Genomic DNA, 72089 nt, shown 5'->3' with positions numbered 1-72089 from the left:
CTCTCTCTCTCTCTCTCTCTCTCTCTCTCTCTCATCTTTCTATCTTTCTCAAAAAGCAAATATAATAAAATTAAATTAAAATTAAAATTAAAAAAGAAATATTACTATCCCAGAATAACCACACATTCACATCTATACACCCCTCATGGTGAACTCCTAATCATCCTTCAAAGCCCAACTTATGTGCTATACCTCTGAGGGGTTTTTTTCTTGTTTCTTGCTTACCCAGTTCTTTTGGGGTGAGTGGATGACGGACATGGAGAAAATAAATCATAGGATAATTAATGAAATCTTAGAGATCCATTGGTTTTTTAACCTCCTTACATGAAGGACACTGTTCAAGTAAATGTTGATATGGATGCCAACATGTAAAACATGAAAACATAAAGAATGGATGAGCTCTGGGTAAGAGAGGGATAAGAAGCCAGTAATCATTCCCTGGGCTTCCACAAAGCACCCCCACCCAATGAAACTCCCCCAGTTTGAAAACCACGTATCCAGTCCAACTGTCATTTTACAAATGAGGAAACTGATATGGAATTCAACATCAGGAAGTGGCTGATACAACTGTTTCATGGGATTCTCCAAAATCAGGTACGACAATAGTAACATGATGTTAATACTGCCCCCGTCTGGTGTTGGCAGGCACAACGTATCAAGCCCACATGCAGCCTCAGAATCCTCAAGGTACAATTTGAATAAACTGCTAACAGTTAACTAGAGTCGACATGTAAGATTAATTTATTTACCATTTCTATTCTAAATAATAATTTTTCTGTCCTAATTTGTTAACACATTATTTTATAACCACCTCTTTATCAACCAAAGTCATTAATATTTAAAGTGTAGAAAAGGCTTTAATAGGGTAACATAAGCCAGCAGAAATCTTTTTTTGTTTTTTACATTTAATTAGCGGCCTTACACTACACATTTTGGGAGTTGACCTTCCAAATCTAGTAATATAAAGTAAACAATTGCTATCTGATTACATTTTCTTTACTAGACTAAAATGTAAAACTAAAGGTGCTTGATCTATTTCTTGGTAGTGGTGAGCAACATCAACTCAAAAATAAAAAGATGAGGGGCACCTGGGTGGCTCAAGTCATGATCTCGCAGTTCATGGGTTTGAGCCCCGCATCGGGCTCTGTGCTGACAGCTAGCTCAGAGCCTGGAGCCTGCCTCAGATTCTGTGTCTCCCTCTCTCTCTGACCCTCCCCTGCTCACGCTGTCTCTGTCTCTAAAAAAAATTTTTTTTAATTTTTTTAATTAAAAAAAAATAAATTTCTAAAAAATAAAAAATAAAAAATAAAAAGATGAGAGGGCACCCTTATTTTATAACTGTCTAGCATTTAGTTGATTCAAGCTTGACATGAAAAAATAAAACATTCCAAAGTCTAATCCTGGCTTAGCCTTTATGATTTTTAAAATACGCAGCTCTTGGGGCACCTCGGTGGCTCAGTTGATTAAGCGTCTGACCCTTGATTCCAGCTCAGGTCATGGTTTCAAAGTTCATGGGATCGAGCCCCCTCTCAGGCTCTGCAATGACAATGTAAAGCCTTCCTGAGATCCTCTCTCTCTCTCTACCCCTCCCCTGCTCATGCTTGCTCAATCTCTCTAAACAAACAACAAACAAACAAACTTAAAAAAAAAATAAAATAAAAATATTCAGCTTTCTCTCATTAAGAATTGCCTTGGGGGGCTCCTGGGTGGCTCAGCCAGTTAAGCCTCCAACTCTTGATTTTGGCTCATGTCATGATGTCACAGTTTGTGGGGTAAAGCTCCACGTCGAGCTCATTGTTGACAGAGCAGAGCTTGCTTGAGATTCTCTCTCTCCCAATCTCTCTTCCCCTTTTGCCCATGTGCATGCTCACTCTTCCTTTCTCTCTCAAAATAAATAAAATTAACTTGAAAAAAAAAAGAAAGAATTGCCTTTTTGGGGAAAGAAGTGAATGTCCTTTACCTGTCACCAAGCTGATTCAAACATATTGGCTATGTATAAAACATAGGTAGGCCTAAAGTCCAAGCATACAGCCCCCTGCTGGCTGTCTGGGACCCAGTCTCCCTCTTTAGGTTCCTGTGATGGGGTTCAGGACCTGCTACTCCAAAATATAGCACCTTGGCATATTGAATGTCTCAAGTTGAAGGAACTTTTTTTTAATGGCCTCTCCCACCATCCACTGCCCTTCTCCCCTGAAACAAGTCACAAAATTCCTTTGGGAAAAGTATGTGGCCTGTACAAGGAGAAGGGAAGACATTCTTATCACCAGAGATGGGAATTTGGGGCCAAGAAGTCTGTACAAACTTTGTTAAGTTAACCTTTACCTTCCTGGTTACCTCTTCACCACTTACTACCCCCAGCCCAATCCCTTTGTCTTATCAATTCTTCACAAATATGTGGTTTTTTGTCTGACAGATATTAAAGTTTCCTACTCTAGTCTCTTCTCCAGATCTTCATGTTCTTGTGAGAGCTCCCATGGATGTGTAAATAAATATACACTAAAACTTGAATGTTTTTCTCCTATTGATCTGTTTTTGTCACTTTCTTTTTCAGATGCCGGCTAAGATCCTAAGAGGGTTAAGGAAAAATTTTCCTCCCCTACACCTGCCTATAGGCTCTTAAAACAGGAAAAGTTTTTCCTTTTGGAAGAACACAGGTGAAAGTCATTGCCCTTCTCCCCACCTCCTTACTCCTCTTCCCCATAAGGAGGGGTCATTTATCTGCTTAGGCTGGTTGGGAGGGAGCACTTAGACCCACTAGCTAAGTTCCAAGTCTCCATCCATCTCTCTCCATCTCTCCCATTCCCTGGCCTATTTTCACATTAATGATAGACTAGCCCTCTTCCTCCATGCAGTCAGCCAATAAGCGTCTTCCTGTGTCTGGGTTGTGGGTTCAACGGGAAGTGGAGAAGAGACCAGAGAGAGAATGGAGGGGAAGACCATTCGGGCCTCAGGTTCACTTCTCAATTTCCAGTCTTGCAACTGACAGACGTAGAATTTGAAGGACAAAGCCAACATTTATTGTCTTCAGGAACCCCAATACTGCCCAAGATGAGGCTCTGTGCACACTGTATTTGTGCATGTATATGTGTGTTAGTTAGTACATGCCTTCTTGCTTGTCATGGTTCCAGACACACCAGAAAACTTCCAAACATCTGCTAAGGCAAATTTGAAGTGGTCTTTAAGATGAGTGAGGCTCAACCAAGTGGGAAAACTTTCATTTTTCAAAAAACAAAGAAGTTCTGTGATAGGATCCTTCAGCACCTCCACCCCTCCCCTGTGCCACTGTGCCGCAAACACCTGCCCCGTACACAGGTTCGTGAAGCTTTGCCAGGATCACTTCACTGCAAGTCACGCATCAGAAGACATGTAGTCATGTAGTGTAGAGTCAATGCCCTGGGTTTAGTGAAACTAAACTTCTGCCCTCTTATCCCTGTCACTTCCATACTCTCTGTGTGTCTCTTTGTCTAACGATCACTAGGAGTGACCATGAAATACCTGAGCCCCCTGCAGCTGACCACAGTGAGACAAGACATGCCTTTTCCTTCTCTGGGCTTAGAATTCAGCAGACCTTCTGGACATTTGTCCCCATTCTTAGCAGCAAATCCATTTTCTGACTTGTATCATGAGTCTTCAAAAGACTGATTTCTCGAGAGACTGATATGAAGTTCTGATTAGCTACTACATATATGGGGTGAGGAATATGAGAGGAGTTTCAAACCCTTGGATTATCTCTGAAATCAGAATATACACCCTACTATCAGTGTTCCAGGGCTAATGCACCTACAAACTTATAATAACCTTTCCTCCAAAAACCTGCTTGTCAAGTACTTTGACTTGGGCCTTAATTCATAAATGTCTCTGGGACCTTAGAAATCTTTATGGAAAAGTTTTCATTTCTGTTTTTAATAACTTACTAATAAAATAAACATAAAAAGATATATATCCATATAGTATTACAAATTCAAATATTACTAGCCTATACTAGGTTGGCTCAAAATCTAAAAACTGAGCTTTCCTGAGGTGCCTGGGTGGCTCAGTTGGTTGAGTGTCTGACTCTTGGTCTCAGCTCAGGTCATGATCTCATGGTTCATGGGCTTAAGCCCCACATCGGGGTCCATGCTGATGGTGTGGAACCTGCTTGGGATTCTCTCTCTCTCTCTCTCTCTCTCTCTCTCTCTCTCTCTGTTTCTTTCTGTCAAAATAAATAAATAAACTTAAAACAACAACAACAACTAAGTTTTCCTTCCCCCTCTGCAACCAACAGTTCTATTTCTCAGAGGTAGTTACTTCTTTTGTGTAATTCTTTTTCTAAGTTTATTTATTTATTTGAGAAATACATGGGGGTGTGGGGAAAGCATGCACAAATGGGGAAGGGGAAGAGAGAAAACAAGAGAGACAGAATCCAAAGCAGACTCCATGCTATCAGTGCAGAGCTAATGCAGGGCTCTTTCCCACAACCACCCACAAGTCATGACCTGAACTGAAATCAGGAGTCATTTAACCAACTGAGCCACACAGGTGCCCCTGTGTAATTCTTATGGACTCACTTCCACAATACTAAGTGGATGCATAGACTTTATTTTTTAATTTACTAACTTTAAGCATGATATATTGGCTCTCAGCATGGAAAGTCTGTGAGCCCAAGCTTAGGCTCGGCCAGCCTAAGCCCATAATAAAACCGCCCTTTGCTTTGGCATGCATGACTCGGTCTCCCTGGTAGTCTCTGGTTTGGGGGGCGATCTAAATCTTGTTTGTTTGTTTCTTTGTGTGCATGGGCCCTTGTGCGTGGGGCCTAGGCAGGAGGTGGCCAAAACGATCTCGGTGAGGCCCCAAAGGAGCCAGGTGGATGCACCGTGGAAAGCTCAGGGCCATGGGTGCCAAGAGACATCTCGGACCCACTGTGCAGGAAGGGAGGTGGAGAATAAGTCCTCGTGAAAGAGTGAGGCAAAGTGTAACTCCTCCTTGGCTAGGGGTGGCTGAAACTACCCCATTGTGTCATTCCTCCTTGGCGAGGGGTGGCCGAAATGACCCCATTGTGTGTAAAAGTCCAGGGAGGGATTTGGACCCTGGCATTTGTTGAAGCCCAAGGGGCTAATGGGGGGCAATTGGAGTTTGACTTTCTCGGTCCAGGGGGTCCCCACTGGTGGCAGCAGTGTGACCCCTTTAGGTACAGGGGAAGACTGGGGCAGATCTCCTCTTGTCGAACGGACTCCAGAGTATACATGGGTGAGGGTCGGTTCCATGGCTCTGGTGTCAAAACGGCCTGCTGGCAAGGGGAAACTGGGGCTGGAGTAAGTCAGTCTCCTCTTGCCAGGATTCTGGTGGCTCTCTGGAACAGGTCATGCACCGGTGGTGCAAGGGAAAGCTGGGTGCCCTTGGCTTAGCCATAGAGCCAACTTGTGTGTATCCCCCCCTCAGAGCTCCTGGGATCCTGACACGTTGGGCCTAATCACTGGGTAATAAAAGACATGAACTAACAAAAAAAATAATAATAAAATAAAATAAGTAAGCATGATATATTGACTGTCTGCAATGAAAATGAGAGATTGAGTTCATTTATGCTGCCTCCAATACTATGTCTTCTGTATTTCTGCCAGTCATATTTTTTATTCTCTAATTGATATTCATAAACCTTACTTATGCATTTTGAGTCTTTGAACCATTGTCTTTACACAATATCTTGGCCTCACTTTAGACAATATGTGACAGTGAGGGACTAGGGCCCCCATATTTGCCTTAGTGTCTCCTCACACCCTCCCAATCTTTGTCTCCCTTCCCCTTCAGTCCAACATGTCATTAACATTATATGGCCAGTGTCAAGGTTTATAACATGTGCATCAATGTTAAAATAAAGCTAAGAGTTTCATGCTTTATTTATTGTCTAAAAGTTTTCTGTCTTACTTGACTGCCCCGATCCTGGACCTTCTGCTAGACAGAGAGGACTTTGGTCATGACTTTTTATTTTGTCTTCTCCCATCTGTGTTACTGGGCTGCCAACTTCTGCAATTCCTGGGATATATGAGGCCAAAGAAAAGGGGGTCTCGAGGTCCTTCATTGGCCTACTTTCTTTTCTTCAGCTTTCAACATCTTATGTTTGTTTTATATTTAATGTCTAAGATTTTTAGTTGTACTTAGTAGGAAGAGTGAAAAGTATGTCTACTCCATTTTCTGAGAAATAGAAGTCTGAATTCCTTTGTAACTTTCCCAGAATATATATTTTTTTTCATATTATCTCTCTGGGTAGTAAAACTCCTGAATCCTCGCATGTCAAAGAATGTCTTTACTTTGTCCTCACTAGATACATAGTTTATCATGAGAATATAAAGACTTCTAGGTTCAAGGACTTCTGGTTTTAGCTCTAAGATGTAAAGAGCTTGGAAGCTGTCATTCTTCTCTTTACAATCATAAACTGAAAAGCCTGAAAAATCAATGACTTGTCATGGGCTCATCAGACAACTAAGGTTTCAGGGCAAAGCACGACCTGAAAATCGGAAGAGATGGGTGAATCCAGGGAGCCATCGCAGGGATCTGTTTGCCTCCAACTGAAGCCACTGGAGTTATAAACTGATAGAAAGACTTAAATGGTAATTTTGACAAATTTCCAGAGGCTAGATGCAGTAGCACAGAGTGAGAAACTCCTATGGACCGTAGCCTTGGGGTGCTCCCACACGTTCTTGGATTTTTCCTCTTGGAGCCCCATTGGAGCCTCATGGTGAAGATTTAAGAAAGACTCCCTAAAGGCTCTGACAGGAAGAGGAGAAAGACAGCCATTGTTGATGCTCTCTATAGCAAAAGCCAGAAGAAAAGACTTCCAGAGGCGATTCCCACTTGGGGGGTAAGACATTTTCCCACTCTAACCATCCTATTTCAGCTAGACAGGAATGGGGAGGGGGGCACGAGTCATCAGGAAACAGTTGTGAAGGTCACACCCTGTGACACATGCCTGCTAAAAAATGGAGATTTAACCATAAGATTACAAAATGCTTTCCCTCCCACATACCTGACCACCAGACCAGAAGGGATTAGTATAAAGAGTGGATTGCAACTAAAAGAGTTGCAAGACACAGACTCTCCTGGAGTACTAAAAGAAGCCCAAAGCCAATAGGGAGATAAAAACAAGGTCACTAGAGGAATTTGAAGTTTCTGACACCTGGACCTACACAAACATTAAACACAACCCAATGGCTTGTCAAATAGCATAAACTATCACTAAAGGCCTATTTACCTCGGTTTCTATTAACCAACACCTTGGGCTTTCAGCCAAAAATTACATGGCATGCTGTAAAAGGAAACAAAACAAAGTCTGAAGAGACAAAGCAAGCATCAGAACCAAACTCCGATACGATGTAGATATTAGAATTACACAGGGGATTTAAAATCACTATGATTAATATGTTATGAGCTCTAATGGGAAAAGTAGACAACTTGTAAGAAGAGATAGATGGGTAATGTAAGCAAAAGTGACTAAGCATGTTCTTGTGTTCCCCTTGAATAATTATTAATAGTGCCTCCTTTTTACTTTCAACCCTGTCCTGGAGTAGGTGACAAAACATATGGGCCTCTGTTGACATGTCACCCTAACAGACATGAGATGTTGTTTTCTGCCAACATTTAATACCATTTTTCTTTTTTGAAAGCTCCTTGAAGACCAGATACTCTGCTGCTTATGATTTGGGTTCTTTTAGTTTTCTTTTAGCAAAATTTGAAACTTTACAGGTGTCTTGGCTATCCATCATAGCTATGCCAGAATGTTTCCTAATTTGTAGAAATCATACTGTTTATCGTTTGAATTTTTCATTCAAAAGTTTTAATAGTCCCTAAATGAAGCCATCAATAATCTAAAAGTCATTTTTCTAAAAGGCACAAAAACGAGGAACACAAGGTATAGAGAATAATACTAGGATTATTTGCCCATCCTCCTTTATCTGGTAACCTCCTACCTCCCAACCCCACCTTGAAAGCTGCCATTTTGTAAACAAATCCCTGCCCACTGGCCATAGTTCATTGGTCGAGGGGCAGATACTTACCACAGTCTGAGCCAATCAGAGCCAACCAGAGTCCTTCCCAGGAATGTATTAAATAGATCTCAAAGAGAATCTATGATTCTCTGAATAGGTAAGGCCCTAAGATGTAAAACTTTGGAATTGTTGGTGGCTCTTCTCCAATCTGGTGGAGAAAGAAGGAAAGGAAAGAGAGAAAGAGACAGAAAAGAATGAAGCCAATGACAGGAAGAAGCAAAATTCAGAGACAATGAAAAAGCCCTAATGTCATCTGAATACCTGCTTGTAGTCATTTCTAGTAGTCTCCTTATCTTTCCTGTCACCTGATTGTTCTCCTCTCCCCAAATACCCAGCTTTCTGCCAATAAGTTTCCTTTTTTCCATAAGTAGAATGAGGTTGCTTTCTGTCACCTTTGGGTTGAGGAGTCCTAACTAATACAAGAGGTTAATGTATGTGTCCCATTTAAGAAGAATCTTCTGACAGGAAGTTCACAGAGAAACTACACAGTTAAAAGCCTTTACTTTTAAACTGAGATGCCCTCGAGCAATCTGCCGCAATTTCTCTGCTTACCATTTAGGAATCTAAAGGCAATTTTTTTATATCCTCTCCTCGGTTGCTGTATCTCTAGAGTCATTCAACCACCCTTATCCTTTCAACTCTTTCCATTAAGGAAAATAGCACAGACTTTTTTAAAAAAAGGTTGTTTGGCCTCATAATCCCCCTGATTAAAAATCTCTCTCTCTCTCATTTTTTTTCTATGTAAGCCATTTCTAGTACTTACTTTTAAAGCATCAAGGCCTGACTTTGAAGCTCATGAATCCATACAAAGGGTCTTTATTATAGGCTGAATTGAGCCTCTCCTCACACATTCATATGTTGAAGCCTTAACCCCCAGTGCCTCAGAATGTGACTCTATTTGGAGACTGGGTCTTTAAAGAGGTGATTAAGTTAAAATGAGGTCACTTAGTGTGGACCCTAATCCAATATGACTGGTATCTTTGTAAGAGTAGAAAATAAGGGGACAGAAATATACAGAGGGAGTAGATGGCCTCAAGCAAGCCAAGGAGCAAGGCTTCCAAAGAAACCAACTCTGTCAATATCCTTTTTAAAAACTTTTTAATGTTTATTTATTTTTGAGAGAGAGAGACAAACAGAGCGTGAGCTAGAGAGGGGCAGAGAGAGAAAGAGATACAGAATCAAAAGCTCCAGGCTCTAAACTGTCATCACAGAACCTGACCTGGGGCTCAAACTTACAAACCATGAGATCATGACCTGAGCTGAAGTTGGAACTTCACCCACTGAGCCACTCGGGCACCCTGTCAATGTCTTGACCTGAAACTTTCAGCTTCCAGAAGTGTAAGAAAATAAATTTCTGTTGTTAAACTGCCCAGTCTGTGGCTGTTTGTTATGGCAGCACCAGCAAACTAATACCATCTGTATCAGCCAGTGTTCTCCAGAGAAACAGAAACAATAGGAAAGGTAGATAATAGATAGATACATACATACATACATATGAAATTGGCTCACATTATTATGAAGACCAACAAATCTCATGATATGTGATCAGTAAGCTTAAGACCCAAGAGAGCCAATGTTGCAATTCTGGGCTGAATGCCCACAGGTTTGAGACCCAGGAAGAGCTGATGTTTCAGTTCAAGTCCAAAGGCAGGGAAAAAAAAAAAACCAATGTCCCATCTCAAAAGCAGTCAGGCAGGAGGATTGTTCTTTTAATTTTGGAAGGGTCAGTGTTTTGGGGTTTTATTTTTTGTCTATTCTGGCCTTTAACTGATTAGATGAGGCCCACCCACACTGGAGAGGGCAATCTGCTTTACTCAGTTTTAACTTAAATGTTCATCTCACTTAGAAACACCCTCACAGACACACCCAAAATAATGTTTGACCAAATGCCTGGGCACCTCAAGTTGACACATAAAATTAACCATCACACTGTCTTCTAAAGTGAGATATATAACTTAGCTACCTCCTAAATTATTGAAACCAAGACCCACCTATGCTCTCTACAAGTATATTAGATGTCATTTAGATAGTAATCATCTGATATCTCAATGATCCATTGACTCAGCTACATAAAGCTTCAAGTAAAACTGTCCTGCTTGTCAGTAACTTTAATTTCCAAGTCAGGTACATTCAGGATGCATCAAAAACAACAAACCTGTGGGGGGAACTTTCATGCGAGAGCAGTGTGTGGAGGCACCTTCACTTTTTAAGACCACCTTCACTCTCCTCTAATCGAGTGCAGTTTATGAGGAATAAAAGAAGTTTTCATATTAAAGTTTGCTTTCAGCAACCTGGTATGGGCCTCACCACTGAAGAGGCGATTGGCAAAGCTGTCATCTGTCCCACCCACCTCTGTGGCTTGTCATCCCTCTGTCAGTTTGGCTTATCCTGCTTATTTTTGGCAGCCAACTCCCTTCACTGTTGACACGGATAAGGATAATGACTAATTATTAATTGCAGCCCATGAAATGTAGTTGATTGGGTTGTAATATGTGGAACTGGCTAAAGAAAGCTTTGTGTAAGAACTTAGTGAGTTATCAGAAAATTACACCAGTGCCTTACAAGTTAAAAGTGTCAGAAAGTTGAACTGCATGGAAGAAGAGAGAACCAGCATCCTCTCCTGGACACATTTCCTTCCTCTTGCTAAGCTTGCTGAACTCCTTTCATCCCCACACATCAAACCACTTACTCTTTCATCCTCAAAGTGCTTACTCTTTGAAAGGTCTTTAGGAATTAAGAAAATTATCAATTGTTAAGAGATGTCCATTTTGTTTTCACATTCAACACAAGACTATTTAATACTGAAATACCTGGGTCAATGCAAGATCATTTCAATATAAGTGTCAGGCAAATATAGGCAGGGATCAATATATGCAGAGCTCTGAGAAAAAAAGAGAAAGGATGGTTGAAGACTCCATTCTCATCCAAAGGATCTTCACAAAAACAACATGGTTTGGGTGAAATTTTCTCCCAGTGTTGTGAATGTTTTGATATAAGTTGATCATGAATCCAGGTTTGCCTGAAACAGCCCTAGCTTCCTCATGTTCTCCCATTGTAACTATTAAGAGTGCCTCACTTCCCTCTCAAAAGTGTCCTGACTTGGATGATAAAAATATATGGTGGCTGTTGGGTGCCATTCTGAACTCACAAGTTGAGAATACTCCTTGTGAGGTTAAGGCAGGTTTGCAAGGGCTCCTGCCATCAGATGATGACCTGGATCTACCCCCACTCAATTGTTTTTGCTTGAGCACGTACCCCCAAGGCACCTTAATTGGTATCAGGAGTGACTCTTTCCTTATTCTGGCCCTAATATATGCTGATTGTACCTTGTGAAGGAATTTTTTGTAAGAACTTCTTCTTTTGGGATTATGGGAGCAAACATTGCATTTCCTAAGAATCCTATTTTTCTTATACTTCCCCTTAAGCAGACAGGCTATTGACCCCTGTTCACAAAGAGCTAACTTTTGTCTTTGCTAGACTAAAAACATTGTCATGTATTTGAATGCTAAAGATAACTTCCTTACCCATATGACAAGCATCTGAATCACCTACATCAATCACTATTGATAAAGATTATGCATGAGTCTTCTACAAATCAATGTTCTGGGAAATTTTTACATATCAGAGAAATTTGTCATCAGAAATCATTGTCTAAGGCAAATGCCAGTTCTGTGCTGTTCCCATACACTTAACCATAAATAAAGGTGAGTCTCAGTCAGTGCAGAGATGCCTGCCTGGTGATCAGAAAGAATGTTGTGGCTCTCTCATCCCTCCCTTTTGCTGACATCATCCATCCTTCAGGGAAGCCGGGACCTGCTGGAGCTGGACTCTGGCAAGTGGCCCTATTGATGTGTCTCCCTGTAATGGAGCCCATGTGGAAATGGGCTCTCAACCAAAAGAATAACCTTTCTACCAGGAACATGAGTCTCGCCACAGATTAGACCCACTCACTGGCCCTTTCTGGCTCTTCATAGGCCAGACTTAGCCAAATGGTTTTAACAAGACAGCATCAAGAGCTATTTGGTGACCCAGCTCAATGTCTGACATGGAAAGAGCAGGGAACCCTGGAGGCTCCTCCTCCATCTTCCCAGGCTAGCATCCAGGGTACCACATTGCATTTAATCATTATCTTTAAGTTCTTCCTGGCAGACTTTCTTTGCTTTTGCTGACCTTGGCAGTTTTGTGTAGTGCTGAGTAGGTATTTCGTAGAATGTCCCTCACTGGGGTTATAAATAATTAGGAGGAAGACCACAGAGGTAATGGTAACAGTTTTCTTGCATCTTGGCTACTAACATGACTTATCACTGTCGATGTTGACCTTGGCCACCTGGCTGAGGTACTCTTTGTTAAGTTTACTTACTGTAAAATTACTCTTTTTTTCTCCATTTCCATATTGTGCTCTTTGGAAAAAAGGCACTATGCACAGCCTGCATTTAAGGAGTGGGGAGCTGTGCTCCACCTTCTTGAGGACAAGGAATCTACATAAATTATTTTTAAGTCTTCTGTACAGGCTTATTCTTCTTCATTTATTTAATTATTGAATCATTTATGCCAATATGGACTCATGGATATTTATTTTATACTTTAAGATATAATACAATACTATTTTATTTTCCTATTCATATTGTTCCAGATGGAGCCATCGGAAGCTTTTTCTATTGGCTACTGTGTCTCCTTGACATACTCCCATCATTGTGGTGGGGATTCATTTTTGATGGGGTTTTTTGTTTGTTTGTTTTTGTTTTGTTTGGCTTTGGTTTTGGTTTTGAGCATGTCCTGACTTTTTAACACTACAAGACGATCCAGGCTTATTCTGTAAATTTCCTTCCTAAACCTAGAATCAGCCATTGCTCCAAAGAGTCTTGGGTCCTTTTCCTGGAAAATCATACTTGAAATTAAGGTCTGAGCTTAGATATGTACTAAACTCAGATTCACCCAAATCAACTGAATTGTGAAGAAGGCTTTAAATATAAGCCTATTTTTTGCACACAATAAATAGATAAACTAATTTTTCCCATCTTATTTACAGATACAAAACAGTTTTGGCCTTTTTATAAGAATGCTTATATCCTAGCTCCTACTGATTGGATAGCATTGGTGAGGTAAATAAAATTAAAATGATGATAATAATAATAGTAGTGACTATAGATATGAGGAGACATTAAGTTAAATACTATACAGACATTATCTCATTATATCCTAATGGCATCTTTGAGACATAGGCACTATTATTATGCCATTTTGTAGATGATGAAAGTGGGATTGTCCTTGATTGTCATTCCGAGAACTACATGAGAAATCACTTGTAAACCCCCTAGCACAGAGCATGTAGAAGTTGCTCAATAAATCATTATTTTCTCACTTCTTTGCCTCTAGATAAAAAGAAAATGGGCAAACTTCAGTAAGACATTAGCTGCAAAAGTTCAGCTCATGGTTTGTGAGATGAAAAATATAGGGGTCATATTAGCTCATTTGTTTCCTTTGTTGCTATATAAATGTGATCTGACTCACAACGTCTAAAAATCAGCCTCCTTTGTGAAAGATTTCAAACAAAATGAAGATATATTTCTCTGATCGTCAAGTCTGTTTACAGAGTTGCCCTTTAAGTAACCCAAATTCCCAGACACCAGTAGAACCCACACATTTTCAGAGATCTTTAAGTAGTCTAAGATACTTTTCTAAGACTTTAATGTTTGAATTAAGATGGAGAAAACATTAAATAAATCCACCACACCACCTCAGCTTATAAAGCTATTGAAATTGTACAAAGTTACCAAATACTTAAATAACATGCAGAATAGTTCTGGAAGCTTTGTCTCTCCAAGGGAGTAATTTCACTACTGTGATCAATCTTGGGTAAAAAGGTTGAACCACGTGCAAATTTGCAGGCCTTCTTAGAACATACAGAATATTCTGAAGAGTAAAAGTCTTCTTTTCTATTTCCATTGTCTTTTCCAACCATCTGCCCATCTCGATGTCTTAGGAAGATGAAAACTGAGGGTTGCAGGCAAAACCAAGGACATGCATCTTGTCAGTAGCAAAAGTGGCATCAGAATTTCAACCAGCTCTCAAAACACTTCCACAGCACCTGTGCTGGCCCCATGATAGCAAGAAGCTCTATTCACAGAAGACCCATTTCCAAACCTCCAAGGGCAACATGCTACACTTGAAAGAGCCCTTGCCTTCCTTCCTGACACTCCATATCATCTCTGACAGCCAGACATAAGACCCACCTGCTCTGAAAAGTCATCCCCATAGACAGTCTTCTCTCAGTCTTGCACTCCTTAGATTTTGCTTCTTGAACCAATCTCTGGGACTTCCCCTTACAATAGATGGACACCCAGTGTCCCCGGCTGAATTATGAGCCTCTCAAGCCTGTTGTTATCTTTCAGTTCTCTCTCCTGCTAAGCCTAGCCCAGATGGCCTCGATAACTATTTCTGAGTTCTTCTCATTGATTGATTATACCTGGGGTGATAGCCTTGGTCTTTAGAGGTAAAACCAGAGCAACAATGTCTTCCACCCTAACTGTGGGCTGGCAGGGGGCTCGGTGGGCACCTGCCCTCAGCAAAGGTTTTCTAGAGCTCCAAGAATGTTCCTTTGATCAGATTCCTCTGCAAGGGAATAATGGAGCTTAAAACTTTTTTTTCAACAAAAGGGCATAAAAAGTGAATTTAAAAGCAAATGGGCCAAGGATTTTCCCTAGGAAGTCTTTCAATTTCACACATAGCAAATTCCTATGGTATGGACCTATTAGAAATGCTTTTTTTAGTGCCTTTATGCATATTTATTATGTTCCTCTATGGCTCTATTACTGCTTAATTTGACACCAAGCCTCCAAAGCCACATCTACTTTCTTCTCAAACTATTAAAAAGGGGCAAAATATTTTAATCATGAAGCTCTGTATAATTTAGAGATTATCTGCTGTCTGCGTGAGTTACTGCAATAATCAAAGGGAGGCTGGGGATTTATAAAACTAAGGCCCTAATTTCTTGACAGGTGTTCTGTTTGGTATGGAATTAACCTCTTTTCACATGTTCTATATACATAAGAGCAAATCATTAAATATATCCTTGGTACACATAGACAAGAGACAGAATCTACTAGGTGAGAACTACCCACCACCGCTGTAAGCCAGGTTCTATTATTCACTGATGAGAGGAAATAAATGATGGGCGATTCTATCAGCTGCATAGTCTGAATGTGATTGAACAGCCCATCTGGGATCCCTGGGGGGGACCAGGAGTTTTGATCCAGCTATTGGTTACATCCTCCACTGGAGCCAAACAGAAGACTGGGGTTGGCTACTGGGACCCACACTACTTGCCAATGTCTGACCAGTTTAGTGCAGTGATTAAATGCATAGCACCCAGAGTCAGACAGAACTGGATTTGAATCCTGGAGCCACTACCTGCTAGCTTGTGTCCTCTGGAAAGCTACATGACCTCCCAGAAGTCCTATCTCCTCATTTCTATCACACTGACATTCATCTCAGCTGCCCACAGGATGCTGTGAATGAGGTAATGTATGGACAGCACACAGCATCATACCTGTCAAATAGTAATTGCTCAATTAATAACACTTCTTCTCTGGCAACCTGATTAGTATCTTGTTATCCACTCATTGTTTGGTTTGCTCACTCAACAAATGTATTTTTGAGCTAGATACAAAGGACAAAGTAGTGACTGTATACTGATGAATAAAACCTTGTCCCTAGCCTCATGGTACTCACCATCAGGAGAGGGGACACATGTATTAATCAAGTAAACAAAACTTAAAATTATATAAAAGTTCATGAAGGGAAAGATAAGATGTGAAAGGAAGGAATGGAAAAAATGAGAGGAAGGAGGTATTTGGATAGAGTACTGTAGCCAATTGAAAACATAATCAGAGTAATTGAGGAAAGTTTAAAAGAAAGTCTACTTGCTTAAAAAGTGTGAGGAGGGTTGAAAAGAGCTAGCAGGAGTGGTAAACTTCTCTGGCATGGCAGGCAAGAGGAAAACTAGCGGTCTACCTTTACCAACCCAGCAGAGCAAGGGAAGGAAGCTTTCTGTGGTTGCAGGACTCATCCTGTTGACCATGGCTTCTGGTAAAGATGACAGAGCTCCCATGGGACTCATCAGAGAGAGACTCCAAGGAATAAGGACGCTGACCTCTCTCTACTCCTGACCTTTGATCCCAAGAGGAAGCCTGGTGGCCTCCTGGAACACAGAACAGTGTGGAGAAGGGTAGGAAATTCATCTGAGGAGCAATTAGAAACTATCCAACACAGGTAAATAAGAAAGGCCTCTCCGAGAAGGAGGCCTGTAAGTGGAGGAAATAAGATTGCAAAGGAACCAGCCCAGTCAAGTCATGGAAGGATATTCAAGACAGAAGTAATTAACTGCAAATGCAAAGGTCCTAGCGAGTGGATGTTTGGTGGGTCTGGGGACAAGCAGAGGTGAGTGGGGCACAACCACAAAGGTGAAGGGGAGAAAAGAGCATAATGAGTTTAGAGAAGTTTTCAGAGATCACTGACATACCTGTGCCCTGGATTAACACAGATAGATTTTGGTTCCCAGCAACTGAATGCCAGCCCTCATTTTTTGGCCTTTCAACTAGTACAGGCCAAAACAGGCTAAACCTTTGAACTTACAGTAAGTTAAAACCTTAGAAAGTCTTCTTAACTTCTATTTCTAAATATCATTCTTTCTCTCCAAAATATGGATTCTTCTTCTTCAGTCTATACCCAATGTTGAATCCAAAGTCAAGTTTGAAAACATTTCCTTGAAATCAGCCTGACTTAACCAAATTAGACAGAAAAAGAGGCATTTAAGTATTGCCAGATTGTGCTGAAAAATAGTCCAGGAAACTCTGATTAAAATATATACCTTCTGATTTTTTACTTTGCTTATCCATTTGGAGTGTCATTGTAACTGCTGTATTGTAAATGATGGAAAATAATTGCATATGTTAAAAAATAGTGTTATATTCTAAAAAAAATAAAAAATACAGTTACCAAAATATATATATATATATACCTTCTGGGGCACCTGGGTAGCTCAGTCGGTTAAGCACCCAACTCTTAATTTAAGCTCAGGTAATGATCTCACAGTTGTGAGATCAAGCCCTGTATTGGGATCCTCTCTCTCTGCCCCTCTGCACTCTCTCTCTCCCCCTCTCAAATAAACATTTTAAAAAACATTGTAAAATATACACCTCATTCTTCCATGTCAATTAGGGGAATAGTAGTTCACCAGAGCTAATGAGAAATTATAGCTTCTTTCTAGCTCTACCATCTGAATCCAGAGACTCCCCATGGCAAGGGTGGTAAGGGCAGTAGAAGAGGGTCCTTGGGTTCCAAGTGCCTTCCATGAGGACACAGACAGTCCATGAGGCCGGTGTCATAGTAGCTGGAGGACAGAGTCCTTAAAGAAAGTTTCAAAAATAGAGTCACATCCAGAGGTTAGATTGGAGTTGGTGGTTGTGGCTGGAAGAAGATAAAAATTGGATGGGAAACTTTATCACCAGTTAACTGAGCATGACCAACAGATGAGAAGTGGGATAGGGGTTACATTTGTTGCATTATTGTTTCTGACTCTTCGTTTTCTTCTATTTTATAGAATTACACATCAGTGTTGTCATGTAACTACAGTATCCCCAATGGTGTAAGCTATGTATACTTCTCTGCCTCTCTGATGTTCCTTAGCTAGCAGAGGCTTTCAAAGACTTGTGTGGTTTGACTCCGTTTCCTATGGTCCTTTCATTTCCCATGAGAAGAGAAAAACCCAGGAGCCCACATGATTAGATATGAGCCTGGTCGGTTAGCCAAATTCAGCCTAGATCAGGCAAACTGCAGCTGATTTATTGAGACATGTGTTTATCACACACCATTAGCTGATCTGTTTGTTACTCGGCAACAACTAACTAATACCAGATTTCTAGCAAATGTGTGGGGACCGTGACTGGAATTGATGTGCAAATATGGACAAGCTGGGGTAGTTTCTAGCGTATCTTTATGTCAAACAGTGCATGCTGTTGTCTCAGGAAATGGCTGGCTGCGACCCACCTGGGACTTTATCTCTCTGTTTTCAGCAATGTCATGCCTGTAAGGGCCCTGAATTTCACCCAAAATAACTATTCCAAAGCCAAAGGATTCTACTAGCTTCAGTCAGAAGAAATGTTGGCATCATGTCATGCTCTTTCTTTGTTGTCCAAACTGTTAATTCCAAGAATTACAAAGTTTTAAGATCCTGCTCCCACCTTGGGAGGCCCCACATATCATATAACTGCAGTGTTTCCTTCTTCCCAATGTTTTTACCGCACCCCATAGCTCCTTGGACTGACTGTCTCTTTGCCCATTCACAGGGCTTTTGTTCCCCAGCCCACCCATTAGCTACATCTGGCCAACACTTGACCATATTCCTTCAGACATGATCTCACTAAGAAGATGCCAGAAAATCTCTACTGGGTGTTTGAAACAGCACCTAACTCAGAGGTGAAATTGTCAGTGCTTTTTTCTTGGAAACACTTTAAAAAAAAAAACTGGGAAGGAGCTGAATTATCTAATTCCTCCACTTCTCTACTCAACCCAAACTACTGATATCAAAAGGAACAGCTCCAACAGGGTCAGAAAGAACTCATGCCAACGTGTGGTGCACTGGTTCAAAGCCCTGCTATGTCCCAGGTATTGTATGAGGGACTAGGAGGAGTAGGAAGAATAAGAATAATTTTCCTTCCCTCAAGAGTTCATGGATTTAAAAAAACAAAAGAGTGGGGTGCCTAGATGGCTTAGTCTGCGGAGAATCTGACTTCTGCTCAGATCACGATCTCACAGTTCATGGGTTCAAGGCCCACGTTGGAGTTTGTGCTGACAGCACAGAGCCTTCTTCAGATTCTTTCTCCCTCTCTCTCTGCCCCTCCCTTGCTTGTGCTCTCTTTCTCTCAAAAATTAACATTAAAAAAATTTTAAGGCATAAGCAAACACTATTACTAAGAGCAATAATGCTTGAGAGTGAAAACTAGCTCATGAACTGGCCAAGCTCTTTTTTATAAGAAATCTGTCATTAAGTCCTTGAAAAATGCCTGCTATGGGTCAAATGTTTGTGTCCATCCAAATTCTTATGTTGAAACTCTTACTCTCAATGTGAAGGTACATGGGGGTGGAGCTTTGGGGAAAGTAATTAGGGTTAAATTAGATCATGTGGATGAGGCCTCATGATGAGTTTAATGTTCTTATAGAAAGAGAAGACAAGGGACGCCTGGGTGGCTCAGTTGGTTAAGCATCCAACTGCGGCTTAGGTCATGATCTCACAGTTTATAAGTTCCAGCCTCACAGTGGGCTCTGTGCTGACAATGCAGAGCCTGGAGCCCGGAGCCTGCTTTGAGTTCTGTGTCTCCCTCTCTCTCTGCTCCTCCCCTGCTTTCTCTCTCTCTCTCGCTCTCGCTCTCACTTTCACTCTCGCTCTCTCTCTCTTTCTCTTAAATAAATAAACATTTAAAAAATTTAGTAAAGAAACAGAAGAGAAGATCTCTCTTTCTTTTTCTCCATGAAGAATGCAATCATGCTGGCATCCTGATCTCAGACTTCCAGCCTCCAGAACTGTGAGGAATAAATGTCTATTGTTAAAGGGCCCAGACTATGATATTCGTATATAGGAGCCCAAACTGACTAAGACAATGCCATTTTACAGTCAGAACAACAGAGGCATAGAAAGTTCTATGGAATTCAAATAACCTCACACAGGCTATAAGTGGTCTATGTGGCACTTAGGCTGGGTTCCTGGCTCTGACCCTGAAGACCATGTGCTTAGCCACTGCCCTTCCTCCCTCTCCATGGTCACAATGCAGTAAGGCAAGAGCCCCAATAAAAAGCATTTACCGAGCGAGATGACCATACAGCAGAGAAAGTGGTTCTCAGGGGGCATAGAGAACCATATTACAAACAAGATGAGCAATGAGTAAGAGAATTGAAGAATCCATCAGATTTTACACATAGAAATAAAAGGAAAAGGCATTTGCTCAAAAGGAACAGTATTTGCAAAAGCATAGAGGTATAAAAGACCATAGACCATTCAAGGAGGTTAGGAAGAAAGGGACAAGGGGATGGCAACAAAGAGGAAAAGATGTCTCGGACAGAGAGGTAGGGAGGTAGGTTGCTGCCCAACGAAAAAGAACCCTGAAGCATCTTACAAATTAAGTAAATTCTTAGTGCCCTTATAGGAATCATTTTTTTCTTTTATTTTTCCCCTGATCTATCCTAGTTTGCATTTTTTGAAAATGAATCTCATTTTGCTGTTTATTACCCATATATTGAACTTGTCTATATCTCTTGGAATAAATTCTATCCATCATTCTTATTGGATTTATTCCAGCACCACCCCGGTTTGTATAATTTGCAAATTTCATTAACATTCTCTTTACTTTCTCTTTGAAACCATTAATAACATTGTTGCATATGATCAGGCTTAACACCAATCTCTTTGGCACCCCTACTAATCAACTACCTCTGGCTGGATGTCACACTATTCATCACCATGCCTTGTTTACAGACCCCCTAAAAATTATCAATCCCTATGACAATGTTCATATCCACACCAGTGTCAATTAATTTCATAAGCAAAAATTTTGTGACGTGGCATCAAGTGTATTACTAAATGCAAGATGTATTGCAGTGACTTTGTCCCCCACCACTGTGAATTTTAAATACCTTTCAGACCCATCCTGGATGATTTATTTGTGGCAACACCGAGCTGTTTATTCACTCATGATTCCATTACTTCTTAGATGTGCTGGGTATTTTTCTCCATACACTTAAACTTCCTGGAGGTAATCTCAGGGATCATTCCTCTTTTTAAAAAGATAGGTGAACACATCTGTTGCTGGCCAGAATTTCTGTGATCTCTGCAAATATATCAAGTCGTTTAAAAAGCAATTCCTTTTTTCCTCATCTGGCAGCTTTTATGAAGTAGCCTGGTGTCTTCTCCGGTTCTGAGCTCTCCCGTAAGCTGGTATTAGACATCACCTTCTGGTCAGTGAGCGTGTGTCACTGCATATGGAGAAGAAAACATCGTGGTTTCAGGGGCTCCTTCAGGTCCACCCTGCACCTTCATTTCTGACATTTGTTCACTACTCAGCCCTGCATGCAAATAATCTACACCACAAATACACTCGGGCCAATGTGCCCCCAGATGCTGTGGGCTGTAGGCACACAAGTAAATTCAAAGTAAATAATTAGGACTGTAAGTCTGCTGTTTAAAACTCAGAACATATCCAAACACTGTACCCCGGTGACGTTTCACACACAGACCATCCTGTGTCGTTATGCTTCTTTCTCATTTATCCCTGGCTATGACCCCTCACCCTCACTGTCACTGACAAGGATATATGACAGACAGTAAGATCTAAGTATAAATATCAACAGTTTCTATCCAAGTGTCCCTCCTACCTCAAGATAGGAAAAGAGAAAATACAAGTCGAAAGCTTACAAAAGGAGAGGAAAGGGAAAGCCGTTGGTTGGACACTCCTGTGGAAAGAACAGTTTTACCATGACTTACATCAAAACCCGAGTGGGTTTTGGAGGCTTCAGTGATTTTTGAGTCATTGTTCCTAAACTGTGCAGGTCACGTCTCCCAGGTTCTCACATGACCACCTTGCTGCTGACTCATCCAGGAGGGCGCCATGGCCACATCCTTTATTGCTAAGACCAGGCTGCCAACAAGCATTTGGTCAGAGCTGCTCCAAATGCTTCTCAGAATAACGTTGGCTTCCCTCTGATACATGATTTGTAGCAATGGGGCCTCAACCTTCACTAGGAGGCTTTGAGATGTGTGAAGTGAGTCTTTTAAAACTTATGTTTACAGACACTCAAGTATGGCTATGTGAGTGTGTATATTTTCTCCGCCTCTGGCTATCTGAGATACAATAGGCTTATGGCCACGGAGGTTGATACACAGAAAGTCTCAACGGAGCCTCCCTCTTTCTGACACCAAAGAGCATAGCCTTCACCTTCAGTCAAATCTTCAAGCCCCTCTTTTGCCAGAGCACAAGCCCCTGGTCTCAACATGGCTGCCTTTATGGGGATGCCTGCGGCCACAGCACAGAGCTTCCTGGACATTCTGAAGGTCCACCCTGGTACTGTCCATGCATTAACTGCTCTGATCCCAGACCTTGTCACAAGGTAAAATCACAAAGCACATCACCTTCAGATTCCTCTATAAACTCATTTATCAGCCATGTATCAACCATTTGTCATGTCGTGGTTCTAGATACCAGGGTGTCCCGATGATCAAGATGGTTTGGAGTCTACCCTCCAGAAAGTAAAAGTGAGGGTGGGAGAGGTCATAGGATGTATACACAGATAGAGAAAAACATGTAAGACCCAACAAGGGGTGATAAGAATTGCAAACATGAGACTACGAGAATTAAGAGAATAAAGAGATTATAACTGGTTTAGGGAGATTTAGAAAGGCTTCACAAAGGAGATGGGATTTATTTACTTTTTTAATGTTTATTTATTTTTGAGAGAGAGAGACAAAGCATAAGTGGGGGAGGGCAGAGAGGGAGAACAGGTCCACAGAAGGCTCCAGGCTCTGAGCTGTCAGCACAGATCCCGACTTGGAGCTCGAACCCACAAACTGTTAGATCCTGACCAGAACCGAAGTCAGATGCTTAACCAACTGAGCCACCCAGGTGCCCCTCAAGGAGGTAGGATTTAAAGGAACACTCAGCAAGTTGAGACAGGGAAGACTTTGCATATGGAAGAAATTTGGTCTGTGTTCAAGCTGGGCCCACATAGATGTCAATAAGCAAGCAGATGTGATGGTGGAACCTTCATGAATATAAATGAGTGACATTACAGGCAAAGGCCTTGAATGTCAAGCTGAGTCTGAATTTAATTCAACTGGCAGAAATGCCTTCAAGGAGGAATAATTTAATCATACAACTTCTGTCCTTTGTGTTGACCTGTTGACTGATATTTCCAAATCCTGTGTACAATAGTGCTCTCTATGTCCCTCATGCAATTTATGGTGTTCCATCATATGAAAGGCCCCACAAGGGAGCCTACACAAAGGCAGATCACATAAAGTTAGCCTTCAGCAGTACTCAGAATGGGTGAGGAAGAGTTTACGTGTGCTAAGTTTAACCTAGTGGATTTCACATCTTTTACTGAAATCCTCTTCTCCCTTGGCCCTCCTTTAGTCTCTGGGAACACATTCTCTGTCCCCTCCCTTGTTTCTTATACTTCTGCCTGCTTTTATAGCAGGCTTTGCTCTATTCCATAACTTCACCCTTGCCCCTTCTCTTTTTTTACCACCATACCAGCTTGGGGTAGGGAAAAATATCTTAGGATGTCATACCACCGAGCTTATATTAAGGCAGGTGCACCATCCAAATTCACTTTAGATACATGGTTCAAGCTGAGACATTAACATCAAAACTTTTCATGAAAATGAAACTTCTGGGTCCAGGGAAAAGAAAAATTCAAACCTTTCCCATAGGAAATTCCCACAGCTCAACTACATAAGACTACCACAGGAGAAAAAGCCCTACTGAAGACAAGCTCAAAATCACAGGGAGATATATACCATCCTAAGAAGAATCAGCAGTTGCAGCAAACAGTAAAATCAGTATTCCAACAATTAGAAATGCCTGCAATACCTAAATACTAAAATCTAGTATTCTTAAAATCATTAAAGAGAACAAAAGGAAGAACAGAAACATTAATGGTAGAATAAAGCATTGTGTTTTTAAAAAATGGGTTTTTTTTAAAACTCATGTAAGACTGAAAAAATGAATGCACATAGACTGAAACACAAGATGCAATGAGCAAATTAAACAACAGATCAATGAACCAGAAAGAAATGTGCACAGGCGTATAAAGAGATAAACAATGTCAACAAGAGGTTCAAAACTGTAGTGAATAGAATAAAATCATCTAGCGTATATCTAATAGGATATACAGGAGAAGAAAATAAAGAAGAAGAAAGACAACATTTGAATTTTCTGGGATTGGAGAAAAATTTAAGTTCCAGATTGAAAAATCAAAGTGAGGTCTAATCTTGATCAATAAAAACAATTAGAGAAAATTATTCCTTTCAAGCCAACATCGATCTAATAATAAAAAATTTCATTCTGTACAAGCCCACAAAAAGAAATCTTCACAAATTCCAAAGACTAAAATATCATACAGACCAAAGTTCTTTCTATGTTCTTTGATGGTGATATTTTAAAAGAAAGCAATAACAAAGAGATAGTCAAGAAACTTGGAATTTGTACCAAAACTTTTAGATGGCCATTAGAAGTGAGACTAGAAGAGTGACACGACCAGGTATTATATTTAGGAAACTGTCTCCAGGTGTAGCATAAAACATGGCTCTGAGAATGAGGCCTGAGTGGAGGTAAGGAGGGATCCAGGTAATAAATAACTGGGACCAAGATAAGTACAGAAGGAATAGAGAGAGTTAGATGCATTTGAGAAGCATTTTAAGGAGCTAGAAAGTGATGATGTGTTGATTGGCTATGGGATGGGCAAACAAAAGGGCCTATGACTCCGACTTCTGTTTGAGTGAATGGATTTAGGGACCTTTCATGGAGGTGGCAAGCCAAGAAACCAGTGGTGACCACCATGTCAGGATATTATAAGATCCTACATCTCATGTTCCATGTAAGTGATAGCTAAAGCCATGAGTACAGATGAAGTTACTAAAAAAGCATATGGAGTAAGAGAAGCAGAGGACTCGAGAGCACTCTGAAAAGAGAATTTAGACTCTCAGTACTCTTGAGAGAGATCAAGAAGCAATAGCCACAGATACATGAGGAAAACCAAGATTTCACAAGAGAAGCACAAGTATAAAGCAACTGATATACGCAGGGCGTATGCCCAAGAGAAGTCACCAAACCAAGGAAAGAGTGTGTTCACTGGATTTCTAGTTGTGGGGGTCTTGCTGGACTTGCCAAGAAGAGTCTTAGCAAAATGTCAGGAATGGGCGGGAGAATGATGTGAACTAGGAATAAATGTGAGGTGAGGAAATGTAAGTGATCATTGAGGTTCCTCTTCTCTGAGGTTTGGCCGGGCAGGCAAGCAGCCTAAAGCTTACCTGACTCAAAAGAATGCTAAGCCTCTCAAACAGGTGAAACTGAATTTAGCGATTTGTTGGAAGGAAGGAAGGAAGGAAGGAAGGAAGGAAGGAAGGAAGGAAGGAAGGAAGGAAGGAAGGAAAGGAGGGTGGGAAGGGAAGGAGGGTGGGAAGGAGGGAGGGAAGGAGGAAGGAATTTCACAGAGATTTAGTTCCCATCAAATTACGTTTCTGCAGATTCATTTGAATCATTTAAGCTAACAGAAAATGTAAAGTATACAGCTTACCTCATATTCCTTCTTAAGTTGGTTTAGAAAGAATGTAAAAGCCATCCCATCCCAATGTTATCCAGTCTTTTCCATGTGGGTGCCTACAAGCATTTACTATGTAAGCTACATTTAGACCTTCTCACCTTTGCTTTGTCTTTCTTTCCACCAGACCATCTGTAAAGCACTTAGGAAGTGGAAGCCGAATTCAAGCCAGAGAAAGGACAGTGGCGCTTCTCTATCTCTCATCACCCCAATCAAGAAATAACTTCTCAGCCAATTAAATGAATTCCTCTAAAGCCCACTGCTCCTGATCCCTGAGTTGTAGGGATACGGTATAAAGCAGCCTGCCTGACACAGTCAGTCACAGATTCCTCTGATAGGTAAACGTACAGGCTCCCTTCTTTACCTAGAGCTCTGTTCATCAAGAGCAGTTATATAATTCAATAAATAGCCACTCCTTAAAGATTAGAGGATAAGTTTCGTTGTGTTGTGTTGTGGTTTTGCTTGTTTGTGTGGCTTAAGAGTGTCAGAACAAGGAGCTCACCCACAGGGTTGCGACTGAGTAATATTTTTTCCTGCATACAATAGGGGTTTAGGGTAGAGATTTTAATGGGAAAAGCAGAAAAATACAGTATTAACAACCCTATTTAGAGTCATGATTTATTTCTCTGATTTGGGTTTTCTGCCCTTTTCTTGAAAAAAAAATTATAAATATAGTTGAAAACGTTTATCACCTGAGATGCACCATTTGGAAAAGGAAACAGGAGAACATATTTTTAAACCATAAATTTCTACTGTGTTCACCCCTCGCATAAATAAGCAGCCCCAGCCTTTGCAAGAAATATTAAAGTTCATTTAAATTGCAAATCTGACCTTATTAAAATGGCTTTCTCAAAGAGCCATAAACAAATAGAGTGCGTTAGTAATACTGCCAAACAACAGAATACATTCTCATCCAGCTCCATAATTAAAGTGGAAAAATAGAATTTTCACAGTTCTGAATGACTCAGAAATGGAAGGAGAACCATGTTATGACAATCATGAGGTGGGCAGAACGTATCCATCTGGAAGGTCCTTTCAAAAACCGTCTTCGTATGATTATTCTGAAAGTCTATATAAGCTCCTATGAGCAGCTTGGAAACATTATTATATTGTTGCTAATCTAATGTGCTTTTGAATACTTTTCTCTACAGCTACCACATTCCCCCTTACTGCTGAAAGCGCAGCTATTAAGATTTACTATGTTTGGAGTAAGAATAAAAATGAACAATTAAGAATAAGCCTGTATCTGCAAATGGCTAGGAAGAGCCAATAAATTTCAGAATTAAAACCCAAACAGGCTGGGCTGGTTACCAGGTTTATGGAAAATCCATACCTGAAGGTATATTTAAATTTGTGGATTGTCAGCAAGCAAAAGGTTTCTTTTACTTAGAAAAATAATCCAAGGTAGACTTGAAGAAGAACTTGACTACGTTCTAGCTGAGTGTAGCAACTGTGAATGTGGGATTGAGAAATTGCTTCCATGCACATCCAGAGCAAAGCAATGAGAGCAATGAGTTTTTTAAAAAATAAAATAAAATGAATATGCCGGTAGGACCAACCACTTAGAGTTCTTCATTGACTTAATAAGATATCACCATCTAAAACATGCTAGCATCTTTAAATTGTTTTATGTTCTATTGAGATGTCTTTTTTATCTATTCATTGACTGATTCCATAAATTCTGTAGAATATCTATTCTGTGCTAAGGATGTAACACAACAAAATAGACATAATTCCTGCCATCACAAAGTTTGGGACTTAATTTCATATAATGTTTAGGAAGCAGGATAAATTTCATCTTGTTTTATAAACTTTTCTATCAAAATGATTAGAAGAAGCTTTGATGCTTAAATAAGCTGTTTGTTGGGGCACCTGGTGTTTAATAGACATTAAAAAATAATAAATGTTTGCTTTTTGTTGTTCCTTTAAGTGGTAATGAGAGAGAGAGAGAGAGAGAGAAAGCCAATTTCATTTATGGATATTCTCTGAGATTTTAATAATTTCAAATCCCTTTCACAGAGAGCAGTTTGCAACTCAGACAAGCTGACATCTAACATACATCTCTTCATTGTGTTTGTCTGTGAGTACTTGGTAAATAGACCAGCCCCCTAAAACTTGCCATTCACCAAATTCCTGTGTTGTCCCAGAATAAAGAGAGAACTGGCATGTGAGGTCAAAATTCTAGCATCAAGTTCAAACTTGACAGTATGGCATCCTGAGAGGACTTAGTTATGTCCCTTAGCCTCTCTGAGCCTCAATTTCCTTATGAGAAGTGAGCAAATAATTCCTATTTCCTATTACTGTTCAGAAGACACATGAGATCACACAGAATAAGGCTCACGTAAGCTCCAGTGTCCAGATGCTCTATGGCTGCATCAGTGACTCTGACAAACTACCACAGTTATACAGCTGGGGCTCTGTAATAAAAGACAGGTTCTCAAGAGAAAAACAGACAAGTGTTTTAACATGTCTACTGCACATGTAACACGTGAGAATCCTCAGAGATGAGTAACTCGGAAAAGCGGCTTAGAATTCAGGCTTATAGAGCAGCTCCAACAAAGAACAATACATTTGTAGAGAATTGAGAAGACAGAGAAAAATAACTACAGGCTTCCAAAGGTGGTAAAATGGGAAGGTCAATAGATTGGAAGGTAATGGTAGTTAAAAGCTGGTTAGTACAGTTTGTTATACAGATTCTCCTGGTACCATCCTAGGGCTGATAAGGAGCTAAAGTTGTCTCCTGTGATTCACTTTGGTCCTCCTAGGTAGAGATAGAAAAAGGGACTTCCTTGAAAAGTTATGTCCCATTTTAAGGCAAATAGAGGGAAGGTGGGCAGCTTTCCTTGTATCTGCTTCTCCTCTACTGCCTTTTGTTCAAAATGATCCTTATGCCAAAGTGACATATTTTGGAGTGGCATATTTTGGTTTCCCTCAAGGACAGTAGCTCTCTGCAGATGACCCAACTGTTTGTCCTCGACTGCTAAGAGTAAGTAGCCTCAAATTAAGCTGAGGTTACAACCAGGTCTGTGGCAGAACAAATCCTCAGTGTATGTGTCTGATGCTGACCCACCCAAAGGTAAATCAGCACAGAAAATCCCTTGGATTTTCAGAATAAGGATTTTCAGAATATCTTCCTCCATTCATGTGGAGCTCAGGTGTTATTCTTTGAGCCCACTCATTTTAATTATCAGATGTTAATTGAGCACCTTCCTTGGATCATGGTACGGAGTTAGATTTTATAGGCGCCACAGGGACTCACTGAAGAGTTAATATATACACATATGTACTCAGCACAGTATGCATTCAATTATTTTTGTTCCCACATAATAAAAGGTTTGAATACAACAGGCTGCTAAAACAGAAATAGAAAAGAAAAAAAAGAGGCAAACCACCAGACTAATGGAGTTACTGAACTTAAGCATTTCATTTTGTTCTATATAAGCAATTCAGAGCAAGGAATGTGTTTTAGTTCTTGTCATTTTTTTTTCTTTCTGTAACACCAGGAGAGAAAGTTTCAAATGACTAATGACTAAAATGGCCCCAGATTTCTCATTCAGAAAGGGCCATTTTCTATGTTTGAAATGTAATGAGAAAAATATCCATCAATGCTAAGCGCTTGAGTGTGGCTCTTCCCAACTAATAAATCACAAACTTTGGTCAATCTGTTGATCCCAAACCTGACCTGGGAGATTGCCATTCTCCTCCCTTTTTCGGTTCTGTCCCCACTTTTCCAGGGAGTCCTATGCCTCACAGGCAATTGCCACAGCCAGGGAAGTATGGGTATGAGTGGCCTCCATGCTCCGTGCTCTTGGCTTCCTCTAAACATGTGACTCATGCTGCGGTTACCACATCAAATTACTATCAAATTATAAGCACCATCCTGACTTAACTGTCTTTTACTATGCGCACAACACCATCCCCTCAACCCCACCCAGTAATGTCAAGACCCAAAGACATGGAAAGATAATTCACTGTTAGAGAAAGTGGGAGAAGTTATTTGAACAGAATTCCAAGCGATCTGGGTATTGGCACTCAAGTTAAGGTAGCCTGACCAAAGGCCGTGGAAGAGTACCTCCGGGTAGGATAGAGTGAGGGGAGGAAGGCAAGTCCTCCTGGGGCATCAGTAACCCCGGGGTAAACAGCCTGTGGTCTCCACTCAGCCTATGCACTGTCCTTCCTCCTCCAAACTCCAGCTCAGGAAATAAAATCAAGAGACTGGAACTGAGGGACAACAAGAAGCAAAGTTGATTTAAGGTTCGATTTTCCATGTAACACAGCTTGAAAATAACAAGCTATATGACTCCTTGAGGGGATAATAAAGAACGTGATGCATTTCTCAGAAGGCTTAGGAAAAGGCTCCCCAGCACCGTATGTGGTTTTATTTTCTAGAAATTGGAAGAAAACACTCTTCCCCTCCACACTGCCGTTTTTCTATGACTGGGGCAACACCCTATAAATGCCTACTAAGCAATAGCTACAGGATAAGGCTGTGGTCTAGCCTGAAAGTCAGTTGAGGCAGGAGGTATTTATCACCTACTGTATACGTTGTCAGGTGCCAGGCAAGGCTGAATTTACAGAACATTCTTCTCCCTAAAGAAGTTAAGTCAGGCTGGAGAAGGAGCATCTACGTACAGAAAATCGAAGCCCAGAAGAGACAAGCACAGAACCCAGTACAAGGGGTACATACAGTAAAAATAATGGTGGTCAGGACAAAAGGAAGGCCCCAGAAAAGGGAATGTGAGACAGGAAATTCTGGGCAAGTTTAGAAGAATGCAGTTCTGCTGGCAGGGTTCCAGACACTACGTGGAGGCTTCCAGACTCCACACTGTCGAGCTGTGACCTCTCTACCAACATGCAGAGCTGGATTCAGACTTCCAGATTCCAGACATCTGCTCTCTGTCTTTCTGAAAGCCTGTCCAGGGCCACAAAATGCCTACCTACTCAAAAATCTCGGGGTGAGCAGAAATAGACACACTCCAACTAATGGAGAATGTGTACCCTGGCACAAATTATCCAGGGATTGGGGAGAATACTTTGGCAGGATGTTTTCAAAGCCTCACAGATATGCCTTGTTTGGCTCAATAATTCTACTTGGAAGAATTTATGCTAAGGAAAAAATAAGACTGTGCATAAAGATTTTAGCTCAGTCCATTTTTGTATATATCATGAAAAGTTGGACGTGACCTCAACTTTCAAGAACAGGAAAATCAGAGAAGGAAAGTAGGCTACATTAGTATGATGAGGTACTGTTTAGCTATTAAAACTGAACAAGATAGGGCGTCTGGGTGGCTCAGTCAGTTAAGCATCAGACTTTGGCTCAGGTCATGATCTCATGGTTTGTGGGTTCAAGCCCCACCCGCATTGAGCTTTCTGCAGTCAGTGCAGAGCCAGCTTCAGATCCTCTGTCTCCCTCCCCTGCTTGCTCTCTCAATTTCAAAAATAAACATTAAAAAAACCTGAACCAGATAAATATGCATTGGCATGAAAAGATGTTCATAACATATGAAGCATGCTACAAAATTTTACGTATGGTATGATTCTAATTTTGTAAAAAAAAAAAAAGTGTGATAATGCACATGCACACCCCAAACTTTTATGCATCCTTGGGTGTACGTCTGTAATTATAGACATGATAAAGTTCCAAGCCGGTTATCTCTGGATGGTGAAATTCAGGGGTGTACTTTATTTTCTTTTTCATCATCTGCATGTTAGAGTTCTTATATGACACAAATGTATGGGTTGGGATACTGGAAAAAAGTTTACCATTTTGTTTCTAAAAATGTTAAAAAGCAAACTCTCTGGGGGGAGTTAATACATGAAGCAAGATGAAGAGCCACCATGGTGGGTCCACCACAGGGTCTGTGGGGACCACGGGCTGATGATGTATGACTGTAATTCAACTCCTGGCAAAAGTGTGGCAGGACGAAGAAATGCATGCTGATTCTCAATCGGTCGGTTTAGCCATTCTATCCAAGGCACCCCAGAGATGGCCTAAAAAATAAAGTGCATAGCCACTGGAGCCCAGCAGCCTGGACGGGCTTCAAGTGACCCCTTGTGAGTCAGATCAGGATGAGAATGGGCACACGCAGCAGGCTCCTGTCCTGCGTGAAGGCGGCAAGGTGAGGCTTGTGTTCGTTGGCCTTGGAGAGCTCGAACTGCACGGCCTACGGTCTGGGGGAACAAATGAGGAGAGGATAATGGGGAGGCCCCCTGGAGCCCAGCCGGAGCCTTCTCAGCGGATGAAGCACGCGCCACTGTTACCCACAACTTAATAACAGTTTTTAGGCAAATGATGGAAAGCTCATTGAAACCACATTACCCACTGAATAGGGAAAAAAATAAATAAAGCAGAGTTTATTAGCTGGTAGAGAAAATGATTATAGGGTAAATAAAAATGACTTGAGGAAATGGAGATGAGGATGTATTACGGAAGAAAGATACTCAGCCAAAGAGGGTCTGTGGCATGGGATGGGGGAGGGGCAGGCTGTTACAGGGAAGCAGGGATTCTTCATGTTTTCATAACACAACCGTGGGCAACGTGGGAAGGAAAATGGGGCTCACTCGTGCACACGCTGTCCCGAATTGCAGAAATCAGAGTCCTAGAGTGGCCCAGAAGTGGCACACACAGGGATAGATGCCTTCATGAGGAGGGATCAATCCACTTGACAGCTGGAAGAGGGTATGGGGCAGACTGCTCAGGAAACCCAATAGCGTCTTCGAGCCATTTCTTACATACCTCCTGCTGTGGAACTAGGGAAGGTAATCCACAACCCAGGAGAGAAATAAACCGCTTAGAGCCCAACTGTCCGTCCATGGTTTTGAGAGCTGAGCAGTAGCTTCCTGTGTCTCCATTCTTACATCTCTACTCCAATTCTGGAAGAGAGTCTGTGGAGAGAGAGTCAATCCGAAACGCTGACTCCACTCTACCAAGTGTTTATTGCTTTGGACATATGGGTGTGCCAACTAGGACTCCATGTGACACATCCCCAAGCAAAGCACGTTATCTAAGATTTTGTGGGTGAAAGAAATGGTCATGCCCGAGGTGCTTTCCTCACCCCATCTATCTCCTTCACTTGGGAGACAACTTACTTTCTGTGCTTTTGCAGGTGCATAATTTACGGAAAGTTCTCTGATGACCTCACAGCCAGGTTCCTTCACAGAGTTGAGCCTTCAGGGTGATGCTCCCTGTTAAGCTGCCTGTGTGCACCTCGCTAACTCACAGACAGAACTCCAGAAGCATCCACTTCCGGATGCTTCTGTACGAGCCCTTCTTTACATTGGGTGAGGCTCCATGGGGACCTGCCATAGCCTCCTTCCATGATCAGGCTGACAGCTCTTTGGAGACACGGCTAGAGTCTTTCTGCTTTCACTTCCGGCCACCGAGCCCAGAGGCTGGCACTTTGATGATGCTCAAAAATGCTTGCTGAGTGAGTAAGAAAGTGACCATGCAAATGGCTTCCTCTCAAAGCCATCCCTCCCTCCTTTTTTGGGAGAGATGCTTTGGGAAGAAGAACACAGATTGGGGGAATGAATGACTCAGATAGATTCTTACACCGGAGGTCTTCTACCCTTCCTGAGTTGCCAGGCAGATTTCATCTCAACCTCCTTGCTATCTATTCATCCATTCAGTATATGGGTCACATGCTCATTAGGGACAAGGCCGGTCCTTGGCATGGTGGGTCTCGATGTCCTGCCCTTTGGGAGTCTATATTTCTAAATGTCTGGATCATAGGACTCATGCAAACTTACATATTAGCTCCCATTTATCTAACAGCTGCTAAACACTCCCTAGATGTCAAGCCCCCTTGACTTCCTCTGGGGACTTTTCAGCCATCATGATGATTTGGGCCTCCTGGTTTCCAGTGGTTAAGGAGCCCTGCTCCCTCATCTTTATTATTTTGAAGTTCTTTTATAAATGGAGCTTCTACATAAATTATTTTCCCCAATCCCTGTAACATTATCATTTTCTTTTCCAGATGAGAAAATGAAGGCCCATAGATATTACAAAACTCACCACATGGCACTTGGTCAGGGGACATCTGGGCTTAGATCAAAACCTGTGTCTTCCCCAAATGCCAGAAAGCTACCAGACCTCCTTCTCCCAACCCCTAGCTCTCTTAACACTTTTTGTGTGCATGTGTGTGGCTCCTTTTAAACATTAAAAAAAAAAAAATAACTAGAAAAACAGTACAACCGCTTCACAAAACAGAATCGTTGGTGGTAAAAGCCAGGCTTGTGACCTAGGTAATAACAGTTCTGTATCCTGAACTGGAAGAAATCACTGTGAGCAAGGGATAGGGCGGGGCTCTTTATAAACTAGTTTATGAACTCAGCGCTTGGAACTACATTGTCAGGAGGAGAGAGAAGGATCACAGATTGCTTTAGAAGGAAACAGATCAAAGTTGAGGCCCCGGGAAAGGGGTCTGATTTGCTGCATCTTGATAAAAAGAAATGTCCTGATAAGGAGTTTTTCCCAGATATTGAGAGACCGTTTTCGGCAAAACCCACACGGCTAAAAAGCAGGCATAGGCCTTTGAGCAAGCTGTCATCAAGCGCATATGTAAGGGGGAAATGTGGCATTTTATCACCTCCTGATATGACAGCACTCTGCCGGCTTATGAATACTTTTTACTCTGCTGCTTTATATTTTTTAATGAAAAAAATTTAAGTTTATTTATTTATTTTTGAGAGACAGAGAAACAAAGAGAGATCAGAGGAGGAGCAGAGAGAGAGAGAGAATCCCAAGCAGGCTCCACACTGTCAGCACAGAGCCTGTTGTGGGGCTCAAACTCATGAATCATGAGATCATGACTGATCTGAAACCAAGAGTGGAACGCTTACCTGACTGAGCCACCCAGGAGTCCCTCTGCTGCCTTATAGTAACTGAGGGGACACGTAATGTGACTGACCTGCTGCTAAAGCAAGACTCCAGCTGAACAGACGCTCACCCATGTGCATAAGTAAGGACCTGCCTGCAAGTCCCTCTGCATTTGGGTTCTCCCAGAAGTAGATGCTAAAATGAGATTAGATGTGCAACATATTTACTAGGGAAAGTGCCCACCAGGGAAAATGGAAGGGGAGCTGGTGGAACCCGAAGAGCCTGCAGACCACAATGGAGTCTGAATGAGACAGGGAAGGAGGAAGGTTTGAGTGAATGGTCCTCATCTGTCATGAGGTCTGACGAAAGTTCCGAGAGGCTGTCCCGGATTCTTAAGCCAATGTGGTCCATCAGAGGAGTATTAACATCTTGCAGAAATGGGACCGCATCCATGTGGACTCTGTGCTCAGCCATTGGTTGGAACAGGCCTGATGAAGCCCAGGGAAATGACCACTGAGGGAGCCTGTGAAGCCCGTGGGCCACTGTGAGCCAGACTTCATCCAGGATGTCGTTTTATCCCTGCCCTCTAAGCCTTCACTGTAATAGAGGGCCATGGTGACACTTTTGGTCTCTCAGTAGCAATATCAACTCAGACCCCATGTCCAAGTGTCTTCAAAATGTCCCCTTTCTCCAGGGTATAGTCTATTATCAGGGAAGAAAAGTCTATTCACATGAAATAGTGAAATGCTTCAGGCTGAATAGACTTGTCAGTCAGTTACTGAGAAACAAAAGAAGCTGTCTCTCATTTTCTTTTTATAAGACTGCCAACCTTCTCAGATTAGGACCCTACCCTTCTCCTCAACTGAAATTACCTCCTAAAAGCTCTATCTTCAAATGCAGTCCTATTGGGGGTTAGGACTTCAGCATAGGAGATTGGAGGAAATACAATTCAGTCCATAGTGGTCGCTTTGTGCCAGGGACCCTCTGTGCCCCACAACCCAGTCAGAATGATATCCTGTTTGCAACCAGGTGGTAGGCGAGCCAGTCCTGGAACCCCATTTACTACCGGTTATCGGGGACATTTCTGGCATTGCTTGCGCTGATACGGGTTTTCCACCAAGTAGATGCCAATACAGGATTAGATATGCAAGAGATTTATTGGGGGAAATGCCTGTGAGGAAAAGAGGGTGGTCCAGAGGAGGTGAGGAAAGCCATCAGACAGCAATGCTGGTCTGAGCCCTGTAGGGAGAGAGGGAAGAAGGTGGTTTGATATGAAAACCTCAGACCGCAATGCCATTCTAGAAAGTTTCAACCAGGCTGAAGGGGAGTCTTCATATGATGAGCCAAAATAGCTTTCTGTTGAACAGTCACTCTCTGGAACAGAGTCTGGAAAACAAAGCTTTTGGGTGAGGCGGGGAAGGATTCGGAGCTAAAGTCATTAGTCTGTGACCTGCTCTGCAGCAGGGACTCTGAGACGCACATTTGCATGGTGACCAAACCTATCTGCTCTAGAGACTTATTAGAAAACATACAGGGTATTCAGGCCCTAGCAGGAAACCAGGAAAGCATCAGAACTGAAAACCAAACAAAAATGTACTTCACAGTGTTCATGAAACTGCGAAAATATCTAACCCCTGGGGCAGACAGACTCTATTACCATCATGGTCCTTGTCCCATAGGTATGGTGAGATCATTCCTGCGACTCTGTGACATTAAATGGCAAAAAGATAGTTGCAGAATTCAGGTTAACAATCAGTTGCTTTTTGGTTGACCAAATAAGTAGATTTATCTGGGCAAGCCTAACTTGAGCATTAACTGCTCGACCAGAGAATATTCTCTAGCTGGTAGCAGTATGAGAGTCATTTATTTTTTTTAATGTTTATTTATTTTTGAGAGAAAGAGAGAGAGAGAGATGGAGAGAAAAATGGAGACAGAGGATCTGAAGTGGGCTCTGTGCTGACAGCACAGAGCCAGATGTGGGGCTCGAACCCATGAACCATGAGATCATGAACCAAGATGAAATCAGACACTCAATGGACTGAGCCACCCAGTTGCCCTTAGAGGGAGAGTCATTTATTTAAGGAGTGTCAGGGATTTAACTCGAGGGGTTTCACTGCCAGCTCAGATGAGGGGGAGGGTTTGTGAGAAGGTCCCTGACAATGTACTACAAGTGTCCCTAGTGACAGAGAGCAACCGGGCTAACAGCCAGGCAAGGGGGCCCTCAGAGCTGCATCACAAGGAACTGAATCCTAGCAGTGGCCTGAATGCTTATAAACCCAGCACCTTACCTAGTACCTGCTCGTTGGTAGGCACTCAATAAATAGTAGCTGAATTACTAAATGACCACTGGGACAATGAAATTGGATGTGTGAAATTCGATATAAATGTCAGTGCATGTGAAAGCAGCTAGCCCAGGACCCAGTGCATTCAAAAGGCTCCATACATGGGAGTTTTGCCCTTCTCTTTCATACGCAAAAGAAGCCAGACCAACTTGCCCCCCTCTTTGCTGGCTGTTGCAATTTCACAAGCTTGTCGTGCTAAACACCAAAATGCCACCTGCTGAAGTTTCATAAACCCCAGGGAGAAGAATAGAGTCAAAAGCAGTTTCCTTGATAAATTACCCTGGGTGTTGCTTTCACAAGCTGTTGGCACATGACGCAATCATGCCTCGGAACAGCCTCGAATTCTCTGCTTCCATTCTCAGACACAAGGACTTATTTTCCAGAGAAAATTGAAGAAGGGAAATGTGTCTTCCTTTTCTGCAGTTCCTCATGGAGAACACACATTTTCCTTTTTGGTTATTGTTTCTCATTTTTAATGAAAAGATTTTTGAACACAGTGATCAAAAATCCGTAACTCACTAGTGGGGCTGCAAGAATGTGTTCAGCCTCTAAAACCGATTCCAGAATCACGCCCATTCTTTATGCGGATTTCAGAACTTGCAGAATCTGGCGAACTTCTTTAAAATTCCCATTTTCCTTTCCCTTCCACGTCCTCCAGTTGGAGCTGCTCTCACACCTGCACAGGTGAGATTGCACTTTCCTTGTTTTAACAGCCACAAGGAGGTCTAAACAATCAGTGGCTTATCTTCCCACTGAGCAGCTGTTAGACTTCAGCACACCTAAATTACTTCCCAAGCCTCGGTTTTCTCCTCTGCAAAATGGGCATGGCCATGCCTAGCTCACGAACTGTTATAATGAATGGTTGTAACAATAAGATATGTATGTAAAGCACTTGTTATCTTGCACTCACTAACCAGGTGCTGTTGTCTTTGCAAATTACATTAATGGGGTAATTAGAAACAATGATGTGTCATCTAATAACAAGCAATCATCAATTACAAGTTTCCTAAGTTCTAAGCACTGTTTTAAGTGTTTCCCCCATGTTTTCATGTCATCCTTGCAACCATTATGAGAGAGGAAGTTTCTAATCTGCATTTTATAGATGAGGAAATTCACCCACGCTTACTCCACAGGTGTGCAGCAGAGTTGGGATCTGAACCAGGACTTCTGGCTCTAGAACCGGGACACTTGACCGCTAGCCTGGACTGCTTCCCTCGGAAGCACAACTGTGGTTTTAGAGACCAGAGAAACTCGCAGAGATACTAATGACCAACCCGGAAGGAAAAAAAATGTCCTAACAGTCATAAGATTTTCTTTTTAAAATTTTACAGTCTTTTTCTCTGATTTCCAGGGAGATTAACTCTTTTCCCTGGACAAGTAGCTACACTTCCATAAATTTTCAATAAATATTTATTTTACATAAACAGAGAAAAGAATAATAATACAAATTATTTTCTATATGACAACATAATACAACTATGTAAATTCCAAACACTAAGAAAAGACAAAGGGGGGGAAAGACAGGAAGAAAATACCCCGAAATATTGATAATGATCATCTTTTAAAAGGGATTCCCACCCTATGTTCTATCTTTTCACATTTGTCAAATTGTCTATATTTTCTAATGAATCATCTTTATGAAGGAAAAAATACTATTTCATAAAATGAACATTACACATTTTACTAGTCCATTGCACAAACTAGTCCAGCATTTCTCTCAGTATCCGAACTCTCTACTGGGGGCCAATTCTGCCTGTATAAATATTCCAAAGTTCCCGAAACACATAAAAAAATTAACATCTTATATTTATGTTCAACAACCTCTTCTCTTCCACTTTTCACACGTGCTAGTTTAAGCCTGGCATTTAGAAAACTGCCTACAACCACGTCTGTGAATGGAATCCTGCCACAAAACAAAAGTTTATTTTCTCCCTGGTTTTGTGCCGTTGGACTGCTTGGCCCCCTATCAACCAGGTGTTCTACAAAGTTCTTGCATATGTTTAGTCACCATCACCATTGTGCTAAATACCATACAAGCATCAAACAGAAAATAGAGACAAACTTTATTAAATGGCATTCCGCATCAGACCTTAAAGCCGGCCAACTCACCACACATATAAAGTTTTAAACAATCATTTTCTAAAACGTGCCAAGCATGATGCTGGGTGCTTTCTCAGACAGTTAATATTCTGTGAAGCCTCTTGTACTAGTCAGAGTTCTCTGGAGCACGAACAAGAGCTATATCCAAATCTAGAGATGCATGTATATTTAGGGGGTGGGGCTGAGAGCTTTTGTAAAGAATTGGCTTATATAATTTTGGAAGTGCATGTCCAAAATCTAGAGGGTAGGCTAGCAGGCTAGAGACTTAGGGAAGAGTTGCTGGCCGAAGTCTTTCTTGCTCAGAGACCAATCTTTGTTCTGTTAAGGTCTGCAACTGATTGGATGAGACCCACCACATCATAAAAGGCAATCTGCTTTACTCAAAGCCTATCAATTTAAAAGTTAATCTCATCAAAAAAGGCCTTCATAAGAAGCATCTAGAATAACGTTTGACCAACTATCTAGGTCCCATGGCCCAGTCAAGTTGACTAATAAAATCAACCACCATGAACCTGTGATACTAGCCAAGATGAAGAAACAAGCTACAAAACATCTACAACTTTCAGGGCCCATGGGTGGCTCAGTTGGTTAAGCATCCACCTCAGCTCAGATCATGCTCTCATAGTCCATGGGTTCGAGCCCCACGTTGGGCTCTGTACTGACAGCTCAGAGCCTGAAGCCTGCTTCAGATGCTGTGTCTCCCTCTCTGTCTCTGCCCCTCCTACTCACACTCTGTCTCTCCCTCTCCCTCTCTCAAAAATAAATATATGTTTTCTTAAAAATCTACAATTTTCCTTGCTAATGATATCTAGCATCATTTGTTAATTTTTTCAAATCCCCTGTGTAATTTGTTTGTATTTCTAGTTAGAAAAATTCTTGAAAATAATTTAAAAAGATGAAAAGAAACCTGTCAACACTGAAATACAGAAATATCTCATTAATTAGATTAGCTCTGCCCAAAATTGGTCAGAGAAAAAGTCCCAAATCACTGGATACTCAAAGATATGCAAGCTTATTAAGTACAACTATATATTCTAGTCAAAACAGGATCACTACACATTGGGAAATAAATTCCTTGCTGGGTTTGTTTTCATAATCAGATAAGTGATCAGGAAAGAGCACATTGGGGCGCCTGGGTGGCTCAGTTGGTTAAGCCTTCGACTTCGGCTCAGGTCAGATCTCACATTCGTGGGTTCGAGCCCCACGTTGGGCTCTGTGCTGACAGCTAGCTCAGAGCCTGGAGCCTGCTTCTGGTTCTGTGTCTCCTTCTCTCTCTTCCCCTCCCCCTCTCATGCTCTGTCTCTCTCTGAATCAAAAATAAATAAAACATTTGCAAAAAAAAGAAAAAGAAAAAAAAAGGAAAGAGCACATTGATTATTGATATGGAAACAGGTGTCAAATGGACTTTCAAAAATGTTTTCTCAGGGGATATCAAGCATGTTTCACGCAACCCAGTTTCCAATATTAATGCTTGTAACTTTCCAAGCACGTGTCTGACTTGGAATACATTCTACATCGGAAAAGTCCAAATTATTAAGATTCTTCTAAGTCTAAGAATTTCACTGAGCATCTGGACTTTCTTTTCTAAGGCACAAAATTTTCCATTAGTGCAATTCCAGAGAAAAGGCCAGAAAATGTCCCTGGTCTTCCAGCGTGAGGGATGCTCCTTTTAGTGTGGTCACTAGAATTCTTGAGGGGAGGAATGTCTCAGGAGGACACGTAAGCATATGTCTAGCTCAGGACCTGAATAAATGCCTGCTGGGTAAGCGGTCGTGTGCTCTCTTATTCAAGGTCACACGGAAGAGTAATCTGCAGGTTGATTCAACTGCAAAATCATTTCATGATCGACAAGAGAGAAACAAAACAAACGAGGGCAGTTTATCGAAGGGGGAGTCAAGGGAGATTAGAATGATAAACCTAAGTTGATGGAGTCTCCTTTCAAAGAAGTTTTCTTTCCAAAATTCCGAAGTTCATCTATAAGCATGACTTTGCCCACTCCAGGACCACCCCTTTTTATTTCCAGAGACACAGTCTAAAAAAGTTCTTTGAAATCTTTCAGTGTGTTCTACATGCAGGACATGCCCAGCCTTTTACTTCCCGGCATCACCATGCTTAATGCTCTTCCTGGATAATTTTTCCATTCAAGATTCTGGTGTTTTTTAAGTCTTCAAATAAGTAACATATAGTGGAATTACTGTAGTTAACCAAATTCTTCTCCTCAATTTTGGCTTATCCCATTATCCATCTTTTTTGCCTTCAAATGCATTGATTAATGATTGACTTTGCACCTTCTTTGAACATGTGTTGGTAAAGAGACTAGGATTACATCTCCTATTTAGAAAAAGAAAAACTTGTTGGGCAAACATTGGGGTGTGGTTTAAAGTGCCCTGCAAAGATTCTGCATCTGGATGGACCTCAGAACTGAACAGCTTTGAATACATTACCCAGATATTTATATTTGTTCAGAGTGGCCCCAAAAGTCAGGAGTGGGTATTTTCTGGGCATCCCCCTGAGTAATAGGTGGGGAGCCAAAAAAACCTGGGTTCAAATTCTTGCTTTGGCACTGAACAGGTGAGGTTACTTAGGAAATCAGACCCTCAGTTTTATCATGAATCCAATGGGGATGGCTTCATGTGCCTTGCAGGCCTATCTAGAGATAACATAACATGAATGGCTAAGCACCATGCCAGTCCCAAGGTAGGCACTTCAGAAACGCTGGGTTTCTCAAGATTAGAAAAGGAAAAATTGGGGACATCTGGATGGCTCAGTCGGTTAAGCGTCCAACTGCAGCTCAAGTCATGATCTCATGGTTCATGGGTTTGAGCCCCACATTAAGCTCTGTGCTGACAGCTCAGAGCCTGGAGCCTGCTTCAAATTGTGTCTTCCTCTCTTTCTGCTTCTTCCTGATCGTGCTCTGTTTGTCTCTCTCAAAAATAAATAATAAACATTTTTAAAATATTTAAAGAGGCCCATGGGTGGCTCAATTGGGTAAGCATCCGACTTTGGCTCAGGTCATGATCTTGTGGTTCATGTGTTCGAGCCCCTGCATCAGGCTCTGTACTGACAGCTCAGAGTCTGGAGCCTGCTTCGGATTCTATGCCTCCCTTTCTCTCTCTCTGCCCTTCCCCTGCTCATGCTCTGTCTCTCTCTGTCTCGATAATAAATAAACATTTTAAAAAATTTTAAAGAAAAGGGAAAATGGGGGCTTTAGAATTCAGGTAGTTTGAGAGAATGGCTGTAGGAAGAGAAATCAAAAACTGAATAATTTATTTCTCATATTGATGCAGTTTTTTTATAAGAAGTATGTAACATTCACTTCCAGTTTTGCTAAAGAGAAGAGAAACGGATACCCTAGCTGGCTGCCTGTGAATTCAGCTTTGTCCTTGAAGGCTATGCTGCCTCAGAAAGGCTGGGCATGTCAGGGGTCTTCCTGTACAAGGTACAGAGAGAAAGGTGTGTGTGTCCTCCTAGTAGGGACCAGAGGGGCCATGCAAGCCCTGCCAATACCAGCTGCTAATGCCAACGGTCATCCCACTTCTCTTCCACGCACCCACCTCCCTGCCCACCTCCCTTCACCCCCAAGCAGTTGCTAAAAATCCTGACAGCTTATTTCCACACAACATTAAAAGGTTCCTACCAAAAGGGAGAGGAACATCAAAGACCATCCAAACTTGAGCCTTTACTGATTGTGGGGATGTGTCTGCCCACCTACTTTTGATATCAGAGCTAAAAGACTCATCTCGCAAGCAAAGCCCCGAGGGAGAAGCCCCTCCCACACCCTGGTGCTGGACTGTGGAGAGTACAGAGGTGGATGCTGAGATTCGCTTGATGTGCTTATGGCACCTACTCTGTGTGATACCTTCAAAGAATGGGAAGACCAAAGGCCACAAAGCCTTCTCAGAAGTGCACTGTGGGCCCAATAAATACGTACGTAATTTGACATTTCTTTGACATTTATTGGTTTCCCAGAGGCTTATGGTATATGAAAGACAGGCCACTTGAATGTTAAACAGTATCCTACTGACATGGTTTGAGTTATTGTTTGAAGACACTTTTATCTAGGCGCTATCTCCACCCTACAAAGTAAATAAAAGGAACGGGTACCGAGGAACAGCAAACATGGACATTGACGTCTGCTTGAAATTGATGGAAACAGACACCCATTGCTTCGCTGAGAAGCGGAGAAGCAATGGGGGCAGAACGTAGTCCCTCCCCTGGGAGTCTGACCTCCCATCTCATAAGAGAGAATCCATTACTCTAAAGGTTTAATGGCATCCAGTTCATTTGGGGTGAATTTAACAAACCACATTACCCAGTACATAAAGATTTTCTCTGATACAGGTGGCGATTGTGCTATGAACTACTAACATTACTTTAGGGCTCAGAACCAAGTCAAGTGTTTCCATTGGAACCACCTGCACCAATAGTGAACATAAAATCCCCAAGGAGAAGCACCAGGCTGAGGTATCAACATGCTTCCTTTTGACATCTTGCACCAATATGCTACGACCCATCGAGGAAGCCGTATCTCATCTTCAAATGGCTGGGCTTTCTACTGCAGCTGTTAAAAAATGCTATTTGTAATTGTAACCAGATTGTCCCCCCAAACACACCATAGAATCTGGTAATAAAGGTAATGTTCTTCTATAAAACAATGGTTTCGTAAAATGATCAGAGCCTGGCCCGGTGTCCTAAACACTCACCTACTCCCTTAAAGTTTTGGATTAGATTAAAGTGCCATGGGGACATAACTGATGTAATGTTTCAAAATCATAAATGCAGGGGGAGGGATTTTAAAGCTGGATAATGGAGAGAATGGAATAATGCAATAAAAGCTGGCTCAAACGCTGAGTCTGTGATACGTGATTTATTGTTTTAATATAATGCTGTAAAGGCCATGCTTGAATCTACAGCAGTATTTTATTTACCTGATAGTCATGATCCCAAAAATGGGTGATTAAAAATGGCTTTACTGGAGTTGGTGGTGCGCACAGATGAAGCTGGTTTCAGGGTGTCCCCGAGAAAGGAAACGGAACAGCAGGGAGAGGCTGACAGGCTATGCTTCAGGGGCGCCTGAGGGCCCCTCTGAAAAACAGAATTGCTCACCTCTCCAAAGTGGCTCTGCAGTTTTACAAACTGTCCCCAGCCTGCACACTCAGCACACTGTATACAAGATGCACATCCTGATAAACAGTCATAGCCCCCAGGACTGGCCCTGAACTTTCAGGTCTGAAGGTAGCAGTGGGGAGCACACACCAGCAGGGGAAGAGGGCCGTGGGGAGGTGAGAAGAAAGCAGCACCCCCACGTTCCTCATCTCCCTGAAGACCCAGCGCTGGTTTCTCGTAATGTGCCGGAGAAATTACTCTGAACCACCGGTCCAAAGTCCCACTTCCTTCTGGGGAACTTTTCAAATCCTCAACGGAAAGATGACAAATTCAGCTTGATGTGTTGGCTAACACCCTTCTTTCTTTAAAAAAAAAAAATCAAAACCCACCACCCATGAGCCATTTCCACCAGTTCATGGTCAGACTGCCCATGGCCGGGTCCTTTATTGCTTCCTCAGCAGCATGATGCAATGGCTGGGAGAAGCTCTGGGTTTAAACCCATGTTTTGACTCCCTACGAATTTTACGGCCTCATTCTGATTGGTGGAAACTCTCCAAGCCTTAACTTCTTCACCTTTTCAGTGGGAATAAGATTACTCACCTCAGAGAAGGTTCAATAAGATATTTATATCCAGTAATGTTGAAGAGTTGTTCAGAATCAAAACTCAACACTTCCCTTCATGATGTCATGGGATGGGGCGGGGGGGGGGAGGTGTTGTTTCTTTGTACTCGGTAGAAGCCCATCTGAAGCATGGCCCATAACACATGCACCTTAGACCATAAATGTCCTCAAATCACGTCTCATATACAGTCTCAATTCAGAAATTGTAAGGTCCAGTTCTAGACAACAATCACATTTAACTTGTCTTCGAATCTCCTTTTCCCAAGCCAGTGTCTGTCCCATGAGGAACTCAGTCCCTCTACATGGTCCTCTTGGGAAGTCTCCTTTTAAATGACCTAGACCCTGACCAGTCGGCACCTCTGGCCCACCACTCATATACCTTTGACTTACTCCCCTCCTACAACCTCCCTCCCCTCTATCCTCCTCCATCCTGCCCATGTTCCCACGTCAGACCTGGTCTCAGTGTGCCCCCCAGTGCCAGCCAGACAACCTACTGTCCAAGCAGTCTCACCAGAGGCCCTTATTGGGGGACAGGGTGCATTTGGAGGGATCTGGTACCAGCTGCCCCCAAAGAAATCCTCTTCACAAACTGACACTCTTTACCCTTTTACATCCTACAGGGGGTTTTCACACCATCTAATGTCTGCACCCTTAAACATCTGCATATGGTCTGGCATTTCACTTTGGAATTTCATATCCAAAGTGTCCTCGTGCTTCTGTAGAAATTTCCAGTTTGCTCCATATCACATGTGTGTAGAGTGGTCAACACATGCTTGGCATACAGTAAGTACTTAATAAATGTGTCTATGCATAGTAATAACGTGAACCATAAATTACAGAACTTAGCAAAATAATATCAAGTTTGAAACACAGACTGTAGCATGTCTCTACTTGGCTAAAATCCTCCAATGTCTTTTCATCGTGCTTAGAATCAACCCCCGTCCCTGCCATTCACCCGTTAGCCCTTCCCATTCCCCAAGCATCACCTCCTACCACATGCTTCTCTATGCATTTCCTCCAGCCTCACTGGCCTTATTATGAGCTCACATAGTCTCAAGCTCTTTCCCGCCTCAGGGCCTTTGCCCTCCTGCTGCCACAGCCTCAATACTCCTGCAAGATCTTGGCCACAGCACCCCATGACCACCCAAGTGGAGTAGGGTTCTCTGTCCCACCAACTCCAGGCACAATTGAGCCCATTCTTATGAAACCTTCTCTTCACATCAATTTCCACAACCTGAAATCATCTTCTTAACTTTTCCATTTGCAAATATTATGGACTAAATGTAGTGTGCCCCTAAGATGTATATGTTAAAACCCTAACCCCCAGTGTGATGGTAGTTGGAGGTGAGGCCTTTGGAAGGAAATTAGATTTAGATGGGGTCATGAGGGTGGAACCCTGTGATGGGATCAGTGTCCTTATCAGAAGAGGAAGAGAGACCGAGTTCTGACTCTCCACCAGGTGAGGACACGGTGAGAAGATGGTCATCTGCAGGCCAGAAGGAAGGCACTCACCAGAACTCAGCCATGCTGGCACCCTGCTCTCAGACCTCCAGCCTGCAGACTATGAGAAGTCAATGTTATTTAAGTCACCTAGTATGGTGCTTTGCTATAGCAGCACAAGCTGACTAAGACAGTTTATTATCTCTCCCCTCTCTCACACAGTGAGTGACTCCCTTATGATTTCCATCCAAACAAGAACATCTCCCTCTTCCCAAAAGCAAGGCATTCTCCCAAGACTATTATGTATAATAAGGGGACCATAATAACTATTAACATATTTAGAGAATTTACATGGGAGACTAATGGCCTTGTGGGTATTAGCCCATTTAACACACCCTATAAGGTTGGTACTGTTAGTAGGCTCATTTTCTACTGAGCAGACTAAGGCACAGAAAAGGTCAGTAAGCACAATCAGGGTTACATAGCTAATAAGAGATGGTTTCAGAATTGGAATACAGACAGTCTGGCCCAGAACCTGGATTGTTACCCACCGTGTGGTCTGCCATCTTGTACTTCCCGTCACCATCCTGGGCAGAGTCTGCCAAAGTGTGGGGTGGGGGGGACGGGCACCATCCCTCTCCCCACTCTACCCCTTCTCTGTCTTTCCAAGTCCTCAGCATGGCTACAGATTTAAGATGAGATGTTTGCACAAATGCACAGAGTAGTCATAAATTTATAAATTTAAGACAAAGTTTTTACCATTCAAATTCTTTTTAGCTTAATCATCATTTTATGATGTTTCCCCAAAATCTTTCCATCAACATCTGCTTGGCACTAGCTTAACTGCTGGATGATGAAATATTTTAACCGCTTACTTGTGGTATCGTCCATAGGCATGTTGTGAACCCATGGGCCAGAGCGACTTCTAGATCAAGTCAATGAGAGCTTCCCTCCGTCTCACTCCTTTTCTTTCTCTGTTTTGTTTTTGGTTGGTTGTTTTTTTTTCTGAGACGAAGCAGAGCAGAACTGTAGGAGCCGGCTCCAAAACATTTCTTTCTGGGCTCTATGAAAACGGTGACCATTTGGTGGGAATTTCTTGCAGAGAAGTAGTTGGATTTAGTGGTTTAAAGTGTGTGTCCTGCAGCCAGAGAAGCTCTGAACACTTGAGATTCCTAGTTACATCTCTCAGTGCCTTAGCTCCCCTATCTGAAAAATGGGGATATCTACTCATCACAGAACATTCCATCAAATGAGTTAATATATACAAAGTATTTAGAACAGTGCTGATATAAAAGTGCTCTATAAATGTGATAGGCCTGTCAGTCTGGGGCAAGCAAGTGCAAAAAAGGGATGTGTCAGAAGAATGGGGGAACACGCCCCAAAAATGTAGGAGAGGGGCTCAACCAGCCCGTGAATTAGTACAAATTAGATGAAACGTAACCCCAAGACAATGCATTTACAGATAAAAGGTTTGCTGAGTTGGGATGAAATGCAACCACCCAGGGTAGAGAAGAAAAGGAAAGTGCTTTCATTTTAGCAAGTACAGTTTTCCCTATTGTTTTTCATTTACAGTCACAGATTCTAAGTGGCCCACGGCTCACTCCGAAAGAAGCTTCGAGCCAGCACTAGAATCACCATCTACCAATCCCCCAAGGTGTCCACATCTTAATCCCCGGAACCTATGAGCATTACTTCAAATAACTAAAAGGACTTTGCAGATGTGAATAAGTTAAGGACTTTGAGAGGGGGAGATGATCTTAGGCTCTGCAGGAGGGCCCAAAGTAATTGCAAGAATCCTTAGAAAAGGAAGATTTAAATGCAGAAATAAGGTTGATAGAAGCAAGAGATTGGAGAGATGGAGGAAGGGTCACAAGTCAAGAGAGGCCTCCAGAAACTACAAAAGGCAAGGAAGTTGACTCTCCCCTAGATTCTCCAAAAGAAACTAGTCCTGCCAGCATCTTGACTTTGGCCCAGTGAGACTGATTTCAGACTTCTGACTTCCAGAACTTTAAGAAAATAAATATGTGCTAAGTCCCCACATATGTAGCGATTTGTTACAGCAGCAACAGGAAACCCAGAGAGACCAGAACACCACTGATTACTGGTCTCTGACTCCCGGAGAACCACTGACTAGTAGTGGTTCTCCAACTCTGCCCCTTTGACATACTGATGCCTCCCAACCCAGTTGCTCAATAGCTAAAATTGAAAAATGAGTAAATCGATTACAGGAAAATATATTAATAATAGTTACATAACACCCTTGTCTTAGTCCATTTGGGCAGCTGTAACAAAATACCACAGACTGGGTCACTTAAAGACAATAGAACTTTGTTCGTCATAGAGCAGGGAGCACTGAGACAGGGGTGCCAGCATGGCTGCTAAGGGCCCCCTTCCTTGTTCATAGCTAGCTCCTTATTACTGTGCCCTTGCATGATAGAAGGGACACTGTTCTTTCTCTCTGGTGCCTCATCCACAAGGCACTAAACCCATTTGTAACGACTCCACCTTCATGACTTAGCACCTCCCAAAGGCCTCACTGACTAATAACCACCACCTTTGGGGATTAGGGTTTCAATATGTGAATTTTGAGGGGACACCTTCAGGCCATGGCAACCATTAGGCTTTTTTCTATATATTTTCATTATATTTAACACTTACAATAATTCCCTTTCTATGTGGGCAAACAAGTTTAACATGGTTAAGTGACTTACCCAAAGTTATAAAGCTAATGAAATAGCCAAATGGGAATTCAAACTCAGTTCAGGTCCATAAATAATTACAATGAACTAAACAAATATATAAAATTTAAGTTTTCTCTCAGTGGTTTTTCTTATACTTACAAGATCTATTATCACTTCTCTGTTGGCATGTGCTGGCAGAGGGCCACACAAAAGAAGTTGATAAAAAAAAAAACAGTATTAACAGCACAGCTCAGAATCATCAATGCTTAAGATCAAATCACTTCTTTAAAAACACTAGATACTTGGGGAGACACTTGTGTGGCTCAGTCATTAACCATCAGACTTCAGCTCAGGTCATGATCTCACAGTTCGTGACTTCAAGCCCTGCACTGGACTCTGATCTGACAGCATGGAGCCTGCTTGGGATTCTCTCTCTCCCCCTCTCTCTATGATTTCCCCAGCTCCACACTTTCTCTCTCAAAATAAATAAATAAACTTTTAAAAAACGACAATAACACTAGGTACTTGGACTTATAATGTTACCGTGTTTAATCGAATGTACCATCTAGTTCTAGTCAATATTTCTAAGCATTGTAAACTGGACACAAATCCTCAGAGCCCTCTGGGACTGCCATGTTTCCATAAGTGCCTGGTATTGCCAAGCGCCAGGTCATGGTAAGCATTTAATTCTCACAACTACACTATGATGCTGGTGATTTTTATTCTTCCCATTTTACACATGGGGAAACTCAGGCTGGAATTTCAAATAATTGGCCTAAAGTCACCAAGATTACGTGTAGCAGAGCCACCATTGGAACCAATGGCAGGTGATAAATCCCTCCTTTTTCTTAATCCCCCTGAGAGGAGAGTGAACTTCCAAACCCTGTCCCCTTGCCCCCCAAAAACATCATCTAGAAGGACATTCCCACCCTCAGTCCTTTATGAGGGACTGCGAGGTAGCAGAACAACCAGGTCTGGGAAGAGACGTGGAGAAGAAGCCAGAAGCTAGAGAGAACTGCTTAGTTCCTTGCGTTATGGGGTTCCACAAAGAACACAGTGACTTCTGGGTATGAGGCATCCTAAGCTAGCACATTATTCTTTTTGTTGAGCCCAAGTCTGTTTGCCTATGAACTCAATCTCCTTCCCCGGACCTCATCTCTGGGATCACAGGCAACAAACCTACTTCCTCTCTCACCAAGGGACCTGACATGTCCACCTGAGTGTTTGTTTCTGAGCTAAACATATTCCTCCTCTTCATACACCCTTGACAGAATTATAGACAGTTGATCGTAGAAGGTTTCTGTGTCAGATCAGAGGGGACACCCTACCTGGCTGCTTGCTGGACTTTAGTCATGTCAACTCCTCTCATCTCAGCAAGATGGATGCCGTAGGATGTGGAAGGAGAGGCTGGTCAAAGATTTTGTGTTTGTTTTCATTTACTCTAGTTACTATTCAAGACAGTGTGATGTAATATCCTGATCTTCCGGTCACTGCTTCTGGCTCCTGGCTCCAGGGTCCTCATGGACTCAGTTCTGCTGCCAGGGTGAGGGGGCTGTGTGCTGTGATGGAACAAGTAGAATCAGGAATCCAGGGTTCAAGGCCTGCCTTCTGAGCTTTGATCTTCTCATCTGTGGAGACACTGTCCTGTCTCACAATAATATCCCCTACGGTTTATGTCAAAAATAGGAAATCATTACGTTACTCAAATATAACTTATAGGACATAATCAATGAGTTGCTTCAGTTCTTTCTCTCACTGCCTCTTCCGGTTCATTCCATGGGACTGGCTGGCTTTTTTTTTTTTTTAATTGTTTTAATGTCTATTTATTTTTGAGAGAGAGAGAGACAGACAGACAGACAGACTGCAAGTCGGGAAGGGTGAGGAGGACATAGGACCTGAAGCAGGCTTCAGACTTTAAGCTGTCAGCACAGAGCCTGATGTGAGGCTCAAACTTGGAAATTGTGAGATCATGACCTGAGCCAAAGTCAGATGCTTAACTGACTGAGCCACCCAGGTGCCCCGAGACTGGCCTCTGTACCAGATTTAGAGTAAGTGTCAGGATTCCTTAGATACCTTAAAGTGTAGCTGGCCTTTGAACAACACAGGGGTTAGAGGCGCTGACCCCCCACACAGTAAAAAAACCATGTATAACTTTTGACTCCCCAGAACTTAACTACTAATAGGCCACCATCTGCTGGAAGCCTTCCTGATAACATAAACACCCGATTAACAGATGTTGTATGTTACATATATTATATGCCCTATATTTTTACAATAAAGTAAGCTAAAGAAAATGTGATTAAGAAAATCATAAGGAAGAGAAAATATACTTACTGTATTGTAAAAACTCCCTGTGTAAGTGGGCCCACTCAGCTCAAACCCATGTTGTTGAAGGGTCAACTGTAATCAGAGCAGTCTTGGTTGGGTAATTCATATTTCTGGGTCCAAAGGAATAAATAAAACCTTCCACTTTCATGTCCTCACTCACAACCTCTCCATGTTCACAGCCGGCTGAGCAGGCTGGCTGCCTGCTGGGACAAGATGATGTTTGACTTCTCCTTCCCCGCCTTGCACATTCGTCCCTTCTCCTCAAATGTGCTAATCATGGTTTTTTACCCTCCTGGATCAGAGTGTAAGGGAGGGAGAAAATGTGCCTCATCCCAGGATGACCTAGCATTCACTTCTCCCCAGAGGCACTCCTCTGAGTCTCTGAAACATGGTGTCCTCTCCCCATAGGTGAGCATTTCTCTCCTGTAGTTCTATTGACTTAGATAACTGTTTCTCCTCCAGCAGACACTTAGAGATCCAGACCTCTGCTTCCTCCCAGATGGGAAGAACCTCACCCCTGCTGGTGGCCATCTTGGCCAGGATGTAAGACACCTAAGATCCTGATCTACGATCTAAGATCTGAGACGGCCCCATTGCTCACCAGCACAGCCCCCATCTGTTCCACAAAACTCACTACCTTTGCCTAGAAAAATGCAGGGAGTGCAGCTGGGCCCAAGGCAGTGGCAACTGCTCCTTCACTTCTTTCTGTCAGCTACTAGCCAAACATCCTCTCCCACTCCGGGCTCTAGAGATGAGTATGCACCAGTACATCATGTCGACCAAACTGCCGGAGACACACATTAACATTCTCTGGGTGGATTCCTTATAGTCCCTTTGGCCCTGAGAAGAATCATCCCACCCTTCACCCCGTGGGAAGTGCTCACCCCACCACAACTCTGTGCACAATCCCTCTTCCTGTCCCCCCACCCACACATCCATCTTTCCAACCCCTTTGAGGCTAGTGGTCAGGAGTGAGTCAGAACCCAAATCTTGTTCACCTCCATTTGTAAGTCTTGTTTGTGGTTTTGCATCTCACTTTGGACTGTAGCCTCTATGAACTTGGATGCACAGCTGCAACTGGAACTGGTAGAGCTTGGCTTTAATACTTCTTTACAAAAATAGTTACAATGGCCGCCTACATTGATCATCATGGAGCTGTGCCGAGCACCGTACCGAGTGCTTTGTGGTTCTCTTATTGAAGCCTCACTACAATCCTATGGGGGAACTACAGGATTCACCTGACAGATGAGGAAACTGAGGCCAGAGAGAGTCTATTCCTTGGCTGGGATCCCAAAGTCGTAAGGGGTGATGGTGGAAATAAAAAGCAGGTCAGTCTGATTCTGAGGCCACTGTTCCAACCTCTCTCCTCACACTAGAAGGCTTGTGGAACCATCAAATCATCATTTATTTGATAGTCTATGAGAAAGCCTTTTGTAAAACTATAAAGTATTCCTCAATTATTTATATCGTTATTGTAGTTATAAAAAACAATAATTTTTATTATTCTATTCTATTGGTATGGCTTTAGGCTGTTTCTATAACATACATTAAACTACCCAAAATTATTTAAACTGGGGCTGGGGGTTGGTAGGTGAGTAAGTGCTACAGTGGTCATTAAAATGTTTTAGACATTAGGCATGGGGGCGCTTGGCTCAGTTGGTTGAATGTCCAACTTCGGCTCAGGTCATGATCTCACGGTCTATGAGTTAGAGTCCCGCACCCAGCTCTGTACTGACAGCTCAGAGCCTGGAGCCTGCTTCAGATTCTGTGTCTCCCCTTCTCTCTGCTCCTCCCCCGCTAGCACAGTTTCCCTCTCTCTTTCTCTCTCTCTCTCTTCCCTCTCCCCCAAAACTAAATAAACATTAAAATATTCTTTAATGTCTTAGACATTAAAGGTGCCTAAAAATGGAATATTTAACTATATTAAGATCACCAAACTAAATTGGCTGTCTTCCTATGCATAATCTGTTGCAATTGCCACTTGATTTGGAAAGGGAACTAAAAGAATGAAATGTAGGCCACGCAAATGAGGTTCTAGCCCCCCTCTGTTAGTTGTACGTAGCTTCACTGATTATGCGGAAAACAGAACACCTATACTTTGCCTTGGATCCATACAAACATCAGAAATATTTGCACAGATTTTCCTAACCTCTCCAAAGGATTTAAAAATATAGCTTCCCATTAAAACCCTGCAAGCATGTCGTATCAGCAGCTAACAGATGATGATTTACTACTCTGTGCTGAGCTCTGGCCCTAGCTCGTCACAAGAATGACTTCCTTCAACCTTCTCAACAACATATATAAAGCCATGAGGATTCTTGAGTTATAGAGGGAGTTTAGGAGAGTTACAGTGGGCGGCAGAATAATACCCCCAGAATAATTCTTGACATGGGGAAAGGATACTAAATTATCCAGGGGGTCATCACAAGGCTCCTTAAAATCACAATGGAATCAAAAGGATCCTTGAAAACTGGAAGAGAGAGGCAGAAGGTCGATGCCAAATTCAAAGAGAGATTTGAAGATAGTATCTTGCTGGCTTTGAAGATGGAGGAAGGGGCTGGGCCATGAGCTTAAGAGCCCAAGCAGCTTCGAGAGACTGAAAAAGGGAAGAAACAGAGTCTTCCTGAAACCTCTACTAGGCACACAGTCCCGCTCAGCACCTCAATTTTAGCTCAGGAATACCCATTCAGATTTTGTATCTCTAGAACTTTCAGATAGTAAACACATGCTCTTCTAAGCCACTAACTGTGTGTAATTTGTTACAGCCACAATAGAAAACTAATAGAATCACCTTCATTAGTCAACCATGGAGGCTGGATTTGGACTCTGGTGTGCCTGACTCCATATCCCATCCCTGCACTTTCTCACTGTTAGGGGTTAAACGGTCTCACCACCACCACCACTACCCTCAGAAAAAAACATATGTATATTAAAGACCTAGTCACCAGTATCTGCAAATGTGCCTTCATCAGAAATACAGTCCTTTTTTTTTTTAATTTGTTAATGTTTGTTTATTTTGAGAGAAAGAGAGAGACAGAGCATGAGCAGGGGAGGGGCAGAGAGAGAGGGAGACGACACAGAATCCGAGACAGGCTCCAGACTCTGTGCTGGCAGCTCAGAGTTGATGCAAGGCTTGAACCCGTGAGTGAGATCATGACCTGAGCCAAAGTTGCACACTCAACCGACTGAGTCGCCCAGATGCCCCAGAAATATGGTCTTTACAGATGATCAAGATGAGATCATTGGGATAGACCCTAATCCAATATGACTGGTGACCTTACAAAGAGTGAAATCTGGGCACAGATACACACAGAGAGAAGACGATGTGAAGATTCAGGGCGAAGGAACAAGCCAAGGAATGTCTGAGGCTTCCAGAAGCTGGCAGAATGGCCTGGAACGTCCTCCTGCCTTGAGAGAGAGCATGGCCCTGCCAAAATCTTGATGTCTGGCTTCCAGAACTGTGGGACAATAAAAATGGATTGCTCTAAACCACCTGGCTTCCCATACATTGTCTCAGAAGCCCTAGGAAACTAGTGCACTCGGGATGCAAAGTAGCCTCATTGTATTTGAGTCTGGTCTCCGACATACTCACCATGTCTAACACTAGAGAGCCTATTGATAACTGAAAACAACGCCACCTTACATTGGCGTGACTTTCTATTTTATAGAACCCTCTGCACCAGTATTAACTTACCAGATCATACCACGATCTTGTGAGTCAAGGATTCTGGGGATTCCAGGGTGGCTCTATGTTAGTAGCAAGTACACAGTGCTTTCAGACACTGGCCTTAAACAGTCTGTGTCCAAATCCTGTCCCTGTCACAGACTCGGGAAATTTCTAACCTCCAGTGTGCCTCAGTGTCCTTATCTATATCTCAGACTAATAATAATAGTTCCTGCCTCATAAGGGTCTTGAGATAGTTGTTAGATAACACATGTGATGTTCTTTGCCCAGCCCTAATTAAGCCCCCCCCAAACACCCATCTTACAGACAGGAAAACTTAAGCTCAGAGAATTTAAGTGATTTACCCAAGGACATATAGCTTCTAAGTCACAAAACCAGGACTAAAATCCAAGTCTCCTGGGGCTGAACTATTAGCACTATAATATCCTGCCTCTCTCTTATTTTTCATTTTCATTATTCTTTGGGTTTACATCAATCTGAAACTTTCTGTCCTTTAAGGAATTCTAATTTTAATTCTACCTTCCATGCCCACCTGTGTTAGTCAATAAAGATTTCCACAAACCACTAATTCTTCTTGTCCACATTCTTTTATGAGACCCTCTATCCCAAAAAGCAAGTCACCTTATTGCCCAACAGCAAAAGCAGCTGTCTCAAAATAATGCTTTTGCTAGATAAAACACCCAAGACGGAAACAGGGGGAAGCCACAGCAGCACCCCCCACCAGCTGCCAAGCTGCTCAAACCCCCAAAGCCGCCATGTTCTGTTCTGGGTCTGCTTCGCCTAGTGGGGAAGCCGCTGATAATTTACTAGCTCTTCCGGTGTTTGTAAATAAACTCAGTGTCCCACAGATTCAAAAGCTGCCTTGAGACCCCCTTTCCACCTTCTTATACTGTCTGCATTTATCCAGCCATTTCAGAAACTGGTTCTCCTTAAAATTATGGGATGCAGAATGAAACACCCATCAAGATTTAATGACCGTATTTCAGCATCTTCCTACTTAAAGGAACTTGGCTTTTTCAGCGCTTTTGCAATTGCACAAACTGGAAGCAGATCAAAAAGGTAGAGTGAGAGTTTGATTTTTTTCCCCTAACTGTCACAAACCATCCATCAAAGGTAAGCTATTGATAGGGAGCAGAGAGACAGAATGAAGAGGCATGAGTGAAAGGGTCTGGAGAATATTAAAAAAGACAATCTCTCAGTCTAATAAAATACAATTAACTGAATTTCATCAAGGCTTCTATAAAAAATACACAAAGAATCAATATTAGGCATAAAATCCAAAAGTGGGTTGTTATCTCTAAACCAGAGAAAACATTTCATTAGACTGACGGATTTTATACTCCCATCGGGAAAATTGCTTTTCCCTGGTACCCCTTCTTTGCCTACTTACAGAAACCCAATTGAAAAGTCAATCATCAAAATCACTTAGCAAATGTCAAAAGGTGCTGCCACTTTCTAAATGTATTTGTTCCTTTATGGGAAACTCTGGCACCTTGCCCGGTCCCGACCTGCGCTCTTCCATCATTTTGCTATTTCAACTTTTTCACGGTTTTCCTTTTCTGTTGGTCTGCTTGTTTTTGTTGTTGTTGGAAACAGAAAGTCTGTTTTATAAGGTTATGGGCAACAGCTTTCCCTTCTAACATTTCAATGTTCTTTCACAACCATGGACTGCGAGACCCCCGCCTTGCCCCCATTTAGAAATGAGTATCACTCCTAGGCATCACTGCAGGCCTTTTCCAGGCTAGTCAGACAACGTACAGTCTTTTCACATCTCATCTTAGAAAGGGTCTGTTGCTTAATTTACGCTCTGCCCAGTAACAAAGCTGGTTCAGTGTATGGTCCTGCTGACCACAGATCAAGAAGTCACGAACAGCCTCTTCCACACAGGCGGAGGGGCACCTGGGTGGCTCAGTCTCTTAAGCATCCAACTCTTGACTTTGGCTCAGGTCATAATCTCCCGGTCATGAAATGAAGCCCCATGTGGGGTTCAAGACTGAGTGTGGAGCTTGCTCAGGATTCTCTCCCTCTTGCTCCCTCTGCCCCTCCCTTTCTTGCATGCATATGTGCTCTTTCTCTCCCTCAAAATAAAATAAAATAAAGTAGAATAAAATAAAATAAAACACAGGTGGAAAAGAAACACAAAGACCCCAGGAGCAGAATTTGAAGATCAGGCACACACACACACACCCACACACACATGGTCAAAGCTGGGACTTAGAGAATTGTCTGAAGATCTCAAGTCATAAATTACTGAGCCGGAAACAGCGTGATCTGACACTAGATTCCTGGTTACCAAAAGCCAGGCTTCTAGTAAATTGTAGCCATTGTAAAATAGCAACTTACTGGGTACCTCTGACGTGCGCCTGACATGTGCACTCTGGCCACTGGGCCAGATGGCCGCATTTTCTGGGCATAGAAATGTTAAACTCACACACGATATATTTGAACATGCTTTGTCAACCATCAAATGCTTTAAAAAGCCTCACACAATGACTTGTTCTATTTGTGGACCAGCCTGTGTGTGTATTCACTTACTGAGCTAACTAAATTAACCAGACTGTCTACATATTTCTAAACTACTTTGTCCTGGCCGGGTGGATGTATCCTAAAGATAACAGATGGTGACAATAGTGGACAGCTGCAGCACAGCCCCAGTGCCCAATGAACACGTCTGGCATTGATCTCCTAATAAGCCTTACATTTGTAAAGCCACCTCTGATAATCTCAGGTCCAAGCCCTTTGCCTGATCACCACGCCATTTCCGAAATAACTTTCTGTGATCAACAGAACAAGTCTAAATCTTAAAAGGACTTGTAAAACCATAGTTGACTTTGCACTAAAATATGTACTTTACATAATTGTCACTGTATATTCGACTAGCATGTCACCTCCATGGAAGTCTCGTTTTGCATTGCCAACACGTCACACGTGGCTTGGCACTCGGGTCAAAACATAATTTAACATATTGCATCCACAAAACATCAAAAATGGAGTTGGAGTTGGTATTAAATTGTGGTAGAAAAAGAAGAAACTGACTACATCGTACAACGGAGTGAAAATCAGGACAGACCCATAATTAGCAGGATCACAGCTGTGTGGCTAATGCTATAGACGAAAGCCATTTAATAAATAAACATCCCCTGCCCTTTGAAGAATGTAGTTTTAGCCAAACAAAAGTTGAGATTAGCCAAGAGAAGGTGGTGGTAGCCAGCAAAGGACTTTTAGCCATAACATTAAACCTGTTTAAATAATACATGATATAATTAATGATGGTATGAATTATAGTGAGAATGCCAATATGCTTTACACAATAATACTAAGAATTATATATCAGATATATATATACTATAATTTAGAATATTTTAACAGCATATTCATATCTATAAAACCATCGGAGTTCCAAACTCTGTTCGGTATTAAAAAATCCCTCCTTTATGCCAAAGAGGCCAGTGGGATACTTTACCATGGCTATGCTGCCATCTAGTGGACATACCTCAGAAGGAAAGTTCTTCTGTTGCCTGGAAATGACACAAAAGGATTCCAGGTCCTGAGGTTCCTGTCAGACATGCATTCTTCTTTAGGGATCCAATTTTTGGAATTCCTCCATAAATGTCCCCGTATGTTTGTTGGTGTATTTTCACATTAGTCCTTTCTCTTGTCTTCACAGAAGGATATTGTCAAATATGTCAACCATACTCAGTAGGCAGGAATAGAACTTGCATATCTGCTTCAGTTTAAAAACGAGAATATTCCGAGAGATGTGTCCTCCTGGAAAGAAGGACCATCACACTGGCGACAGCCTGCCTTTTGTTCAGCTCCGTGGCGTGTCCCTGAGAAACCAGATCTCAAACTGGCGACAATTTTTGTTGTTGTTGTTGTTCTCAGAGATTTCACTAGAGCACGTGGATCATCACTTCGGGTGCACGCTTGGATCACCCGGGGAGGCTTACAGCACCGACCTCTGGGTTCTACCAGACTTCATTGGTGTGAGGTGCTTCTGGGACCTTGGGATGGTCTGAAAGCTCTCCAGGTGACTGTAACTTGCAATAAAGCTTGAGAGCCACTGCTCTAGAGAAAACAAAACACAGAGCCCTAGATATGTATTTTTGCAGGAAAAGGCGAGAGATCAAGGCACCAGTACTCAGTCACCTGTTCCTCGTCGTCTCTCAGCTTAAGAACCACGGCCCTCTCTGGCTTCCTTTAAGACCCTCTGCTCCCACAGCTGAATCTCAAACCCGGCTACTCGGCTCCTTAATGTAAATGCATGCACTGCAATAACTCATTCTTTGCCAAAGGAAGAAAAATAAAAGTTAAGAAAATATTAAATTCTCCTTGCCGAAGGCTTTTTAAGCACTAGATGTTTTAAAGAGAAAGACTAATTTAGAGGTTATATTCTAATTCCTTGATGTGACAGGCAGCCATGCAAACCAGGGAAGGGCATGAGCTGGACATTGGTTATATGCCCTTGGTACCGGCCAGACTCCTTCTGCCGTTTTTATGTACCCTATATCATTAACGCTCCCCTACAGACCCGTAAGGCGGTCATTTTACAACTGTGTTGAGGGGCACCTGAGTGGCTCCATCAGCTGACCATCCAACTTTGGCCCAGGTCATGATCTCACAGTCCGTGGGTTTGAGCGCCATGCCAGGCTGAAGCCTGGAGCCTGTTTCAGATTCTGTGTCTCCCTCTTTATCGGCCCCTCCCCTGCTCACTCTCTGTCTCTCTCTCTCTCAAATAAAATAAAGACATTAAAAAAATAAAAATAAAAACTGTGTTGAGATTTCATGAGATTAAGTCACACAGGTAACTTTGGACATGAACTTGAACCTGGGTCCATCCAGCTCCTATACCAGGCAAAGTCCCACTCCCAAAGTTCACAGTGGCCAAGTCAGACCTGAAATCTTGGGGCACTCTTTCCACCACACCCAGGCTGCCCTCCGCTATCCACCAGACTCACCTGAACTCTCATTTTATCCAGCAGCTCATCTGCCAGCTTTAGTTAGAAATCGAAGTTAGAAAACCCTTGACCTGGGACGCCTGGGTCTCAGTCGGTTGAGTGTCTGGCTTTGGCTCAAATCATGATCTCACAGTTCATGGGTTTGAGGCCCCGCATCGGGCTCTGTGCTGACAGCTAGCTCAGAGTCTGGAGCCTGCTTCAGATTCTGTGTCTCCCTCTCTCTCTGACCCTCCCCTGCTTGTGCTGTCTCTCTCTGTCTCTCAAAAATAAATTAAAAAACATTAAAAAAAATTTTTTTTAAAGAAAAGAAAACCCTTGACCTTTCTCATCCTCCAATCCCTACAGCATCTTACTTCCCAGCCAGAATGAAATTTCATAATCTGACAACAGGGCAAAATTTGGAAATTGGGATAAAATGGGAAAAATCTCCATGGTGTGGTTTTTCTCTTGTGGCTTTGTACACACAAATGTTTGCCTTGTGTGTTTGTCAGGCTCTTTGAAGAAAGTGTGTAAAGTTTATAGTATAAATAAGAAAACAACTTGACCCCTATTTTGACCTCTGAGAAATAATCACCATTTTCATTTTGATATTTTCATGCATTGATTTCCAGTTGTGCCTTACAAATACTTTTTTACTATCTTTGCAAAAGTGGAAGCACAATGTGTAATTTCTATCTTACATACCACCTTTAAAAACCTCATGCAGGCTGTCTACGTGGCTCAGTCAATTAAGGGTCTGACTTTGGCTCAGGTCATGTTCTCGTGGTTTGTGGGTTCAAGCCCCGCACTGGGCTCTGTGCTGACAGCTCAGAGCCTGGAACCTCCTTTGGATTCTGTGTCTCCTTCTCTCTCTGCCCCCCTCCTCAATAATAAACATTAAACAATTTTTTTAATTCTTAATCATGAGCAGTGTCCCCTGTCATTAAACATTTTTTTGCAAGCATTTTTCTAACACTTTAGTTCCGAAGTGTGACTATACATAATTTCTTTACCAATTATTCTATCACTGGACATTTAAGTAATTTCTTTTTTTTTTTTTTTGAAAGAGAGAGAGAGAGAATATGTGCAAGTGGGGGAGGGGCAGAAAGAAAGGAGGACAAAGGATCCAGAGGTGCTCCCCACTGACAGCAGGCAGTCCAATGCAGGGCTCAAACTCACAAACTGTGCCAAAGTCAGACATTTAACGACTGAGCCACCCAGGCACCCCTTAAGCAATTTCTAATTTAATTTTTCACTATTATAAATAACCCTATAACAAATATCCTTATACACACAATTTTGTCCCTAAAACTATATTTTAAACATATATAAGCATACACAATATTTATAAATACATAAAACATACGAGTTGTTTTACACATCCCGTATGGCAAATAAAATAACATTTATAATATTTATATATATATGTATTTGCCAATGTAATAGTGAAAAAAGCAGTCTTTTTATTGAATTCAGCTCTGCATTTTCATAAGATCGCATAGGAAGTCCCGCATGGTAACGATGGAAACCGTGTGCTGGACACAGCGCTGGTCGGAGAAGGGCAGCTAAGACGCTCTCCTCACCACAAACCGCGACAAAGGCCATTGTCCGGACGCCGCCCAAGTGGAACAGTGTCCCGTGCACACCCGCGGGGCTGCTGTGTTCTCAGAAGTGTCGCACTCAAGAAAAACACTCCCGAGAACAGGACTGGCGACAGCTGAGACACCGGCAGCCATTTCCTCTCATCGCCCTGCAGTGCCCCAATGTACCCAGCAGCAAAGGCAAGCTTGTGGTTTTAATTGTAGGGCAGACCTGGCCCTTCCCTGGTCTAAGGCTGTTACCATGACTCCCAGATGGTCACCCCCTAGGGTTGCCCTGCTGTCAGCCCTCAGCTCAGAGAAGTCCTGTGGAGCTGCGCATTCCAACAAGATGGTAGCCGTTGACCTGGGCCACTTATACTCCCTCACTGTGCCTCAGTTTCCCCATCAGTTTAACTAGAGTATCAACTGACTTTATAGTGGAAGTCGTACTTTATAAGATTTAATGAGCTCACAGAAAGGAGCAGAAGCGGAGTATATTCTGGAACGAGTTGCGGTTTGTGTTTGGGAGGCAATTCTCAGACCCCAGCCAGGTGGCCTACACATCAACTCAGCTCTGACACTGTCTGCCCTGAGATAGCGTCAGACCCCACAGGTTAAGGGCTCAGTCCCACAAGATTGTTCTCCACTTTAGATGCCGGTTATAAATCCAGCTGGTCCCCTATACTTCTGACCAACTGGCTGTAGATCAGAGGTTCCCAGGAACCCCTCCTTGGGTTCAATTAATTTGCTGGAGCAGCTCACAGAACTCAGGAAGCCAGTTCACTCATGAGACTGTCAGTTTATTACAAAAGATAGTGCAGGATGTGAATCAGTAGCCAGAGGGAAAGATGCGTAGGGCGAGGTAGGAAAGGTCTCAGAGCTCCCATGCCTTCCTGGAGAACATTCTCTCCGCATTTCCAAGCATTCCTCAACCCAGAAGCTCCCCAAAACTCTGTCCTTTTGCGATTCTCTGGAGGCTTTTTTTTTTTTAGTTTATTTATTTATTTTGAGAGAGAGAACATGTGGGAGGTGCAGAGACACAGAGGGAGAGAGAATACCAACCAGGATCTGCACTGACAGTGCAAAGCCCAATGCAGGCCTCGAACTCCCGAATCGTGAGATCATGACTGGAGCCAAAATCAAGAGGTGGATGCTTAACCTACTGAGCCACCCAGGCACCCCTCTAGGGAGGCTTTATTACATAGAGATGGTTGATTAAATCATTGGCTGTTGCCAATCTATTCAGCCTCCAGCCCCTGGCCCATTTCTGGAAGCCAGGGCTGTGAACTGAAAGTTCCAATCCTCTAAACATGTGGTGGGTTCTCCTGGCAATCAGCCCCCTTCCTCAGGTGACCTAGGTGGCTTTCCAAAAGTCACCTCATTAACAGAGCAAAAGAGACTTTAATCACTCTCATTCCTTCGGAAATTCCAAGGGTTTTTGGAGCTCTGTGCCAGAAACTGAAACAAAGACCAAATACATTTCTTATTATAAATCACAACATCACACAGAGGTTGCCTGGAACATACTGACTCCAGCTTCTGCCCTCCAGAAGAAACTTCCGACCGATGCCTGGTCCTTCTCGTAGCTGCCAAACCGAGCAGACCAATTCAGAAGGCGAACTCAAGGTCCCCTCTGCCTCTTACCGCACAGATGGAGTCAGCCTTGTGTAGCCAGCCTGGCAGCGTTTTCTCTTTGGGGCCCCCCACCCACCTCACCCCCACTGCTGCTGGCTCTCCAGAAGCATGCAAGAGCCTTGGTGCTCCATCCCCAAACACCTCAGCTGTGGAGCCCTACCCGCCCCAAGCAGAAGGACTCACCCCTTCCCAGTCCCCAAATCCAGATTCCCTGGGCTCCTTTTATGAAAGATACTCATCTATGGAAACTAGAAGCGATCAATATGACTAAAAACAAGGACTGTGACATTAGGGTCCCCAGACTCAACTGAAAGCTATATGGCTACTAAACATTACAATTATGGAACATACAAAAAATGCAGTCCATTTTATGAAAATGCAGACTATAGAATAGTGCTATGAACACCAATTACAATAACATCAAAATGTGCCTACATACAAGCAAGGGAACCCAAAAAGAGGCAAAGCAATGTTTCATTAGGATATGAGGATTATGAGTAAGTCATTTTTCTTTTTTAAAGTTCCATTGTTATAATGTGTTCTTGTAACAAAATTCCAGGTGCCTGGTGGTTCAATGGGTTAAATGTCCAACTCTTGGTTTCAGCTCAGGTCATGATGTTAGACCCTATCCCCTCAGGTCAAACTGGACCCTAAAATACCAACCATTGTTTCACTCACCCACTCCCATTCCGGTAAATAATTTAATGTTGAGCAACTGGGCCCTGGAAAGACCCTAAGAATGTAACTTGATAATGAACATTGTGACCTAAAGTTTAACTTGTTTTTCAAGATTCTGGTAAGCAACCCCACCCTTTTAGTAAGACCTGGCAGAGACAAAGTCCAAGGTGAGGTTAAAGTCACCTAGCCCCTGGACACCTAGACATCTTAGGTGTCTTACTATGACTGGTCATTTTAAAAGACTAAGAACTTTAAAATGATAGGTTCCCACCAAAACTAACGTCTATGTATTACAATGTAATTGACTATAATGAAATGCTGTAAATTGTAATTGGTTAACTACATGATGACCCATTTTGCCTCTACAAAACCCTTAAAAACCCTGAGTTCCTGCTCGGTGAGGCAATCTTCAGAGGACTTCCAGCTACTTGGGAGGAGCTGTTTGGCTGAACTAAAATAAACCCACTAACCAACTCTGTTTGTGTTTGTGGATTCTATTCTCAGTGACTCACACTGGGAAAAAAAGGTCCAACAATGATATCACAGTATATGGGTTCAAGCCTCAACTCAGACTCTGTGCTGACAGTGCAGGACCTGCTTGCATTTCTCTCTCTCCTTCTCTCTCTACCTTTCTCCCTCTCGAAATAAATAAATAAAACTTTTAAAAAATTCAGTCTAACAGGCTGCAAACAGAGCAAAATTTACTTAAAATTTCCATCTTAAATGGTTAAAACAAATATAACTTTGGACTCTAAAGATAATAGCATTGAGTTAAGTACTGTAAGCTTGTAATAATAATAATCACTATCATTTATGGAGTACTTCGCGTATGCATTCTTGAGCTGAGTTCTTTGTATGTATTATCTCATTTAGCCTGAATGATGATACTCGTAGGATTAATTAACCAAGTTTTTCTACACATAAGGAAACTGCAACCCGGAGAAGGGAAGTGGTTTGCCCAGGAACAGATAATTAGAGACAAGCGACAGAGGTCTATTTGGCCCAACCCTGCAGAAGGATTTTCACATACATTGCATGATTCATTCCTAACAGAGCCAAACACATTAAAGAAATATTAATAACACAAAGTTTGGTAAACTTTTCTGCCTCGTTTAGCAGTGTAAGCATGCCCAAATACTTCATTTGTGTAATTTGTATTAGGAAAATGCTTAAAAGCAGATTACGCTTTCACTCTGCCTATCTCTAAATGCACTTAATAGGTACAGGTAAACTATGTGATACTTATTAAAATGGACTTTTATTGCATCCTAAACAGCTGTGATAGCTTCACTGTGAATTTAAATTTTGCACTTTTTTTTTCCGCTCTGGAAACACAATTTATAGGATTCCTCCCTAATACACTTCTTACGTGATTAGCGTTTGGTGACTCAGGTTTGGCAGCTGACACCTAGTAGTGATCACGACAGTGGACAAGGGAAGAGGTTCATGTCAATCCACTCCAGAGACAGCACTTTGTGATATTAAAGATAAATTTACGTCTGCAAAGGCATTTAAGACTTCAGGAAAACACTAGTTGTGTTTTGTCATATGGCTATTCAGAAACTTGTATGAAAATTGGGGCACCTGATCAGTCCATTAGGTGTCCAACTCTGGATTTCAGCTCAGGTCATGATCTCACAGTGCGTGGGTTTGAGTCCTGCATCGGACTCTGTGCTGACAGCTCGGAGCCTGCTGGGGATTCTCTCTCTCTCCCTCACTCTCTGTTTCTCTCTTTCTCCCAAAATAAATAAATAAACATTTTAAAAAAGAAACTTGGGGGCACCTAGGTGGCTCAGTCAGTTAAGCATCCAGCTTCAGCTCAGGTCATGATCTCACAGTTTGTGGGTTTGAGCCCCGCATCGGGCTCTGTGCTGACAGAGCTCAGAGCCTGGAGCCTTTCTTCAGATTCTGTGTCTCACTCTGTCTCTGACCCTCCCTTCTTCATGCTGCCTCTCTCTGTCTCTCAAAAATAAATCAAAAACATTATTAAAAAAAAAAAAAAAAGAAACCAGCATGAAAATATAATTCATCTTATAAATCTTAGAAATTTTGTAAACCAAGTGGACTTTATTGAATTATTCTCCAAGCCCCTGAATAAAAGTCCTACTGAAAGGACCTTCTATCCCAAGCCACTGCAGAAAATTACTTCCTCATCCCTCACAATATTGTCTGCTAAAATTAGATTGAAGTGCCTTTGCCAAAGGAGATAGGAAGCTATCAATAGATTGTCACTACCCTTTACTGCCCATCTACTTGTACCCCCGGCCTTTGTCCCCCATTTTTCTTAAAGTTCTTCTTTCCCGCTCTTAACTCAGGCAAAGGACTCAAGGGGCATAGCATCCCATGATAGAAACCCAAAATTCCCCTCAAGCAATAATGACTTCCCAGATAAAAAGCTCTCACTGGCCCAGACCACCTAGACCCAGCTTCCCCACAGCCCCAAAACCCATGCCTGTGCAGATAGACTGCGGAGTGAGCCATGGAGTGCCTTTACCTCATTATAATACTAAAATCTTTCCCCAAGGAGGAGCACAAGCCTTAATTACAAAACATACAATGTATGTATAGGCGCAATGTATATATATACTTCCTCAGGCACATGCATGACCTTATAGCCGCCTCTACATAGGACAACAAGTCTGCCCCATCTAAATATTCATGCTAACCCTAAATGAAAGGAATCTGCTCACCCTCACTAGGAGAGTCATGGCTTTGGAAGTTATCCCTCTAAACTCCTTTTTTTGCTGCAAATAAAGTTTTCTTTTGGTGCAGCAACTCACCTGGTGTAGTTTCTACCTGTCACTCACCAAAGGATGAACTCACATCGGTTCGGTTACAAGAGGAGAAGCTGAGGGAAGAATAAAGTACAGGTGCAATCCAGATTGTTTGTTTTATTGAGAGTAAAGGGCAGTGATGGTCAGACTTTAAATCTGTTAGCCTCAGGCTTAGCTATTTTAGCAAGAGGTAATGGAACTCTTCTGGAGCACATTATGAGCACCACCATGCCCCTGATCTTCTAGACTAGAGTGGCCCTAACTCCCATTTTATTTCAACTATGTCAAAGTCTTCTGGCTGTTTCATGCCCTTCTCCTGCCTCTGATTTAGTAGGATCCTACTTCTGCTGAAATCACTAATCTCCAGATTTTCTTCTCATCCAACCCTGTTCTGCAACACACCCAACATCCCTGGAGCCTGAGTTCCTTCCATCTACACAAATGATTCTCCCTCTGTCTCTGTCAGTTTCTCTGTCTCTCTCTCACACATACACACACACAAGCTTACACACATACTACACACACACACACAGAATCACACCACTTAGAAAAGGCATACACTTGTGTGCACATCATACTCACCTAAGCATTTCAGCAAATGGGGAGGTCAGCATTACTAAAAGCAGCCCCTTCAAAGCAAGCATTCATCATCTATGTGCAGAAAATTCCTTGAGCTTCTTACCAACATGGGCACTGTGATGATTAATCTTGTATGTCAACCTAATTGAGCCAGGAGATGTTTGGATTTCTAGTTAAGCATTACTTTTGGCTGTGTCCGTGATGGGGGTTTGAACCAGTGGACTGAGTACAGTGACTACTCTCCCCATTGTGAGGTTCTCAATGCAATAAAAAGTGGAAGGAGTTTGGATTAATCCACTTTGACGGTTCGAGCTGAGACACTGGTCTTCCCCTACCTTTGGTGCTCCTGGATGATTTTTTAAAATATTTGTTATAGTTTATTTATTTTTGAGACAGAGAGAAACAGAGCATGAGTGAGAGGGGCAGAGAAAGAGGGAGACACAGGATGTGAAACAGGCTCCAGGCTCTGAGCCATCGGCACAGAACCCGATGCGGGGCTTGAACCCATGAACTGTGAGATCATGACCTGAGCTGAAATTTGACACTTAACCAACTGAGCCACCCAGGCGCCCCCTTTACTTAAAAAATATTTTTATAGCTTATTTGTTTTTCAGACAGAGAGAGACAGAGCATGAGTGGGAGAGGGGCAGAGAGAGAGGAAGACACAGAATCTGAAACACGCTAGTGCTCCTGGTTTTAACTTTCGGATCTGGAATCTATACCATCAGTTCCCTGGCTCTCAGGCCTTCAAACTAGATCATCTGCTTTTCTTGGTCTGCAGAGAGCAAATCATGGGATTGCTTAGCCTCCATGATTGCATGAACCAGTTCCTTATAATAAATCTCTTTACAGATAGGTAGGTAAGTAAGATGTAAAGATGGAGCTACACATTCACATACATTTAAGTATATGTCTATATTCTCTTGGTTCTGTGTCTCTAACTAATACAATTCTGTTCTTTCTCCTCTGCCCACCTTTTTATGACTTGCTACCTGGTCACCAGGACAATAAACCAAGGTTGTATTCTGGATTTCATAAAGCCTGGTAACAAAAAGAAGCGTGAAGTGACTTAAACAATACCCCATTGTTATGGGTATTCCACTAATCTACAGGACTTTCCTGGCCAGAAATGTGTTAAATACAGGGGGACGCGGATATCACTTGGCTGGGGATGCAAACCATGCAGAGGCCCCATCCGTTCTAGGGTCTCAGCACATTCAGGAACAGCTGGTCATCCAACAACCACAAGATGCAAAGCCTAGAAGACAGATGTTCAATAATCCAACAAGACTGTTGCGGGGAGGCACCAAGTGCAGGATTCCATGTCAAAACAGAGACTTGCCCAAGACTCTGTTTAGTGGGGACTAGAGGAAGCCATGCCAAGCAGGAGGGATTTCAAGATAATTCAGTAGGAGTGGGCATGGAGGCGACAGCTGGAGAGTCACTTTCAAACCTCCGTTGGTCACGCCAAACACCCAAATTGAACAGAGTAGAAAAGAAAATAGAACAAAGGCATGAGCAGATGCGAGCTCAGTGTGCCAGGTGTCATCTTTGCTGTGACAGAAAAAGGAGAGAGGAAGGAAGGGACCAGTTGCCTGGATCCATGACCTTAAACATGAGGCCAGTTCTAGGTCAAAGGCACTCAAGATGATGCACCACAAAAAGCCCATCCCCTCATTCCCTCTGATTCTGCATTGGTCTTTCTCCTTCTGCTGGCCTCCTTGGGCCTCCTGCCCATTCTCTCGCCTCTGCCCATCTTCTTTGCCCTTCAACTCACACCCTGGCCCACGCATGACAGAGAGTCCCTGGTGCTTTTGCCTACATGTGAAAGCAGAATGCTGCCCACACCTCTCAGAAGCTGCATCTACACCCTGTTGAGAGGGTGACAGCTACCTTGGCCAGGAGGTTCCCCAGGGAACAAGGACAGAGGTGGGAGTCAATAGGATGTGCCTGTATTTTTGTCAAAAATTTTTCTCTTCATTCCAGAGATCATTCTCTAACTCTGCTGGCTTCTTTTTTCAGTACAACGAGAGCAGCTTAGCCAAGGATTTTGAGCAATTTCAAAGGTGCAATTCGCCTGCCAACTTGCCACGTCACAAAAAAAAATGCGACTTGTCTGGCAATGAAGGGTCCAAGAAGGGGTGATGGCCTGGGAGTTCTCTGACAGTGGCAGCAGGGATCCGCAGAGGGAAATGCAAGGCAAGGTGTGGTCTAGGAAGAGCTCTCCTGCGGAGCCCTCAGCATCTAATCATGGATGATCTCAGCCTGCAGCCCTATTGCTCCACCAGTAGCATCCCACTGACCAGTCACACTCTCCACCTGAGCTCACTCTCCCTGCCTCTCTCCGGCCATGCTGCCCTGCTGCCGCTCAGTCTCCTGGGCTGCTTTCTCCTCTCCCTGACCTTGAAGTGCCAGAACATGCTAGGGATCAGCATCAATTCTCATTCCCTCACTGATCTGCAAGGACCACCCACATGCTGTTGTGACTCTCAAAATTGTAACCCCACTTCCCTCCCCTAATCTCAGAGGCATACATCCAACCGCCTACTCAACAGTTTTGCTTGGGTGCCTAACAGGCATCTCAAATACAACACATCCCAAACAGGACTCAGTCTTCTGCCCAAAACCTGCCCTTCCTTCTCTCTTATTCCGCCCAGGAGATGGAAAGGCCATTCTTCCAAAGATTCAGCCTAAACTCTCAGGGTTGCCCTTGAACTTACTTTCTCTCAGACCTTCTAAGTCTATCGAGAATGCAACCACTTCTGACCACTTCTTCACTCCTATCCTGGTACCAAACACCATCCCTTTGCAGCTGGACCATTGCAATAACCTCCCAGCCAGTTCCCAAGTGTCTATCCCTTCCATACTGGGCCCCAGGCCCCCTGAAGCTGGGAGTCTGATCAGACAGACCATTTCTCTGTTCAAATCTTCCAAGGATTTCTCACTTAGCATAAATCCCTACATGATCTGTCCCCTGCTGTTCACCATGTCTTATTTTTATTTTTAGCACTTAGTCATACCTGCCCTATTATATATCTCTTTTATTGCCTAGAACTGGAGTCAGCAAACGACCACACCCAAGCCAGCCACCTGTTTTGTAAATAAATTTCTACCGGAGAGAGCCATGTCTGTTCATTTATGTCTTGTCTACGGCTGCTTGAGTGCTAGAATGGCAGAATTGAATAGTTGCACAACAGCAGCCTCTCGTCCAGAAAGCCTAAAATATTTGCTGCCTGACCATTTACAGAAAAAACGATGCAGATCCCTGCTCTAAGAATGTAAAATCTCAGAATATAAAATCCATGGAAGGGGGATTTTGTAAATGTCAACAATCAGTATTTGTTGGTAAATACTAAACAAATGTAAGGGCAAAGTAGTAACTGGGTTTCTAACTAAGGATCAGAATGTAACATCTAACTGAGAGTTGTCCTGCAAAACAAAAACAATAATTGCTAATAATAAGGTAATGGGGGTAGACCTCACTGAGAATAGAGCCAAAATTTTTGGATGCTGCAAATGATTTCTGCCTGCTAAGAAAAAGGAGTCTTGAATTTACTTTCAAGAAAGACTATGCTTTGGTTTAGAAAATTATGTATTGCCCCTGGGAAAGATGTATGTACAGTGGAGTAAAGTAAATGTTGATGTTCAAGACTGCTTCATTTAATAATGCAACTAGGGTGTGTCTTTCAGCAGAGATATTAGATTAAAATAAAGCAAACAAGTGTATGATTCCTTTTCTCTTTAGATGCCAAGGAAGCTTGTCCTGGACTCTGAGGAAAGGAAATGCCTGGAGACTTCCTCATGCTGCCTGGGGAGCTGGCTGGCCAGGAAGCAGACAAGGATGGGTCCCTGAGGGGGACTATCTAAGGACATGTAGTTTGTGAGTACTGACACTAATGGTGGTTTTACATTATTCTCATGTGCCCCTGGCAATTAGAGGAAGAGCTTGGCCCAGGTCTATATGGAAAAGCAGAGGGGAGAGGGTGGTCCATGTTCTCCTGAAGCCAAAATGGGGGTGCTAGAGAAGGACACCAAAACAGGGAGCCGTGCCCACTGGAGAGGGTTACCAGGAGCTGGGTCAGGAGAATAAGCACATCACAGGGGCTGGTGTCCACAGAGAATGCTGGCTACAGTTGTCCTGAGCCTCTCAGACAACTCCCAGAATTCCACTGGGGAAGGGACTCCAGCAGCCAAAACACTGCGGAACATGACAATGTGGACACTTAAAAAGGAATCGTGATCTTATGTTGGATCACAGCCTAATAAGACTAGAAAATTTAGCTACAATAAAATCAGCAATTTAAAGAACATTATTTTAATGACCGCCATTGAGTGTTCATGTACTCATTCATTTAGTAAATATTGATTGAGTGCCTGCCATGGGCCCATCGTTGGGCTGGTAATGGAGACAGAAAGCTGAGCTTAACAGACATGGCTGTGTTCTCAGACTCTTAGGGTCTAGTGGAAGTGGCAGATGAGAAACAGGAATTAAACAAATATTTATGCGCTGATTATAAATTCTACAAAGGAGAAGCCCAGAGAGGGAGAGAGAGACAGAGAAAGAGAAAAAGAGAGAAGGGAGAAGTTAGGAAGGAAGGAAGAATGGATTTTCTGACTCCCCATACTCCTGAAGTCATCAATCCATTATGGTTTTCTGGTCTAAGGGGCACGCCCCCCTCATAGCTGGCTGGCTGGGTACCTCATCTTACATTCCTAAGACTATCCTTCCTTTGGTCAGGGCAAGGACCCCACTCATCACAAGCCCTCAGGCTGGTCCCACACAATCCATAAGCCACATGCCTACAGTAAGAAGAGAGCTCTCTCTTCCAACCTCATTTACCAGACCTGGTGATTTCTTGGTGACTTTCTAAAAATGGGACGGTGAAGAAAATGCAAAACGCTACTCGATTCATGACGTGGTTTCATCTTAGCTTGGGCAAACCATGCAGTATTTAATATATAGTAGCAGAATATTTACTACTGAAGCTTGAAAAGATCTGAGTTCTTTGTGGGCAATCTTTCATTTATGCATGTGAGAGGGTTTTCTTTTCTTAATATTTTTACATTGTAGTACTTGTTTTCCTTGTTGGGGTGTTTACTTATTTAATACATTCCGTCAAGGACAGAAATTACATGCTGGTTTTTCTTTTTTTTTTCCCCCCATAGGAAGTGTGTCTTGGGTTTTTCCCTTATTATTTTCTTTACTTTTTTTTTTCTTTTCCTCTTCTTTTTTTGGTGGTGGGGGTGGTTATGTTTAAATGAAGTTGCTTTTACAACACCAAAGACTTAATCATCCATTTCCTACATAAAAGGTAGCTACTTTTTTGCATGGACCTCAAGCATATTGTAGTATAGAGGTGGAATTTAAGGAAAGGTATTAAGCAGGCTGTGTTGTAGCTT

The 72089-nt window shown here is 42.5% G+C and overlaps 1 long non-coding RNA gene across 2 annotated transcripts; it reads right to left on the bottom strand.

Annotated features, from left to right (window-relative positions):
• Nucleotides 1–20920: 20920 nt before the first annotated feature.
• Nucleotides 20921–58558, bottom strand: LOC115301793. 2 transcript variants are annotated; one of them, XR_003913291.1, is made up of 3 exons: nt 57970–58558; nt 49822–50157; nt 20921–21044 (listed from the first exon to the last, which is right to left on the bottom strand). It is a non-coding gene; the product is annotated as an uncharacterized LOC115301793 (long non-coding RNA). The 2 variants fall into 2 exon arrangements; XR_003913292.1 differs by lacking the exon at nt 20921–21044 and adding an exon at nt 35364–35442.
• Between the last annotated feature and the right edge of the window lie 13531 nt (nt 58559–72089).

This window comes from Suricata suricatta, chromosome 9, assembly GCF_006229205.1.
Source record: "Suricata suricatta isolate VVHF042 chromosome 9, meerkat_22Aug2017_6uvM2_HiC, whole genome shotgun sequence".
Taxonomy (NCBI): Eukaryota; Metazoa; Chordata; class Mammalia; order Carnivora; family Herpestidae; genus Suricata; species Suricata suricatta.
Note: the sequence above shows the minus strand (reverse complement) of the source record. Positions and strands in the feature narration are given on the sequence as shown.